The sequence below is a fragment of the Ranitomeya variabilis genome, chromosome 2 (genome assembly GCF_051348905.1).
Source record: "Ranitomeya variabilis isolate aRanVar5 chromosome 2, aRanVar5.hap1, whole genome shotgun sequence".
Taxonomy (NCBI): domain Eukaryota; kingdom Metazoa; phylum Chordata; class Amphibia; order Anura; family Dendrobatidae; genus Ranitomeya; species Ranitomeya variabilis.
Genome location: NC_135233.1, coordinates 191,339,613 through 191,411,701, shown reverse-complemented (window position 1 = coordinate 191,411,701; position 72,089 = coordinate 191,339,613). Strand labels below are relative to the sequence as shown.

The 72,089-nt window shown below is 42.9% G+C and overlaps 1 protein-coding gene across 2 annotated transcripts; it reads right to left on the bottom strand.

Moving 5' to 3' along the window:
• Positions 1-42,051: 42,051 nt before the first annotated feature.
• On the bottom strand, positions 42,052-59,187 carry LOC143804842 (uncharacterized). Of its 2 annotated transcripts, none has more exons than XM_077283341.1 (11): positions 59,050-59,187; positions 56,309-56,545; positions 54,358-55,800; positions 53,716-53,808; positions 52,106-52,210; positions 51,709-51,818; positions 50,295-50,489; positions 48,774-48,936; positions 47,005-47,170; positions 44,168-44,262; positions 42,052-43,631 (listed from the first exon to the last, which is right to left on the bottom strand). In XM_077283341.1, exons 2-11 carry the CDS (start codon positions 56,454-56,456, stop codon positions 43,537-43,539), a joined length of 2,613 nt encoding a protein of 870 aa, XP_077139456.1. In that variant the 5' UTR covers positions 56,457-56,545; positions 59,050-59,187; the 3' UTR covers positions 42,052-43,536. The 2 variants fall into 2 exon arrangements, with proteins under 2 accessions (XP_077139456.1, XP_077139457.1); XM_077283342.1 differs by having other exon boundaries at positions 50,295-50,486.
• Between the last annotated feature and the right edge of the window lie 12,902 nt (positions 59,188-72,089).

Below are 72,089 nucleotides of genomic sequence, written 5' to 3'. Positions count from 1 at the left end.
AAACGGATCAAAGAAAAACTGACGGCTATTAACTGATCAGATTCACATAGACTTCAATGTTAAAAAAAAAATGGATCCAGCTGAAAGGATCCGGTCTAACTGATCACTACTGGACATGTGACCATAGCCTAAATCAGAGTTCCAATTGATTTCTAGTAAAATTAATGTATTGTTTTGCGGCTCCATCCTGTTCTGTCCACATTCTGTCAGATGAGCTCTTTTAGTGAAGCTGAAGGTAAGTTAAAACCTAAAAAAAACTTATATAATAAATGCATGGAATTAGGACTTGTTTTTGTTGTGTTTTTTCCGTGCATTTTTTCTTGTGTTTAAGGGCTTGTTCACACGATCCTTTTATTGCTGCGGATCCGCAGCGGATTTTCAGCTGCGGATCCGCAGACGTTTTCCATGCAGGGTACAGTACAATGTAACCCTATGGAAAACAAAATCCGCTGTTCCCACGTTCCTTTTTTCCGCTGGAAAATCCGCGCTGATTTTCTGCGGAAAAAAAGAAGTACCATGTCAATTCTTGCTGCGGATTCCGCTGCGGGTTTCCACCTGCCCCAATAGGAAACTGCAGTTGGAAACCCGCAGTGGAATCCGCAGTAGAAACAGGACAAAAAACCGCAGTGGAAAACCACCGCGGATTTGCACTGCGGGTTCTCAAAATCAGGACCTGAAAAATCCGCAGGAAAAAAAGGATCGTGTGAACATAGCCTAACAGTAGCAACAAAATAAATGAGGTTTCTTAAGTCTCATTCACACTGTTCATTTTCTTTTTTGAGCAACAGTGATTTTTTTCCAAACCACAGTATGTCAATTCTTTCAAATTTTTACCAGTAGGTACATCAGACAAAACGAGGACAGAATAAGGACTGAGCAGGATCCCGCTGTATGGACAGGCATTTATTACACGAAAGCTCCAAAAGGCTTTTAATAATTTAAAAAATAGTGCTTGTCTGTAGCCTTTAAAGCTACATATATACAGAGGTAAAAAAGGAAAACTATTCATGCACAAAGAATACAGATAAAATGCTGAACTAAAAATTGGATGGGAATTCCAGTAAAATCGAATTACAGGAGGCTGATATAGATATCCATTATCTATCTGATTTGCTGCGTTTTAGCTTGAGGCCATGTGCACACGTTCAGTATTTTTCGCGTTTTTTTCGCGTTTTTTCGCTATAAAAACGTGATAAAAACGCGAAAAAAACGCTTACATATGCCTCCTATTATTTTAAGTGTATTCCGCATTTTTTGTGCAAATGTAGCCTTTTTTTCCGCGAAAAAATCGCATCGCGGAAAAAAAAGCAACATGTTCATTAAAATGCGGAATTGCAGGGGATTCCGCACACCTAGGGGTCCATTGATCTGCTTACTTCCCGCACGGGGCTGTGCACACGATGCGGGAAGTAAGCAGATTATGTGTGGTTGGTACCCAGGGTGGAGGAGAGGAGACTCTCCTCCACGCACTGGGCACCATATAAGTGGTCAAAAAATAAGAATTAAAATAAAAAACAGTCCTATACTCACCCTCGATGTCCCGCGCAGTCTTCCCGCCTCCACTGCACACTGCCGTTCGGTTCCTGTAGCTGGTGTGCGGCGAAAGACCTGCCGATGACGTCACTGTCCTGTGATTGGTCGTGAGCGGTCATGTGACCGCTCACGTGACCGTGACGTCACGCTAGGTCCTGTGCGCACAGACCAGCTATAGGAAGAGGAGCCGGACGCCGGTGAGGAGATGTCTGGGTGAGTATAAGCATTTTTTTATTTTTTTTATTATTTTTAAACATTCTATCTTTTACTATAGATGCTGCATAAGCTGCATCTATAGTAAAAAGTTGGTCACACTTGTCAAACGCTATGTTTGACAAGTGTGACCAACCTGTCAGTCAGTTTTCCAAGCGATGCTACAGATCGCTTGGAAAACTTTAGCATCCTGCAAGCTAATTACGCTTGCAGAATGCTAAAAAAGCACGAAAAAAACGGAAAAAAAACGCAAAAAAAAAAATGCGGATTTCTTGCAGAAAATTTCCGGTTTTCTTCAGGAAATTTCTGCAAGAAATCCTGAACGTGTGCACATACCCTTAAAGGGAATCAATCAGTAGGATCAACCCTCCCCTGGCATTAGCAAATGAATGAATTCTCATTACTGAAAATGTAAATGGCTAAATATCCATTTAACTTTGGGTCAGCCAACCCCTGACCTACAAATCTGGAGAAAAGCCGGGAATTTCCCCTTTCAGAAGTTTCCTGGTTTGAAGACGCAGAACAAACAGGTAAAATAAAGGTTTCAGTGCAATTAGCCCAATGACTCACTCCTCTGGCGTCATCTTTGTATTTAAAGGAAACCTCTCACCATTTTTATTTTAATTTATTCAGAACCAATAAATATTCAACTTTGTAAAGTCAACAAAAACTATAAAGTTGTTTGCATACAATGTGCATGTTTTGCATGCAAATTATACAAATTAGATAATGTCTTCAGAAAGTCACTTCTGTGCAGCTGAGCAGGGGCTGTTGTGATATCATACTTGTGTTGGGGACCATAATACTGTGTGAGGGTCTATGGGGACATCATACTTGTGTTGGGGACCATAATACTGTGTGAGGGTCTATGGGGACATCATACTTGTGTTGGGGACCATAATACTCTGTGAGGGTCTATGGGGACATCATACTTGTGTTGGGGACCATAATACTGTGTGAGGGTCTATGGGGACATCTGTTGTGAACTCTATTTTCATGCTCCCTCTTGTGGTCACTGGTGGTTTGGTGTGACTTTTGCTTTGGGCTCCCCCTGGTGGCTTTGTTATCCTGCTGGTCTCTGGCTATCAGCTGGTTCGTTATCCTTTGGGAGGTTCCTATATAGCTCTGTTTTGCTTTCACTTGTTGCCGGCTGTCGATGTAATCAGTGCTACTCAGATTCCTTCTGACTACCTTGCTCCCAGTCCATCCAGGATAAGCTAAGTTTTGTTTTGCTCATTTTTTGATCAGCAGTGTTTATCATGTTTTCTTGTCCAGCTTGCTAAAATGTTATTCCCTCGCTTGCTGGATGCTCTAGTGAACTGAGTTTCTCCCCACACACCATTAGTTGGTGCGTGGGTTCTTGAAATCTCAGGATGGATATTTTGTAAGGGTTTTTTATTGATCGCATAGACCCCTGCTCTATTTTCTGCTTTCTAGTACTAGTGGGCCTCTTTTGCTGAATCTGATTTCATCCCTACGTATGTGCCTTCTTCTTACTTCACCGTTAATATTTGTTGGGGGCTTCTATATCTTTGGGGATTATTTCTCTGGAGGCAAGCGAGGTCTTTCTTTCTCTTTAGGGGTAGCTAGTTCCTCAGGCTGGCTCGAGACGTCTAGGAATTTTTTAGGCACGTTCACCGGCTACCTCTATTTGTTTTGGATAGGTTCAGATTTGCGATCAGTCCAGTTACCATCTCCCTAGAGCTTGTCCTTAGTTTATTCACTTGCTGGTCTATTCGTGATCCTCAGCCACTAAGGATCATAACAGACATCATACTTGTGTTGGGGACCATAATACTGTGTGAGGGTCTATGGGGACATCATACTTGTGTTGGGGACCATAATACTGTGTCAGGGGATGTTGGGGTCATCATACTTGTGTGGGGGCCATGATACTGTGTAAGGGGCTGCTATGATGTCATACTTGTGTTGGGGCTGAGGGGCATCGTACTTGTAATGAGGGGTCCATAGTTGTATGTGGGGTCCATAATAATGTGTGAGCGGCTGTGGGGGCATCATACATGTAGGGGGTCATCATACAGTGTGAGGAGTTGTGGGAACATCATACTTATGTGTGGGCTGTGGGGGCCATCATAATCTCTGGAGGACTTTGGGATACGTCCATCAAAACCTGTGTGGGGACTGTGCGACCATAATACTGTGTGTTTTGAGCTGTGGAGACATCATACTGTGTGTGGGGGTCAGTGAGTACTTCATATTTAGTGTGGGGTGAGCTGTTGATCAAGGCACAGCTTAATTTATGAAGCACACTTAAGGCTGAATAAAAGGAATAGTCTTTATAAAAAGCTGTAAATAATGTTTTGATCTGCTACAGGTAAAACTACATGGTACAATAAGCCCCATTGTGATTTCTATTAACAATAGCTAAACATACATAATTCTGCTAAATATTAAGTTATAAAATTTAGCATAAAATAATAATAATCAGAATTATGTTTGGGCCTGTTGTCTGGGCCCTGCACAACAATCAGGGTGTCTCATGTGGCTCCTTGGAAAAATTAATTGCCCACTAATGTTTTTACGAGATCTGTCTCTGCCTTATACAGTGGGATTTTGCCGTTGGGAAAGCTAGGCATTCAAGTCTGATTGCTCATCAGAGACTTTATATAGAAAGCTGACAATTTTCATACCATTTGTAAGCACTTCACATGATGGTTAATTCATCAAGTTTCAGAGAATTTTGTTTCTATATAAATAAAAACTTGACCTAGATTTTGGTGATAGGTACTCTTCACCCCCTTGACGACCCCCTTGTCGACTAGCGCCATAGATGTATGACGCTCGTTGGAAGCAGGTTATAGAGCAGGCTAAGCAGTTGAGCCCATCCTCAGCAATTAATGGCCATGTTGTTTAGCCATTATCTGCCTCCAAAAGCAGCAAGTAGAATTGAGTTTCATCTGCTGTTAAATGAAGCGGTCAATCTATGAGAGCTACATTTACAGCGCACAGCCCGGGGTCACACATGGCCATCATCCCCCCAAAGAAATGTGATGTCATTCAGGGGCACTGATGTGTTGTCATAGTTGCAAGGAGACTGCTGAAGACCCCCGACAGAGCTTGCCATGACACTGCTCCAATTAAAACCAGCTTGTGGCAGACCTTCAAATCGCCAGATCCTAAAAGGTTAAAGGGATTTTCCTATAAGAAATATTTATTATCTGTCCACAGGACAAAAAAATAAATGGAGGATTGAAGGAGGGTCCAGCTGGCCCCCTAACTAAACACCCCTACATTTCCAAAGACCCTAAATATGAGTAAGGGCTTAGTGAGCATGTGTGACCACTGCTCCATTACTTGTCTATATGTTACTTTTAGACAACTAGTGATGCAGTAGCCACACACGATCACTAATGCTTCATTCACACTGGGGACTTTGGCAGGGGCGGACATATCATTGGTGCAACCTGTGCGGCCACACAGGGGCCCAAGAGGTAAGGGTGCCCATTTCTACCTCCGAAACAGGTGCAATTTAGCATTTTTAGTAGCTCTTGAGCTGCAAAGGGTCCAAATATTTTTCTTGCACAGGGGCCCTTCTCTGTCTGTGTCCGCCAGTGGACTTTGGGACTCTAGTTCTTGTGATCAGCAGGGTCCCAGTGGTCTGATCCCCCGGCAATCACACATTTGCCACCTCATCATGTAGATAGATGATTTATGAAACTTGGCAGTGGGGTTCAGAGCTTTCCAGCAGGACACATATTAACTTGGAGGTCACTTTTGGTGCAGGACAGGGGGCAGGGATAGGTCACATACTCTCATATCTGAATTTTAGGTTGCACAGATTTCCTATTAGCTGGCAGACAGTATATAAGGTGCTACTCTCAGGTGCATGTTTGGCTTGACAAGTTGTAGGATAGACCTCTCTATAGTGGAAGATCTTGAAACCCACCAGGATAATCCTGCTTACTAAATCCTGTGCTTATCTTCTTTAATAGTTGTCCTACAGCAAAAACCACTCAGAGATGCCTCCAGGGAAGACAGCCTTTAGCTTGAGCACAAGGAAACCACTCATTATTTTCCCTAATCACTCACCGACTAACCTACGTCATGTGCTGGCTCAATATATTAATGCTTGCAGAAGTGTAAAATTATCTGTAACGATTATGTCTTTGACCAATTATATTATATTTTGTTCCCTGATTTCCATTTTTCCATAGTAATTAGTGATGAACGAACATGTTCAGATAAGGTGTTATTCATGCTCGGGTGCTAACCGAGTGACTTTGGCGTGCTCGAATAATATGTTCCCTCAGCTCCATGTCTCATGGTTGTGTGACAGCCTCAATACATGCAGGAATTGCCTAACAAAGAAATAATCCCTGTCATGGCCATCGAACAGTCATGAGACATGCAGCTGCGGGACTGGAACATTATTCGAGCATATCAAAGACACCAAGTTAGCACACGAGCATGGTCAGATAACACCATATCCGATCATGTTCGTTCATCACTAATGGTAAAACATGTAAAATTCCTTGAATATTCATCTGCTTCATTTCAGAAGCCCTATAGTTATATTGCAGTCACGGTAGAGTGATCTCATGTATTTGTATCTAGATTTAATAAGTTACTTTCACACTAATAACAATAAAACTCATACAGGTAGACCTATTTATATCCCTGCCAAGTTTCATTCACGCTAGAGGAAATCGACTTGTTATTCTTAGTTCTTGAAGGCAGGTTAAACCAGTTTAGTTTCTCAAGTCTGTAAAGTTTACTGGATTTCCCTAACAAACACACCTTCAATAAGCACCAGTATTTACTAAGAGAGGTACCGTATCTAGCAAATTGTCATTAGCTTGTTGATCATTCTTCCAAAACAGGTTTCCATACAGAGTAAATTGCTCAGTATAATGTAACTACAGTACACACAGGAAATGTTTGGCTGGATCATTTCTTCATACTCAGATGTTTACTCATTTTTTTCAACTCTAAGAAGCCAATTGGTGCAAAGGTATTTTTCTTGATATTAATAATAATGAAACTTTGTTTATGAAAAGTATTATGGAAATATATCTACAAAATTGGAATTACAACACCAAGAAGGAAAAGTCGGGAAGTTATGGAAATCATAGTGGGTGGGTGTGATGGGTGTGGACCCACTGCACCGCTGGCCATGCTTACCTTGGAGGGGCATGACTATGTGGCTACCTGGTCTTCACTAGTGCCTCTGGTTGTGAGGATAGGATTGACCAGCAGGATACCCATCAGGTGCCACTCCAGGGCAGTGTCTTGACCTGCAGCAAGTCCGGAGACTCAGCATTCAACAAGAAATAGGCAACATTAATGACTGTAGAAGCAGTGATTGGTCAAGAAAACTTAGTGCAGCAGATGAAAGACTGATCATGCTTACTTATATTTGAAATAGTAAGATGTCCAGCAGTGCCATCATTTCAGAACTGACAGCAACCAGTTGGATTCAGCTACACACAATTAATGTCAAATGATATATATACTGCAGCTCAATGCTCATTACCTAAACCGCCCACCTTACTACTCTGTTTATATTAGATACACCAGCCTGTTTACATGTAAAGAATACGCCCCCTGAGGAAGCGAGGCTGTCATAAGCACGCGAAACGCGCGTTGGGGTGATCGGGGTCCTTACAGGAGTTGGAAACCAACGAATGGGTAATTATTACCATTATTCTTTACATGTAAACAGGCTGGTGTATCTAATATAAACAGAGTAGTAAGGTGGGCGGTTTAGGTAATGAGCATTGAGCTGCAGTGTTATAGTCTGCCTTGAGGAATACCATATTAAGCTGCTACTATTCACCAATCTTATGTAATAGCCTGTTTAGGTATAATTGGTTACCCGCTGTGGACTTTCGGTCAGTTATACTCACCTGGGTAGTTCACATAATTTGTATTTGATGTTTAATATCCATTTTTACTATGTATTAAATCTTTTGATGCAATAAATGGCTATATTTAGTAAACTCTTGGTTCTCCTTTCTATATAACTTGCGTATGAGTGATTCTAAATAGTTGGATGTGTTTACTTTACTGGTACTGTTCTAATAATGTCAAATGATGTTTGGCCAGAAGTGGTCTACAACCAAACCAAATAACCATAACTATGACATGGAAATAAGGCCAAGTGACACAACTATGCACAAAAAGATAGGAACTGGGGTGCAGAAAAATGGCAGCAAGAGCTCTGGTATGATTGATGAGTCAAAATGTGTAGTATTTGTAATGAAAAACAAAGAGTCCTAGAAGTGATGATATGGACTGCACAAAGCCCTAATCTCAACTATTGAAGCATGCCACAAGTAATAAAAAAGTTTTTTTTTATATATATATATATATATATATATATATATATATATATATATATATATATATATATATAAAGAAATAGAAGTTCAAAGCACCCGCATTCAAAATAACACAATGAAAAATGAAACATACGCACATTTGGTATTTCCGCATTCAGAATTGCCCGATCTATAAAATGAAAGAAAAATTAACCTGATCGCTAAAAAGCATAGTGCAAAAAAAAGGCCAAACACCAGAATTCAATTTTTTTCGTCACCATAACATTGCATTAAAATGCAATAACAGGTGACCAAAAGAACATATCTGCACCAAAATGATATCAGTAACAACGTCAGCCCGGCACGCAAAAAATAAGCCATCACCCAACACAAGATCACGAAAAATGGAGACGCTACGGGTATCGGAAAATGGAACTATTTTTTTTTTTTTAACCAAGTTTGGAATGTTTTTTCACCACTTAAATGAAAAAGAACCTAGACATGTTTTGTGTCTGTGAACTCGTAATCACCTGGCAAATCATAATTGCATGTCAGTTTTAGCATTTAATGAACATAGCAAAAAAGTCAAACAATTGTGGGAGTTTTTTTCCACTTCTGTGCACTTGGATTGTTTTTACCATTTTCCAGTACACAATATGTTGAAACCATTGGTGTATTTCAAAAGTACAACTCGTCCTGCAAAAAACAGGCCCTCACATGGGCATATTTGCGGAAAAATAAAAAGTTATGGCTCTGGGAAGAAAGGGAGCAAAAAAATGTAAAACCGAAAATACCTACGGTCATGAAGGGGTTAAAGATGGCCATTTCCTTTGTATTTTAGGCAAAAAAAACCCCATATAGTCATTTTTTCAAAATTGCAAATTACAAAGATATAAATGAGCTGATGCTAAAGTTTGGAGACCCTGCATGGTTAGTACCTAGTAGCGCCCCGTTTTGCAAGTATCACAGCTTGTAAATGCTTTTTGTAGCCAGCCAAGAGTCTAATTTTGTTTGAGGGATTTTCATCCATTCTTCATTTAAAAATCCTTTCAGTTCTGTGAGATTCCTCCATTTGTCCAATTTAGTGAACAAAGAGTTTTCCCCCAACCTCTGTAATGCAACATGGACATGCTCCTAGTGAGAGTCCAAATTGGGTGAGAAAATTAGAATATCATCCAGGTAAATTACAACATATCTTCCAATGCAATCAGAGAAAATATCATTCATAACATTTTGAAAAACAGCAGGTGCATTGGATAATCCAAATAGCATGATAAGATTTTCAAATAAACCCTCAGATGTTAAGAACGCCATTTTCCATTCATCGCCCTATCATATGTGTATCAAATTGTAAGCCCCGCTAGGATCAAGTTTGGAAAACCACCTGGCCCCAAGAAGCTGATTATATAGGTAGGGAATGAGTGGAAGTATGTAAATGTGGCGCCCCTAGGGGTATTTGCCACAAAAATAGTTATTGACACTAAATACAAATACTAAACTAGCAAGACTGCACTACCATCTCCGGCCAGAAGGGGGAGCTCCAGAGACTCCCCTTGATTTATTCCGGTCTGAGAAAAGGACTGGCAGTTGGGTTGAGGAGCTGAAAGTGAGAGGTCGTATATCTGAACTCCTAACAGCCCTATAACGGATTATAGGCCCATAGTACCCATAGTAGGAAAAGTGGAATAGAGAAAAAGGACATTGTAATCACTACTCAGAATAGGCGCAGAGACGGATACCGGATCCGTGGCTATATTCATTATATATGATACAGCAACCGGAAGGACGTGAGGTGATATCAGCTTCACTAGGGTAAGACGCAGCAACAGACACAGAGTTCAGCGGTACTCCCAGAGGGGGTAAGCTGACAAAAAGGACTCGGGTTGTCCGTCGAACCAGAGCACAGAAGAGACAGATTGGGTCGGCAGCCAGTTCACATACAGCAGCAGGGCCATACAGAAACTGCGCATAATAAGAGGTGGAAATCCTGACAGGGTCAAAGTAATTCAGAGTTCTTAAACAGACTCCGGTGACAGTATTGGTTGCAAATCCCTTTTTGTTGAAGTAAACTGGTTAAACGTTTCAGCGCCTCAGTCTTTCACTTGGACAATAGCCATCGATCCAGGATCGGGGTCATCACAGCTGAGAGGACCTGCTGCTGATCAAGTAAGTGTCTGTTCCTTCATGATATCCCTTACACCGTGCATCGCCTGAGGCCACAGCACCGAGTCAAGCCACTAGTGACATCCCCCTCAAGAGACAGACCTCATTGATCTGGTGCTGGGTACCTCGGTTCCTGGGCGTAACAACTGGCGTCACGAACAGGATTGGGCCAGCCCGTACACCGGGTATTGTGTGCCGTAATTGGAGTCTGAAACTGTGAAAATTTGGATGAAAAATCTTGGAAATTGACTTTGTTAAAGAAAATCCCGTTCCCCATTGAAAACTATTGAAAGTGACTTTTCTCCATTGGTTATAATGGGGTAAAAATGGCCGCCATCCCCTGAGGTAATCATCTCATAACCGTTAGGCAAAAAACTGTTAATCGAGCTACGTCATTACCCAAGCCCCAGTCTAACTGAAAAACTTCAAAATCCACCATTACAGAGCGTGCTGCAGGTAGAGGCAGCAGGGGGCGTGTCATTGTGAGCGGTACCAAGCAGAGTGCTCTGACATCAGAGCGAGGGGAAAACCAATCCTGTTGCACAGAGGAACGAATCTACATTATCTAGACGGAAGCGGAGACCGGAAGGGTCCAGATTAACTAAGGGGGTACAGTATGTCGCAGCACGGAGACGCCGCGGCACCCGGCGATGCTAATGCAGCTGAAAGACAGAGTGTCAATAGAGAGCCTGGCAGCGCAGCAGTGCAAGGAGTGGCGCCCATCATGCCGGTGTTGATGCCACATACCCCGGGAGGCCCGTGGCTTCCAATGTATGAAGGTGAACCTAATACCCTTGACGGTTTCAGGGAAAAGATGCTGGCTCATTTTGATATGTTCCCCGTGGGTGAAGCTCAGCGTGTTAGTCTCCTGATGATGCAGTTAAGTGGCCATGCTAAGCGAGAAGTCACGGCATGGGCAACTGATCTAAAAGGTACTGTTGAACGCATATTTGCTGGATTAAAAGCTACATTTGAAACCACTGCTAGCAGCAAAGCTAAAGTACGATTCTTTAATTGCAAACAAAAAGCTAATGAGGGCGTGAGAGATTTTGCCTTAAACCTGCAGGAAGCCCTTAAATCACTTACACTGGCTGAACCCATTTTTAACACTGGAGCAGATAAACTACTAAGAGATCAATTTATTGAGGGGCTCTACACCCCAGAATTCAGAACCCTGAATTGACATTTGCCCAATTAAAGGAGAGCGCTATACGTCTCCAGCTGGCAGAGGCACCTCGGGATCAAGATCTCACACAACACATGGCAGATGCACTTCAGCAACGGGGAATGCCAGTGACATCAGCTATGTCCGGTGCCAGTGCTAAGTCCCTGGGGCCCATTACTAATGAGGCTCTTCAGCAAAAGCTTGACTCTTTAACTGATGTTGTTGCTTCAATGGCTAAAACCATGCAGGAGATGAGAGAACCCAAGATGGAGTTGGCAAACCGTAGAGAGGATGTTCCATGGATGAGGTCCCGGAGATACCCGACATGGAGAGGACGACCCCGTGACCGCTACCAACTGGATGGACAGCCCATTTGCCGCCGTTGCCAGCAGCCAGGCCATGAAATTGTGATTTAAATGGGAATCCTGTTGTGAAATTGGATTTTGGGCTCCCCCGGTGGCCACTGGTGGAATTGAACTGGTGTGCATCATCCCCTCTGTTCACCTGTTTCCATCAGGATGTGGGAGTCGCTATTTAACCTTGCTCCTCTGTCACTTCCATGCCGGTCAACATTGTAATCAGAAGCCTTTCTGTGCATGTTCCTGCTGCTAGACAACTCCCAGTTAAGTTGGACTTTAGTCCTCGTTTGTTTTTGCATTTTGTTCCAGTTCACAGCTGTAGTTTCGTTTCTGTGTCTGGAAAGCTCTTGTGATCTGAAATTGCCACTCTGATGTTATGAGTTAATACTAGAGTCTTAAAGTAATTTCAGGATGGTATTTTGATAGGGTTTTCAGCTGACCATGAAAGTGCCCTTTCTGTCTTCCTGCTATCTAGTAAGCGGACCTCAATTTTGCTGAACCTATTTTCATACTACGTTTGTCATTTCATCTAAAATCACCGCCAATATATGTGGGGGCCTCTGTCTGCCTATCGGGGAAATTTCTCTAGAGGTGAGCCAGGACTATATTTTCCTCTGCCAGGATTAGTTAGTCCTCCGGCCGGCGCTGGGCGTCTAGGGATAAAAAACGTAGGCAACGCTACCCGGCTACTGTTAGTTGTGCGGCAGGTTTAGTTCATGGTCAGTTTAGTTTCCATCCTTCCAAGAGCTAGTACTTATGTTTGCTGGGCTATGTTCTCTTGCCATTGAGAACCATAACAGAATCCCCTGGGAATGCGGGCCGCTTCGCAGGAATGAATTTTCAAGGCCCAACACCCTGGCACGACAGGTACATCGGGGGACGACCCATTATCCCTATCGTGCTGGACGGAATTCCCCTCAACGCTTTGCTGGACACAGGTTCCCAGATTTCATCTATACCGTATATCCTTTATAAGAGGTATTGGGCCGATGCAGATATTGATAAAGGGCCCTCTGATGTTGAACTAGATATATGGGCCAGTAATGGTAAGTTGGTACCAAAGCTAGGATTCAAGGAGATGACCATAAAGATTGGTAAAGTAGAATTGGAGAAACAGGGTATGATTGTCGTCGATGTTGACCGGCGGAACTGTGAACCAACTGTATTGATAGGAATGAATGTGTTAGAGAACTGCTTTTCCGAGGTTATTTCTGTCTTACAGCAAATTGCTGAAACTGCCCAATCCTGCCAGCAGAGAGTTCTCCGGAGAGAAATAAAAGTGTTGATGTTAAAGCAACAGATAGAAGTTGCAGGTGGAGAAATTGGTAGTGTGAGGGTAAGTGATCCAACATCCATTATAATCCCACCAAAAACAGAAATGCTGGTATGGTGTAGGGCGGCCATTGGTACTAAGGGACGAGACTATCAAGCCTTAATAGAACCAGTGTACACTGACAGTAGGCCCACTATACTCACAGCACGAGGGGTAGTCGAGGTACATCGGGGACGAGTGCCGGTACGACTTTTGAACTGTGGAGAGGAAGAGGTCACTTTGCCAAGGCATGCTACAGTGGCAAAGCTATATAATGTTGACAACAATGCCATCACGACCATTGAGCCCTTGGAATCAACCTGCCAGGTGGAAGGCAACCGCTCAGAGGGAGTGTTGGAGGATTGGTACCAACAGCTAGACGTGGGCATAGATTCAACACTTACCCATCAAAGACAAGGGGTGTATAGATTAGTGACGGAATATGAACAAGTCTTCAGTAGTGTTGAGCGATACCGTCCGATACTTGAAAGTATCGGTATCGGAAAGTATCGGCCGATACCGGCAAAGTATCGGATCTAATCCGATACCGATACCCGATACCAATACAAGTCAATGGGACTCAAGTATCGGACGGTATCCCTGATGGTTTCCAGGGTCTGAAGGAGAGTTTCCTCTCCTTCAGGCCCTGGGATCCATATTAATGTGTAAAATAAAGAATTAAAATAAAAAATATTGCTATACTCATTTCTCCGACGCAGCCTGCACCTTACCGCCGTAACCGGGAGCCTTCTTTGCTTAAAATGCGCGCTTTTACTGCCGTCCGTGACGTCACGGCTTGTGATTGGTCGCGTGCCGCCCATGTGACCGCGACGCGACCAATCACAAGCCGTGACGTAATTTTCAAATCCTGAATGCCTACAATTAGGCATTCAGGACCTGAAATTACGTCACGGCTTGTTGTGATTGGTCGCGTCGCGGTCACATGGGCGGCACGCGACCAATCACAAGCCGTGACGTAATTTTCAAATCCTGAATGCCTAGAATTAGGCATTCAGGACCTGAAATTACGTCACGGCTTGTTGTGATTGGTCGCGTCGCGGTCACATGGGCGGCACGCGACCAATCACAAGCCGTGACGTCACGGAAGGCAGTAAAAGCGCGCATTTTATGCAAAGAAGACTGCCGGTTCCCTCGGTAAGGTGCAGGCTGCGTCAGAGAGGTGAGTATATCCCTATTTTTTATTTTAATTCTTTATTTTACACATTGCTATTAATCCCGATACCGATTCCCGATATCACCAAAGTATCAGATCTCGGTATCGGAATTCCGATACCCGCAAGTATCGGCCGATACCCGATAGTTGCGGTATCGGAATGCTCAACACTAATCTTCAGTAAACACCCATTGGACTTCGGACGGATAGAAGGGGTAGAACATACAATCCCCACCGGTGACCATCCCCCAATAAAAGAAAGATATAGACCCATACCACCCGCTCACTATCAATGTGCGAAGGATATGCTGAGGGAGATGAAACAGGTCGGGGTAATAAGAGATAGCTGATGCCCCTGGGCATCCCCTCTAGTGATTGTCAAAAAAAAGGACGGAACCATGAGAATGTGCGTAGACTACCGGCAGATTAATAACATCACCCATAAAGACGCCTATCCCTTGCCTAGGATAGAAGAGTCCTTGACTGCTTTGAAATCTGCTAATTATTTTTCCACCTTAGACTTAACAAGCGGGTATTGGCAAGTTAGATAGAACAAAGTTGTGGAAACATGTGAGGTCACCACCATAGTAATTATTTACCCAGATTGGGTATACACATGTATATCAGTATTGGGACCAAAAACTGGGACCATAGTGGACAAACTGCAACACAATAGACCAAACCAACAAGAACAAGAAAGCAGCAAGCAGTCCAATTATTATGAATATACAAAAAATCTTTATTGATATTAAAACCAGGTAAGAACATGACATAGAGAAAAATCCCCATACAACAATCAGCATGTACTTGAAAGGACAGGGGGGAGGTGATAAAACAGTATGAATCACCACTTAATATCCACTGTTGGCAGAATAGAAACAAACTATCAGATGTAACTACATATAATGGACACATAGTCCAAAGCGGTGACGATAGAGACTGGTACATAAATAATATATTCTTATACATACCAGTTAATGTGGAGATATGTCCTAAGTAGGCGAGCACCTCACCCCTGTCCACCCCGACGCACGTTTCGGCGGATGCCTTTCTCAAGGGGTATTGGCAAGTCCCTGTGGCTGAGAGAGATAAGGAAAAGACGGCATTCACCACACCAATGGGTCTATGCGAATTTAATCGCATGCCGTTCGGACTCTGCAACGTATCCGGTACTTTCCAGCGGCTGATGGAATGCTGCCTCGGACATAAGAACTTCGAAACCGTCCTCCTGTACCTAGATGATGTGATCGTCTACTCAAAGACTTACTAACAGCACTTAAAAGACCTGGCAGAGGTGTTCGAAGCCTTATCCAGGTATGGCATGAAAATCAAGCCATCCAAATGTCACCTTCTCAAGCCAAAGGTACAATACCTAGGACACATCGTGAGTTCGGAGGGAGTAGCACCGGATCCCGAGAAAATAACTGCCATAAGGGATTGGCCAAGACCTACCAGCGCAAAAGAAGTGAGGCAATTCTTGGGATTAGTGGGTTACTATCGTAGATTTATAAAAGGATTTACCAAATTGGCAGCGCCCTTGCAAGATGCTTTGATAGGGCAGACGAAGAAACCTTCAAACCGAAACCCTCCTTTTCAGTGGGACGACGAAAGAGAAGACTCCTTTGAACAACTAAAGAAGGCAATAACCGGAGAAGAAGTTCTGGCGTACCCGGATTACCATCAACCTTTCATCCTCTACACCGATGCCAGTAATGTGGGATTGGGAGCGGTGCTGTCACAAAAGCAAGAAGGTCGGGAGAAAGTCATCGCCTTTGCAAGTAGAAAACTCCGGCCTACTGAAAGAAATTCAGAAAATTATAGTTCCTTCAAATTGGAGCTACTGGCAGTAGTTTGGGCTGTGACTGAACGTTTCAAACACTATTTGACCGGTGCAGAATTTATTGTCTATACTGACAACAATCCATTGACCCACCTAGAAACGGCTAAATTAGGTGCGTTAGAACAGCGATGGATAGCCCGGTTATCTAATTACAACTTCATGATCAAGTATCGAGCAGGTCGCAAGAATGGAAATGCCGATGCCCTATCCCGGATGCCACACTTGAGAGATGTAAAAGAAGAAACGGGGGAGCTTGAAGAAACTGAACTACCAGCCTTCCATCAGCCCAAGGCAAAACATCATCAGTCAAGTACCTATCAGAAACAACAAGAAGTGAATTTTAATCCGTTAGCACACCATAGATGGGCTGACACCCAAGATAGCAATCCGGCTGTGAAGTTGGTGAAAGAACTGTTGACTGAGCAAAGTGCATATCCCGGTGAGGATGCCCCAGAAGAGACGCATCAACTCTGGAAAGAGAGAGGCAAAATATTCCTGTATCAAGGGAAACTCTGTAGAAGATACACCAATCCGAAAACACATGAATTGGTTTGGCAGATTATCGTGCCTAAACAAGATGTGAGGATTGTCCTCGAGGCTTACCACAATGGTGCTGGTCACTTTGGTTGGAAAAAGCTAGAAGTACTTCTGAGAGAAAGATTTTATTGGGTCAGGATGAGAAAATCAATCGAACAGTGGTGTAGAAACTGTGGCCCGTGCAACCTCAGAAGGAACGATCAAAAGAGCCAAAGAGCACCACTGCAGCCCATAATCACTAAACAACCGCTTGAACTTGTAGCCATGGACCACGTGAAGTTGACACCGAGCCGGTCCGGTTATGTTTATGCCTTAACCATCGTGGACCATTATTCACGCTTCTTGGTAGTAGTACCCGTAAAAGATCTGACAGCAAAAACAGCAGCCAAAGCATTCCAAACATACTTTTGTAGACCCCATGGATATCCGAAACAGGTTCTCACCGGTCAGGGTACAGGTTGAATCAGAGATCTTCAGAGAGTTCTGTAATATGTATGGTTGCAAAAAGATCCGGATGACGGCCTATCATCCACAAACAAACGGCTTATGTGAGAAGATGAACCATATTGTGATAGACCTACTAAAGACTTTACCTGAAATGGAAAGGAATCAATGGCCAGAGAAATTGCCTGACTTGGTGGATCTATATAATCATTTTCCGGTGAGCTCTACCAACTGTACCCCAGCTTACCTTATGCGTGCAAGACCTGGCTAATTACCAATCGATCTAGAAATGGGAATTCTGAAACCAGAAGCAGAAGTTCAAGACTCCAATTGGGATGTCGTACGGCAAAAGCAGTATCGACAAGTGCAAGAGAATGTGGAAAGAAGCCTTCAGCAAACCAGAGAAAGACAAGAGCGAACTTTCAACCAGAATGCTCTAGCAACTCCATTAAGACCGGGTGACCAAGTACTCAAGAGGATTTGTCGAACCAATAAACTGGATAATCAATGGGAAGCCGTACCCTACACAGTTTTACCAACAAGAATGGATAATCCTAAAATGTGTCTCATTAGCAAAAACAGAGGTTTAACATCTGTACTAGTGTCAAGAGACAATCTTAAATTATGTCCGGAAACGTTGAAAGAGCCAGAAGTTGTCCAGCCAGAACCAGAAGTTATTCAACCCATACAGGTTCAACCAGTAAAGGAAAAAGAGGAGGAAATGTATCACACCTCTATAGGAGACTTTCCCAAAACCCTACTAACATACCATGGTGCAGTAGTGGTTCCCATGGTGGCCTTTTATCCAACACCGAACCCAATATTAGAAGTCCCAAGACAGGAAGAGGCTGACCCCATACTACAAGAGGTTCCAGGTCAGGAAGAACAGATTCCTGATCAGAGTAATCCCGTTCACGGTGGACTTGCCAACCCCATAGTGGCGGAATTATCTTTAGCAGAGAGGGCAGATACTATATCCGCAGTAGACAGTAGTACACCACATAAAGAGACACCGCTATTACGTAGATCCCAGCGTAGTACCCAGGGTCAATTACCGGCCAGGTATGCGGATTACCAACTATAAGACTATAGTCATTGTTATCGTTCTGTAACGTTTAAGCCCAGTACCTACAGAGACTTACCTGTATGAACTTCTTGCATATTCTTGAACTTTTTATCAGCCCGGAAACACTAAATCAAAGCTCCGGAAAGACTGCTTTGTGAACTTTGCTTCCTAGTACCTTCAAGGATAGAACTGTATTAATGGACGCTATTTGAAGTGACTTTTTACAGAATTCCATTTTTTTGTTTCTTTGAGTGGTTTTTGTAACTTTTCATTTTTAAGACTCTGTACATATCAATTGTTATTTCAAAATGTTATCGTCCCACAGTCCCGGAGTACTGTTCTTAACTAAGGGGGAATGTGGTGCCCCTAGGGGTATTTGCCACAAAAATAGTTATTGACACTAAATACAAATACTAAAATAGCAAGACTGCACTACCATCTCCGGCCAGAAGGGGGAGCTCCAGAGACTCCCCTTGATTTATTCCGGTCTGAGAAAAGGACTGGCAGTTGGGTTGAGGAGCTGAAAGTGAGAGGTCGTATAACTGAACTCCTAACAGCCCTATGACGGATTATTGGCCCATATGTTATGACCCCAATGGCAGAGGGTCTCAGAAATAAATACTAAGTCTGCAAACACAAAAAACCAGCTCATAGGGCAGTGGTAACTAGGCTGACTGTATATCTAATCCTAGCACCACAAATAGCAGCAGCCGGGGAACGTGCCTACGTTGGTTCTAGACGTCTCGCACCAGCCGGAGAACTAACTAACCCTAGAAGGGAAAAGATAGACCTTTCTTGCCTCCAGAGAAAAGACCCCAAAAGTTGGATACAAGCCCCCAACAAATAACAACGGTGAGGTAAGAAGAAAAGACAAACGTAAGAATGAACTAGGTATTTAGCAAAGAGAGGCCCACTGACTATTAGCAGAATATAGTAAGATGACTTATACGGTCAGCAAAAACCCTATCAAAATTTCCACGCTGGATATTCAAGAACCCCCGAACCGTCTAACGGCCCGGGGGGAGAATACCAGCCCCCTAGAGCTTCCAGCAAAATCAGGAATCACATTTAGTACAAGCTGGACAAAAAAGTAAGAGCAATACAAATAACCAAAAAACAAGGAAGCAGGACTTAGCTTAATTTTGCACGAACCAGGACCAGCAGACAGGAGCAAACAGAAAGGACTGATTACAACGATGCCAGGCACCAGACTGAGAATTCAGGGAGTTCATATAGCAAGACCCCTGGACTAATGACCCAGGTGGGTGCCAAACTGTGGAAAGACAATCCCAGAGTCATATCACTAGTGACCACAAGAGGGAGCCAAAAAAGTCTAATTCACAACAGTACCCCCCCTTTAAGGAGGGGTCACCGAACCCTCACCAAGACCACCAGGGCGATCAGGATGAGCAGCGTGAAAGGCACGAACTAAATCGGCCGCATGCACATCAGAGGCAACCACCCAGGAATTATCCTCCTGACCATAGCCCTTCCACTTGATCAGATACTGAAGCCTCCGCCTGGAGAGACGAGAATCCAAGATCTTCTCCACCACGTACTCCAACTCGCCCTCAACCAACACCGGAGCAGGAGGCTCAACAGAAGGGACCACAGGTACAACGTACCGCCGCAACAAAGACCTATGGAACACGTTGTGAATGGCAAACGACACCGGAAGATCCAAGCGAAAGGACACAGGATTAAGGATTTCCAATATCTTGTAAGGACCGATGAAGCGAGGCTTAAATTTAGGAGAGGAGACCTTCATAGGAACACATCGAGAAGACAGCCATACCAAATCCCCAACACGAAGTCGCGGACCCACACCGCGGCGGCGGTTGGCAAAACGCTGAGCCTTCTCCTGTGACAACTTTAAGTTGTCCACCACATGATTCCAAATCTGCTGCAACCTATCCACCACAGAATCTACCCCAGGACAGTCAGAAGACTCCACATGTCCTGAAGAAAAACAAGGATGGAAACCAGAGTTGCAGAAAAATGGCGAAACCAAAGTAGCGGAACTAGCCCGATTATTAAGGGCAAACTCAGCCAACGGCAAGAAGGTCACCCAATCATCCTGATCTGCAGAAACAAAACACCTCAAATAAGCCTCCAGAGTCTGATTAGTTCGCTCCGTTTGTCCATTAGTCTGAGGATGAAAGGCAGAGGAAAACGACAAGTCAATGCCCATCTTAGCACAAAAGGATCGCCAGAACCTGGAAACAAACTGGGATCCTCTGTCAGACACGATATTCTCAGGAATGCCGTGTAAACGAACCACATTCTGAAAGAACAGAGGAACCAGATCGGAAGAGGAAGGCAGCTTAGGCAAAGATACCAAATGGACCATCTTGGAAAAGCGATCACATACCACCCAGATGACAGACATGCCCTGAGACACCGGAAGATCCAAAATGAAATCCATGGAAATGTGCGTCCAAGGCCTCTTCGGGACAGGCAAGGGCAAGAGCAACCCGCTGGCACGAGAACAGCAAGGCTTAGCTCGAGCACAAGTCCCACAGGACTGCACAAATGACCGCACATCCCGTGACAAGGAAGGCCACCAAAAGGACCTAGCCACCAAATCTCTGGTGCCAAAAATTCCCCGATGCCCTGCCAACACCGAGGAATGAACCTCGGAAATGACTCTGCTGGTCCACTTATCAGGAACAAACAGTCTGTCAGGTGGACAAGAGTCAGGTCTACCAGCCTGAAATCTCTGCAACACACGTCGCAAATCCGGAGAAATGGCTGACAAGATTACTCCCTCTTTAAGAATACCAACTGGTTCTGCGACTCCAGGAGAGTCAGGCACAAAGCTCCTTGAAAGAGCATCAGCCTTCACATTCTTTGAACCTGGTAAATACGAGACCACAAAGTCAAAACGGGAGAAAAACAATGACTAACGGGCCTGTCTAGGATTCAGGCGTTTAGCAGACTCGAGATACATCAGATTTTTGTGATCAGTCAAGACCACCACACGATGCTTAGCACCCTCGAGCCAATGACGCCACTCCTCAAATGCCCACTTCATGGCCAGCAACTCCCGATTGCCAACATCATAATTCCGCTCAGCAGGCGAAAACTTCCTAGAGAAAAAAGCACATGGTCTCATTACAGAGCAACCAGGGCCTCTCTGCGACAAAACGGCCCCTGCCCCAATCTCAGAAGCATCCACTTCAACCTTAAAGGGAAGTGAGACATCAGGCTGGCACAAAACAGGCGCTGAAGTAAACCGGCGCTTCAACTCTTGGAAAGCTTCCACGGCTGCAGGAGCCCAGTTAGCAACATCAGAACCTTTCTTGGTCATATCCGTCAAAGGTTTAACAACGCTAGAAAAATTAGCAATAAAACGACGGTAGAAGTTAGCAAAACCCAAGAACTTCTGAAGACTCTTAACTGACGTGGGTTGAGTCCAATCATGAATAGCTCGGACCTTGACTGGGTCCATCTCCACCGCAGAAGGGGAAAAAATAAAACCCAAAAAGGGAACCTTCTGTACTCCAAAGAGACACTTTGAGCCCTTAACAAACAAAGCATTCTCACGCAAAACCTGAAACACCATCCTGACCTGCTCTACATGCGAGTCCCAATCATCAGAAAAAAACATAATATCATCCAGATAAACAATCATAAATTTATCCAGATACTTCCGGAAAATATCATGCATAAAGGACTGAAACACTGAAGGAGCATTAGAGAGCCCAAAAGGCATCACCAAGTACTCAAAATGACCTTCGGGCGTATTAAATGCAGTTTTCCATTCATCTCCTTGCTTAATGCGCACAAGGTTGTACGCACCACGAAGATCTATTTTGGTGAACCACTTGGCACCTTTAATCCGGGCAAACAAGTCCGACAACAGAGGCAAAGGATACTGAAATTTAACAGTGATTTTATTCAGAAGCCGATAGTCAATACAAGGTCTCAAAGATCCGTCTTTGTTGGCCACAAAAAAGAATCCAGCACCAAGAGGGGAAGAGGATGGACGGATATGCCCCTTCTCCAGAGATTCCTTGATATACGAACGCATTGCGGTATGCTCAGGTACAGACAGATTAAATAGTCTTCCCTTAGGAAATTTACTGCCTGGAATCAAATCTATAGCGCAGTCACAGTCCCTATGAGGAGGCAGAGCACTGGACCTGGACTCGCTGAATACATCCTGAAAATCAGACAAATACTCAGGAACTTCCGAAGGAGTAGAGGAAGCAATAGACACCGGCGGGGAATCACCATGAATTCCCTGACAGCCCCAACTTGACACAGACATTGCCTTCCAATCCAAGACTGGATTATGGGTCTGTAACCATGGCAGCCCCAAAACGACCAAATCATGCATTTTATGCAGAACAAGAAAACGAATCACCTCCCGATGTTCAGGAGTCATGCACATGGTTACCTGTGTCCAAAACTGCGGTTTATTTTCCGCCAATGGCGTAGCATCAATACCTCTAAGAGGGATAGGATTTACCAACGGCTCAAGAACAAAACCACAGCGCTTGGCAAATGACAGATCCATAAGACTCAGGGCAGCACCTGAATCCACAAACGCCATAACAGGGTAGGAAGACAATGAGCAAATTAAAGTCACAGACAAAATAAATTTAGGTTGCAAATTACCAATGGCGACAGGACTAACAACCCTTGTTAGGCGTTTAGAGCATGCTGATATAACATGTGTAGAATCACCACAGTAAAAACACAACCCATTCTGACGTCTATGATTTTTCCGTTCATTTCTAGTCTGAATTCTACCACATTGCATTAAATCAGGTGTTTGTTCAGACAACACCACAAGAGGATTAGCGGCTTTGCGCTCCCGCAAACGCCGGTCAATTTGAATAGCCAGCGCCATGGAATCATTCAGACTTGTAGGAATGGAGAAACCCACCATCACATTCTTAATGGGTTCAGAAAGGCCATTTCTGAAATTTGCGGCCAGAGCACACTCATTCCACTGAGTAAGCACGGACCATTTCCGAAATTTTTGGCAATACACTTCAGCTTCATCCTGGCCCTGAGAAATAGCCAGCAAGGCTTTTTCTGCCTGAATTTCAAGATTGGGTTCCTCGTAAAGCAATCCGAGCGCCAGAAAAAATGCATCAATATTTGCCAATGCCGGATCTCCTGGCGCTAGCGAGAAGGCCCAATCCTGAGGGTCGCCCCGTAAGAAAGAGATAACAATTTTTACTTGCTGAGCTGAGTCTCCAGATGAACGGGGTCTCAGAGATAGAAACAATTTACAATTATTCCTGAAATTCCTAAACTTAAATCGGTCTCCAGAGAACAGTTCAGGAATAGGTATTTTAGGTTCAGACATAGGACTACTGGTAACAAAATCTTGTATGCCCTGCACACGAGCAGCAAGCTGGTCCACACTTGTAATCAAGGTCTGGACATTCATGTCTGCAGCAAGCTCAAACCACTCAAAGGTAAAGGGGAGGAAGAAAGAAAAAAAAAAAAAACTCAGAATTTCCTTTCTTATAATCCCACTTCTGCAATGCATTAAACATTCAACTTTGGCCTGGCATACTGTTATGACCCCAATGGCAGAGGGTCTCAGAAATAAATACTAAGTCTGCAAACACAAAAAACCAGCTCATAGGGCAGTGGTAACTGGGCTGACTGTATATCTAATCCTAGCACCACAAATAGCAGCAGCCGGGGAACGTGCCTACGTTGGTTCTAGACGTCTCGCGCCAGCCGGAGAACTAACTAACCCTAGAAGGGAAAAGATAGACCTTTCTTGCCTCCAGAGATAAGACCCCAAAAGTTGGATACAAGCCCCCAACAAATAACAACGGTGAGGTAAGAAGAAAAGACAAACGTAAGAATGAACTAGGTATTTAGCAAAGAGAGGCCCACTGACTAATAGCAGAATATAGTAAGATGACTTATACGGTCAGCAAAAACCCTATCAAAATTTCCACGCTGGATATTCAAGAACCCCCGAACCGTCTAACGGCCCGGGGGGAGAATACCAGCCCCCTAGAGCTTCCAGCAAAATCAGGAATCACATTTAGTACAAGCTGGACAAAAAAGTAAGAGCAATACAAATAACCAAAAAACAAGGAAGCAGGACTTAGCTTAATTTTGCACGAACCAGGACCAGCAGACAGGAGCAAACAGAAAGGACTGATTACAATGATGCCAGGCACCAGACTGAGAATTCAGGGAGTTCATATAGCAACACCCCTGGACTAATGACCCAGGTGGGTGCCAAACTGAGGAAAGACAATCCCAGAGTCATATCACTAGTGACCACAAGAGGGAGCCAAAAAAGTCTAATTCACAACACCCATAGTACCCATAGTAGGAAAAGAGGAATAGAGAAAAAGGAAATTGTAATCACTACCCAGAATAGGCGCAGAGACGGATACCGGATCCGTGGCTATATTCATTATATATAATACAGCAACCGGAAGGACGTGAAGTGATATCAGCTTCACTAGGGTAAGACGCAACAACAGACACAGAGTTCAGCGGTACTCCCAGAGGGGGTAAGCCGACAAAAAGGACTCGGGTTGTCCGTCAAACCAGAGCACAGAAGAGACAGATTGGGTCAGCATCCAGTTTACATACAGCAGCAGGGCCATACAGAAACTGCGCATAATAAGAGGTGGAAATCCTGACAGGGTCAAAGTAATTCAGAGTTCTTATTCAGACTCCGGTGACAGTATTGGTTGCAAATCCCTTTTTGTTGAAGTAAACTGGTTAAACTTTTCAGCGCCTCAGTCTTTCATTTGGACAATAGCCATCGATCCAGGATCGGGGTCATCACAGCTGGGAGGACCTGCTGCTGATCAAGTAAGTGTCTGTTCCTTCATGATATCCCTTACACTGTGCATCGCCTGAGGCCACAGCACCTGGTCAAGCCACTAGTGACATCCCCCTCAAGAGACAGACCTCATTGATCTGGTGCTGGGTACCTCGGTCTCCTGGGCGTCACATAAGTATTATTAAACGTAATTTAGTTTAGTTCTCGGAAATCGAGGCAAGGACTGATACCCCCATCTCTCTTCACAAAGAAAAATCTGGAAGCAACAGGGGAGGAGGATGGACAAATATCACCCTTCAGTAAACTTTTGCTAATATATTCTTTCATGTAACTCAGGAGAAAAGAAGAGCAATCGGGTATTATAAAAATATGACAAAATTTTATTGATAGAAGTTAACCACAAATACACAATAAGCTCCTCCTCCCCCCTCTCATGTGACGACGTTGACGCTCCGCTCCTCTGGCCGGGAGCCTGGTTATCGCGGTGCGCATGCGCCGGTAACCCGATCTGTGATTGGACGGCAACACACCATGTGCCGGTTCAAAGGCTAATTTAAGGTCCTGTTCGGCTTAACCCCACATTCCCTTGATAAAGCGGGGTTTATTACCCGCGAAACGCGCGTCGGGCACGCACACCCGGCCCAGGACTTCCACACCGCTACTGCCTGGTAAGCACCTTACCCCTAGTGAGTTATCCACCGCTATAGCACTATGCGGCATGTCATATGGTAATTGAGGATAATGCTGTCTAGATGCGGCTTTGATTTTGAACTGTGCACTTTATGCCATGCCATGATTGTTTGGTAAGCATTTTTTCCTCCGGTGGGTTAACCACCGCTATAGCACTATGCGACATGCCATATGGCAATTGAGGGTAATGCTGTCTAAATGCGGCTCTGTTTTTGCACTGTGCACTTTATGCCATGCTTTGAACTTGTTTTTGCTTAGCATCTAGCGGCCAGGCATTTGGTTTGGAGTCCTGCGCTTCCCCCTCTTTGGGGTCTCCCCCTGTTATGTGCCACTTTACTGGCTTATTGTGTATTTGTGGTTAATTTCTATCAATAAAATTTTGTCATATTTTTATAATACCCGATTGCTCTTCTTTTCTCCTGAGTTACAATATTTCTCATTGAGCGTGGTCCTTTTTTTCTTTTTATTGCTCTGTCATATTTTTTGTTTTAATGACATGTGTGACATTTATGTGATGTCATTGAGGTTGTGTTTTCTACTATATTCTTTCATGAAGACACAAAAAAGCACAGTGAAGTCAAAAATACTCTGTTGTAAAAAAATCACAGTAATAAGCAAGTGCTAGTCAAAAGATGTAAAGAAAACAGGGTATTTAGTTGATACGTTTTTTTGCAAAAAAATGTATACTAAGCTGCTCCACCAAATCGCCAAGGTATACCCTTATAGAGCAGTCCTAACTAATGTATGCAATCCCTATCTGATGTATTTAAAACCTGATTATCTGTATAGTACCTGTATAAGCAGGGTTCAGAGAGAAAAAAAATATACATGTGGACATGCAGGATGGAACAGCTTAAATGCAAATGACCCACAGAGGAGTGGTGGACTCCCCAGTCTTGTAGAAACAAGAGAACAATTAGAACCAGAAACACATGGGCTACTTGCACACTGAACAAGTCTGTAGGAACCTGTTCACACCACCAGAAAACTTGAAGACACAAAAAAGCACAGTGAAGTCAAAAATACTCTATATTAATTTTTTTTCTCTCTGAACCCTGCTTATACAGGTACTATACAGATAATCAGGTTTTAAATACATCAGATAGGGATTGCATACATTAGTTAGGACTGCTCTATAAGGGTATACCTTGGCGATTTGGTGGAGCAGCTTAGTATACATTTTTTTGCAAAAAAACGTATCAACTAAATACCCTTTTTTCTTTACATCTTTTGACTAGCACTTGCTTATTACTGTGATTTTTTTTACAACAGAGTATTTTTGACTTCACTGTGCTTTTTTGTGTCTTCAAGTTTTCTGGTGGTGTAAACAGGTTCCTACAGACTTGTTCAGTGTGCAAGTAGCCCATGTGTTTCTGGTTCTAATTGTTCTCTTGTTTCTACAAGACTGGGGAGTCCACCACTCCTCTGTGGGTCATTTGCATTTAAGCTGTTCCATCCTGCATGTCCACATGTATATTTTTTTTCTCTCTGAACCCTGCTTATACAGGTACTATACAGATAATCAGGTTTTAAATACATCAGATAGGGATTGCATACATTAGTTAGGACTGCTCTATAAGGGTATACCTTGGCGATTTGGTGGAGCAGCTTAGTATACATTTTTTTGCAAAAAAACGTATCAACTAAATACCCTGTTTTCTTTACATCTTTTGACTAGCACTTGCTTATTACTGTGATTTTTTTACAACAGAGTATTTTTGACTTCACTGTGCTTTTTTGTGTCTTCAAGTTTTCTGGTGGTGTGAACAGGTTCCTACAGACTTGTTCAGTGTGCAAGTAGCCCATGTGTTTCTGGTTCTAATTGTTCTCTTGTTTCTACAAGACTGGGGAGTCCACCACTCCTCTGTGGGTCATTTGCATTTAAGCTGTTCCATCCTGCATGTCCACATGTATATTTTTTTTCTCTCTGAACCCTGCTTATACAGGTACTATACAGATAATCAGGTTTTAAATACATCAGATAGGGATTGCATACATTAGTTAGGACTGCTCTATAAGGGTATACCTTGGCGATTTGGTGGAGCAGCTTAGTATACATTTTTTTGCAAAAAAACGTATCAACTAAATACCCTGTTTTCTTTACATCTTTTGACTAGCACTTGCTTATTACTGTGATTTTTTTACAACAGAGTATTTTTGACTTCACTGTGCTTTTTTGTGTCTTCAAGTTTTCTGGTGGTGTGAACAGGTTCCTACAGACTTGTTCAGTGTGCAAGTAGCCCATGTGTTTCTGGTTCTAATTGTTCTCTTGTTTCTACAAGACTGGGGAGTCCACCACTCCTCTGTGGGTCATTTGCATTTAAGCTGTTCCATCCTGCATGTCCACATGTATAATTTTTTTTCTCTCTGAACCCTGCTTATACAGGTACTATACAGATAATCAGGTTTTAAATACATCAGATAGGGATTGCATACATTAGTTAGGACTGCTCTATAAGGGTATACCTTGGCGATTTGGTGGAGCAGCTTAGTATACATTTTTTTGCAAAAAAACGTATCAACTAAATACCCTGTTTTCTTTACATCTTTTGACTAGCACTTGCTTATTACTGTGATTTTTTTACAACAGAGTATTTTTGACTTCACTGTGCTTTTTTGTGTCTTCAAGTTTTCTGGTGGTGTGAACAGGTTCCTACAGACTTGTTCAGTGTGCAAGTAGCCCATGTGTTTCTGGTTCTATATATTCTTTCATGGCAGTCACTTCAGGCCCAGATAAAATTGTAAAGGCTTCTGGTAGCTTTGTATTAGGGACAAGATTAATAGCACAATCATTAAGACAATGGGTTGGTAATATCTCTGCCTTTTTTTCTGAGATCACATCTCTGAAGTTCTTCAAATACCCTGGCATATTTGTACATACTTTCAATAATTGAGGCTCCATTTAACAATCTCCTTCTGACACTAATCAATAACAGGATTGTGAATATGCAACCATGGAAGCCCCAGTAGCAACCCAGCATGCAAATTATCCAAAACAAAACAGGAGATGGATTCAGATTGGAGTGCTCTTACCTGGAGCGTGAAATCCACCGTTACCCTCTTGGCCAAATTCCGGGCTAACGGTGTCTTGTCAAGGTTTAACATTTGAATGCGTCTTTCCAAACAAACTGTCACCAATCCTAACTTCAGAACATGTTCCAAATCAATAAAATTAGCAGCAGACCCACAGTCAATGAATGCCAATTTTGATAACACCTGGTTCCTGAAGGCTATCACCATATTTATCACTACTTTATCAATTTAAGAAAAAGGTACCTGGGAGTCCAGGTCACTTCCTCGGCCATCACCCAGACTCAGACGTTCCCCTGATGGTTTGCTTGCCTGAGGACGAGTTGGGCAATTCTTAAGAAAATGTCCAGAAGCGCACAGAATGGATAGAGATCTTGTCTACTTTTTTCTCCACAACACGAAAACTGACAATTCTAACCTCTAATGGATCTACCTCTGATAAATGAACTGGTTCTGGGGAAGTATATTGGGCAGTCTACTGTTCACCATGGCTTTCACAGATACTGCGGTCCAGGCATATGACCTGGGTCATGGATTCTGCCAGAGAGCAAAGTGTGTCATGAAGGTCCAGAGTGTCCTTAAGAGTTTCGAAAAGGCCTTTATGGAACTGGCACCTGAAAGCTGCATCGGTCCACAGAGCTTCAGTTGACCACTACCGGAACTCAGTGCAGTAGCTCTCAGCTGTGCGATCCCCCTGTGCCAGGTTCATAATCTTAACCTCAGCTACCTCGATCCTTTCAGGTTCATCATAGATCAGACCTAAAAGCTCAAAAAAGGATCCACAAAACACCGTTTTGGGGCTTGTGAGGACAAGGAAAATGCCCAGGTCTGAGAACCAATCACAATAGGGACATGATTATTCCCACTTGCTGGAACTCATCACCTAATGACTGAGGAAGCGGGGTAAAAAATAACTTAGCGCTCTCCCTGATCACCCTAAACTGGTCTTTCTCTCCCAAAAATGTATCAGGAAGGGCCATAACAGGTTCGGGAGAGATCATCTATACTTATAAGGATACTGACGTCACAGTCACTGCCAGCAGTATAGTGCTATAGGAAGTATTCTTAAAATTAATTATCTGACCCTGCAACTAATATTGTGATGACTGCAGATTCTGGTATTCCTTAGCCAGATCCTGAGTCATCTGTGTCAAATTCACGACCTTGTCACTAAACATGTTAACAGAATCCATAATGGTGAAAAACTATAAGACAGATGTAATGTGACGCTGAGTTACTTCCCTTAGACAAGCCGTGAGTCGGGATAGTCAAGGTCGGAGTCTGAGGTCAAAAGCCAGGAAGGTACATCATAAGAAGGAAGAGACAAAGAAATAGTTAGGTAACAATCGGAGGTCAAAATACTAGGAGGATAGTAGATCAGAAAAAGGGGTTAAACAGACTGAGGGAAAAACAAAGGTACAAGGTCAGACAATGAAAGATCATCAAGCAAAACACTACGCATATAGAAAACCAACCACACTAAGCTAATGCTACGCCTGTAAGAGGTCAGGGACTAACAGCCTAGCTAAGTAGACATTCAATCACCTGGGACAATGAACACCTGGAGAAAGCAAGTAACTCCCATTCTCAGACAGAACGGCTGAGCTGTCAATCAAAAGACAGACAGCTCAGCATGCCCCTGCACCAGACTGGTCACTGAGCTGTCAATCAAAGTACTGATAGCTTTTATATGCCCATGTAACAGATTGGATGGCTGAGCTGTTAGCAACTGCATCCCAGACACACTGAGGGGTCGACTCGTTATAGTACTCCCATCTGAAATGTTATCCTCTTAATATTAAAACTGACAAGCTGAATCCTTCTAAGATCTATGTAGAAACAGGAATTCTCTTTTATCTGCACAATTTATAAGTCACAACAAAAGTCTCTGGCAAGGGAAGGAGGGAGCAGATAGGTCAGCAGTTGAAGACGGGAATGATAAATGCAGGCAGAAGAGACTCCTATTTCTACATAGAGGAGAGAAAAGAAAAACATTAGCTGGATAGAAAGGCAAAGTGAAATGAGCAATTATGCGTACACAGTTCTGTATAATATGATGACTGCGATATACTAAGAGGATAAAAACTTTGTTGGGGGGAGGAGGGGGAGGAAGAGAGGAGGAGGAAGAGGAGGAGGAGGAAGAGAGGAGGAGGAGGAAGAGTAGAAGGAGTGCTTCTTTAACTGAAGAGATAGAAGGATTTTCATAAGCGATTTCCACTGCAGATCTGTGGTTAATTCTCCAAGATGTCTGGAAAAACCTCCTTGCTGAGTTTATTCAAAAACTGTGTGGAAGTGTACCTAGAAGTCATTTGAAGGCAAATGATGAATACATGAAAAACTAATTTGATTTAGACTCCTTCTTTGATCCTTCACTTTGCAATTTATTAATTGATAAAGATAAACTATTGAAGTTTCTATGAGTGAAAGCTTCTAACTTCACTTTTTCCAAATCTGCCTGTGCATAAATACAACTTATGAAGAACTGACACAGAGGATCATTATCTTCAGGGTGAGGCCCCTTTTAATATTCTTGTTCATATTCCATCGGTTCTTTTTTTTTCGAATAGATCATGCGACTAACATAGTAGATGGTCATGCTTACACGTGTTTTTATGCGGACCATTCATCTAAAAATTAAATTGACAACTTTTGAAATTGTTACTCAATTTATAGATAATTACGACCTATTTAATTCAGTAGATCTATGAAAAAAACTAGACAGCACATGGATGCCATCCACATTATCTTGCTGTCTGTTTCTCATTGAGTAGAAGCTTGGAAATCTTTTTTTTCCATACAAGAAAAACACTGTCCCAACAATGGTAGAAAACTTAAGAAAATCAGATGAAAAGCAGATTAAAGTAGATATGTTTTTCGGATCTTTGGTCCATGGATCTTTTTGTTAAGCACTAGAATGTAGTGTTGCAGTGAATGCCCGGAAGACACAAAAGTCAGTATTCTGCAGGGAGTGTTGTGGAGGCTGAACTTAATTCAGCTCAATATTAATTTTATATATTTAATACTGTGTGATCAGATGTCAGTTCTTTTATGTACAAGAAAAACGGACCACGTTTTATAAATGATTTGTCACAATTCCGCCTATCAGTGAGTCTGGGAGCAGTGAGTGACAGTTCAGCCATCCAATCTAGGACAGGGGCGTGCTGAGCTGTCGGTATATTGATGGACAACTCGGCTGTCCAATAGGAGGTTGGGGCATGCTGAGCTGTCAATTTGTTGAGTGACAGTTCAGCAGTCCAATTAGGGTCAGAGTGTGTCGGGGCTTCCTCCATGTGTCTGCTATTCGAGTGATTACCTGACTATTTAGCCAGTTTTCTGCAGGTTTCTGATCTGATATGGCATATGATGTATTCAGATAATAAAAGCAAACATTAGTCACCCTTCCCAAGTTTAGTTCTATGTTTCCTCCATGTCTCCAGTCTCTGTTAATTCCTTACTGAGATATGACATACACTCGCACATTGAGCCCGCACTTTTACGGGCAGATGATGGCTGATTATTTCAGCGGAATTTAAGGTTACAACATGATCAGGGTAATTGGTTGATTAGTTAGAAAACACCTGAGAACCCATGGCATTGGCATCGGATCTTTTGTATGGAAATTTACATCATTTAAAATCAGCACATGAAAAATGAAAAAACAACAATGTATTACTTCTACAAATGCAAACAAAAAACTAAATATTCAGTAATGAAGCAGGATTTGCTGTTTTAAACCTGAAGGAACCCAGGGAAGAAAAAAGATCCAAAAAGCTTCTCAATTGCATAAAGTTCTTTCTCTGTTGCTGCATTTGACACATTGCGGTTGGTATGTTTACTAACATCATATACTGTAGATGTTTTCTGGCAGTGGAATCAACACATCTAATGTTACAAGCACTGCATTAAATAATGTAGATTATGGAGTCTGAATTACAATTTTTTTTTTTTTTTTTTAAAGCTTTTGAACCATCCGGACTGGAGAAAATTTGACTTGTAAGATGCACAGGGTGGTAGTCATGTGCAAAGTGCTTCTGTGTTCCCGCACCCTGGCACCCCACAATTAAACAGTGTCCCGTTTCCCTTGTGTTCTGGATGTATGTTATAACACTCATGGTTTGGCAGGATCCCGTATCCAGGAACAGCTGCACATTGAACAGGAGACACTTGATCCTTTTAAAACAGTTAAACTTTACTGACTTTACTCTATCTAAGGATACCGTCTCACAGTGGCACTTTGGTCGCTATGATGGCACGATCCGTGACGTTCCAGCGATATACATACGATCTCGCTGTGTCTGACACGCTACTGCGATCAGGGAGCCCGCTGAGAATCGTACGTCGTAGCAGATCGTTTGAAACTTTATTTCGTCGCTGGATCACCCGCTGTCATTGCTGGATCGGTGTGTGTGACACCGATCCAGCGATGTGTTCGCTTGTAACCAGGGTAAATATCGGGTTACTAAGCGCAGGGCCGCACTTAGTAACCCGATGTTTACCCTGGTTATCATTGTAAATGTAAAAAAAAACCACTACATACTCACCTTCTGATGTCTGTCACGTCCCTCGCCGTCAGCTTCCCGCACTGACTGTGAGCGCCGGCCATAAAGTAAAAGTAGAGCACAGCGGTGACGTCACCGCTGTGCTGTGCTTTACGGCCGGCACTGACACAGTCAGTGCGGGAAGCTGACGGCGAGGGACGTGACAGAGACCGGAATGTGAGTATGTAGTGTTTTGGTTTTTTTTACATTTACAATGGTAACCAGGGTAAACATCGGGTTACTAAGCTCGGCCCTGCGCTTAGAAACCCGATGTTTACCCTGGTTACCCGGGGACTTCGGCATCGAACGACTTACCAACGATCACGGCCAGGTCATATCGCTGGTCGTGATCGTTGGTAAATCGTTTAGTGTAACGGTACCCTTAGTCACAGCACAGTGCAATGCAAAATTCACAGTTTTTTCTACCTAAGTCATCCCTTATTTATCTGGCAACTCTGGCTCCTGGAATACTCTGTCTGGCTCTGTAGCTCTCATGGGTTCCGACACGCCTTTCTGAAATAATTCCCCATCCAGCTTTCCCTTCTGGAAACTGATTAAGGCACACTTCCCTATGCCTAATTCAGGCCTAGATGTCCTAAGAAGATCCGTTCAAGCTAGTGGCGACCATCCGCATACTGCCCAAATACATGTATTCTCTTGTGCTTCTCAGTCCTCTGGCCTTGGACTTCACTTATCACAATTTTCTATCTAATCTTCTCATCTGCTCTAAAGCAGGAAGGATTCCCCTTTTTAACTAATCCTGCCCCTCCAATATTGGTGCTGTTCCCAAACACAATAACTGTTCCTATATTGCAACTAATTCCTGATTCTACTGTGCCCTCCACTGCACTTTCCCAATCCTTATGTATATCTACCGCTTGTTAGGTGTCAAGTTCCCGCTGCTGCACAGGGGGAATCTCGAACCATGTCCTCTGTGGTCTCCCATTCTTCCCCAGCCACAGTGGAGACTGCTCAGCAGAGATGTCGGTCCCAGTGTCTGGCTCAAGCTGATACTGTGCAGCTGGTTATGGCTGCTGCCCCAGGTTCAGCCTTTGTAAACAGCATTGATCAGCAGCGAGCAGACGTTCCAGGGACTAAGTCCTGCTTTTCATCTACTGAGGATGCCCGTGGGATGACCTCTCGTTGGAGGTCGGAGGTCACATGCTCAGGTCCTGTAGTGGCTCGGATTGGACCACTAGGAAGGTCCCGGAAGGGTACATCTATAAAAGGCTTGCATGGCCGCTCGACCATGCGCTAGTATAAACCTGTAATTGTGTGTGTGTGGTTCTATGCCTGTTCTGGTGATTGCTCCTTTTTCATTCCCATTCCTAGAGTTGTTGAATGTTCACGAATCTTGGAGCTACCTAGCGCCCGACAATGCTATCCTTAACACAAGAGCACGATCCTTACTGCGCCTAACCAGCAGCGACCGCCAGTGCGGCGCCGTGCGCAGCTAGAGTGTTTTCCTAACCCTTGTAAGGGTGGTTAGTGGAGTCCGCCAGATCGGCGCTGAACACACTCAGTGCAGTAATCTTTAATTAGTCCTGACAACCGGTCAGTGTAGGGTGGGAACTCCAGCTTGATCTCAGCATCTGACTCAGGGCGTCCTCAGGCGCGGGCTCAAAAGCCACCGAGGGTCAGAGCGGGATTAATCACCAGCATAGTGGGGATGAATTTTAGGGATCCCACTAGCGTCCATCTGCTGCACCCTGTAACTGCTAAAAGGGGACAGTGTTTCCTTAGTTTCCCTGTGACTCTGTGAAGCAACAGAGTTCGCATCAGTTCATACCGGGTGACGGAACCCAAGTTTAGTCCGGCGTAGTACCGCCATATAGTGCCGCCATTACCTTTCAGCAGGTTCCATCTCTGCACGGTGGACCCCAGGCTGCGAATGCACCTTTTATTATCTTTATATTTATTCGGTGCGTTCTGCCAGTCCTAACATTATACTAACGCCAGGGTCTGGATAGTAATGGCGGACGAACAGCGACTACAGCGGTACATCCAGCAGCAGGAGGGCAGGTTGGCGGCTCTCGAGCGCCTAACCTCGGCCGTGGATGTTACCGCAGTTGCTGTTCAGGCTGCTAGCGTGGCGGCAGCTAGTTTGTCCACTGCCACCCCCTGCTCCGACATTATCCCGTCTCCCGTTGCCAGACAAGTTTGCTGGTGACAGTAAGCTGTGTCGGGGATTTGTGAGCCAGTGTGCTATACATCTTGAGCTCCTGGCTGCATGTTTTTCCACCGAGCGGGCTAAGGTGGGATTTATTATATCCCTTCTGTCAGACAGGGCATTGGAGTGGGCTATGCTGCTGTGGGAGCGCGAAGATCATGTGGTGCAGAGTGCTCTGTGGTTCTTGAGCACTCTGAATCAGGTCTTTTTGGGACCTCATGTCACCCATGATACAGTGCTCCAACTGCTGGCATTGACACAGTGTTCATCCATGGTCAGCCATTTTGCTATCCACTTCTGGACTTTGGCATCTGAGCTGGAGTGGAATGGAGTGGATAAAGTGCTCATCCCTGTATTCTGGAGGGGACTAGCTGACCATGTGAAGGACGCCTTGGCCACTAGGGAGATTCTTGCCACACTGGAGGAGCTACTAGCAATATCTACCCTCATCGACCTTCGTTTTAATGAGCAAAGGTTGGAGTGAGCCCAGTGTAGGCAGAGGTTTCAGCTGGCTCCCACCTTCATCAAACCTCTGGAATCTCCGGTCCAGGCATCTTAGCCACATGAGACCATGGAGGTGACACGAGCGGGGTCTAAGTCCCGGACCGCTCGTGCACTCAAGGTCTGTCCTGTCTGCCAGCAGTCGGGACATTGTGCCAGAAAATATCCACAGCGGTCAGGAAAACATCAGCGTCTAGTGGTTGTAGGAGGAGGTACACTAGACACGGCAATGTTTTCCTCCAAATTGTCCTTCAAGGGGACAATTACCATAGGCCCATCCACTCATACGGTAGAGCTTTGGGTGGATTCTGGGGTGGAGGGCAACTTAATGTCTTCTGCCTTCGCCCAACGGCACGCAATACCCTTGGTGATGCTCGCCAAACCAGTTACCGTACGAGTGGTGAGTGGGTCGACACTGCCCTCACAGATAATACACCAGACCATCCCATTTACTCTTTCTATGTCTCCATCCCATCAGGAGATTATCGCTTTACTTGTCATTCCCGAGAGAATTGATGAGGTCCTGTTAGGGATACCTTGGCTACGGTACCACTCCCCTCATATTGAGTGGTCCACGGGGAGAATTTTGGGATGGAGGGAATCTTGTGAGGGTAGATGTCAAGGGGAGTGCATTCAGGTTGCTATTACTGAGGTACCCGCAGATCTTTCCTCTCTTCCCAAGCACTATTGGCCCTATGCGGACGTGTTCTCCAACAGGGCAGTGGAGACCCTTCCACCTCACCACCCCTATGACTGTCCTATTGACCTCTTACCTGGTGCTGAGCCTCCCCGGGGTTGAGTCTACCCATTATCTCTCCCGGAGACGGAGGAAATGTCTCAGTACATCCAGGAGAATTTGGCAAAAGGATTCATTAGAAAGTCAGTGTCACCCGCCGGTGCTGGGTTCTTCTTCGTGCAGAAGAAGAATGGAGAATTACTTCCCTGCATAGACTACAGGGGTCTTAACGCCATAACCATTAAGAATAAGTACCCTCTGCCACTTATATCTGAGCTCTTCGATAGGTATCTCAGACCAACAGTTGAGGGGTTTAATAATAGGAATCAGGTTCTCCTCACAGGGAGGAAGTAGTGGAATATAACTAGCAATAAACAGTGCAAAAATATGGGAGTCAAACAGTGTAACAGAATTAAGCAGGATTTCTTGAGAAAAAGAACACTTATCAGTCTGATGAGGTCTTGCTTGAAGGGTCGTCTTCTCCAACGTAGGTGCCGAGAAACAGCGGCACTTGTCGTCCCTCTGTTGTCTGTGGGCTGAGTAGTCTCTAGGAGCCCGCTGCCTGGGATTTTGGGAGTCAATGTGATATGAACAGGCTCTGAGTCTAGCTTTTACAGCACAGCCTATCCCGGGAAAATGATGGTCTGTCTATTATTAAGTCTCTCACCAGGAATCAAGGGCTCTGCACTGATACCGTGGGTACCTGGGGTCACAGTCTCTGTACTGATACCGTGGGTACCAGGGGTCACAGTCTCTGCACGGGCAAAGCGCCCCTCTCCAGTCACAGTAGAGTCCACTTTCATGTACTCACAAGCTGCAGTCTTTCTGGGCACTCTCCCTGTATTTGTCCTCTGACGGGGAGCTCGCTCTCTCGGCGCGCAGCTGCGCCCTGCTCTGACCCCTGCTCACGCTGCTCTGTCCCTTGAGCGCGTGCCTTTCCCGCTCTCTGCCTGGCTTCCTTCCTGTCCCAGTCTCTAAGTCTGCCCCCTGGGGAACCTGTAACACAGCTCAATGGTTCCAGGCATAGAGCCGAGAAGGTAACCGCCCCCAGACTCTTCTTGTGCTTCACCTCCTTACACCTATACCGGCTTCCGACCGAAGTGTTATATTATAGATGTGGACAGTCTGCTCGCAAAACTTGTTCACATTCAATCAAGACTCAGATATTTTCCAGTTCGAATGGTTCAAAAACTTTTAAAATAAAAATTGTTCTTAGTTGTAACTCAGACTCCATAATCTTCATTATTTAATGCCGTGATCATAACCTTACATGTGCTGATTCCACTACCTGAAAATGAAAATCCAGAATAAGAGAAGATCTACATGATGTAAATAGACCAATCACAATGTGTCAAATGCAGCAAACCATTTTATTGTAACCCATAACAGACAGTTAAGAGATCGTGTAGTTTATGCTGCAGAACATTTTCCCAAACTCAGACGGGGATTCCTTCTTAATACACGGGTTCCTGCATGTTTCATTACTGATTATTTTGTTTTTGTATTTATTTATAGAAGTAATACATTGTCATTTTTTTCATTTTTCATGAGTTGATTTTAAATTATATTTCCATACAAAAGACCCGGGTTCTCAGATGTTTCCTATCTAATCAACCATTTACCTGATCAAGCGGTAACTTTACCTTCCTCTTTCCTATTCTCACTTCATCAGAACGAGTATAAGAACGCAGCTAGCTTCAAAAATGTCAGTTTTTCACCCCCTCACACCACTTATCCCCAACCCACACCTATGCCTGGGTGTACTGCAGTGATGCCTTATATCATTTTTAATCTATATATATAAAGTTGAGTGCTTGTATGGGCGTGTGTAAGTATCAAGCCACGCCCACTCCACATAGCTACGCCCAGTCCACATAGTATAACCACGCCTACTCCACATAGCCACCCACACTCCACATAGAAGGCACAGGCCACATCTAGAGGTGTGATGGGAAAATAAGAGAAGTGAGTTGCTATATCTAACCACAGTAAGTTACTATGCCCGAACAACGCCGGGCTCTTCAGCTAGTTATCAAATATAGACTCTGGATTTTATGGAGTGAAACTGGATCTCCATCGTCATAATTTCTCCATCTCCTCTTCTGGTGGCATCCGAGGGAATTGCACTTGTGTGACATCCTAGTGCAGTGCGATGTTTCACACACCTATTGACTAATATGGGTGGGTGCGATGTAATCTCGGCTTGCTGCAATTTTTTCCCGTCCGATTGCAATCTGATAGGAGCAGGAAAATAAAACACCACTGAAAACAGAAGCAGAGGATTAAATTGGTACAAATGCAATCCGATTATTAATCGCAAGTGGGAGAGAACCCAAACGCTGGCAGTCATAGCAGATCTTGATTTTCTCAATATATAGCAGGGCTGAAGCTTTGCTATGTCTGCCACAAGCCATCGGACAATCACAGCTTCAAGTCCATGAGGGGATTATGTAATACAGCAAAAAGTGAAGAAGAAATGATTTTAAAAATATGAAAAAAAAAATAAAAAACACAAAAGTTCAAATCACCCCTTTTGCCACTTTAAAAATAAAGCAATAAAAAAACCGAAATACATATTTGATATTGCAGCGTTCAGAAACGCCCGAACTATCAAACTATAAAATAAATGAATCCGATTGGTAAATGACCTAAGAGAAAAAACAAGTTAAAACGCCAGAATGACTTTGTTTGTTCTCCACAACATTGAAATAAAATGCAATATTAGGAGATCAAAACATTGTATGCACCCAAAAATTAGATCAGGAAAAGCGTCAGCTCATGGCGCAAATAATAAGCCCTCACAAGAAAATTGAAAATGTTACGGGTCTAGAAGTGTGGCGATAGAAGCTATTTATTTTTTTTCACAAATTTCAGATTTTTTTTTACCACTTAAATTAAAAAAAAAATACCATGCATGTTCGGTATCTGTGCATTCGTACTGACCTGCAGAATCATATTGCCGGGTCAGTTTTACCATATAGTGAACATGGTAAATTAAAAAAAAAAACAACAACTGTGGAATTGGATTTTTTTTGCAATTTCAACACACTTGAATTTTTTTTCCCACTTTCCAGTGAATGACGTGATAAAAAGTACAACTCCTCCCGCAAAAAAATAAGCCCTGATCCGGTTATGTGGATGAAAGCATAAAAAAGTAATGGCTCTTGGAAAAAGGTGAGGAAAAAACCTGAAAATGGCCCGGGTGTGAAGGGGTTAATGGCTGCTGCAGTGACATCATGACTACAGCTAAATTCACCACTGCTGCCAATCACTGATCTCAGCTGCTCGAGCTTTCTACATCAGCGGAGCCGTTGAGCACAGTGATTGTCAGCAGCGGTAATGTAATCTGTAGTGGTGACATCACCACTCCTGTGGGTGAATAACATCCGATTCATTATTTTAACCCAGTCTCGGGCATTAGAAGCCAGAAACCTGTATCTGGAAGCATCATTATATAAAAAAGTCTATGCACCTCCTGTACTGATCTCGTTCGGCGGTTCGGTGCCTGTGTCCCCCGCGGCTCCTGTGCCAGAAGCAATGTCACAAGACCGCTGCAGTGATCAGTTTCGGCAGTCACAAGAGCCTGAAGCCTTTACTATTTCTTCAAAATGGAAGTCTGCCATGATGGACTATGCTATCTGCAGCCGATCAGCACCTATTGATTGACTGCAGTGACCACAGGACACAACGTCACTTCACTCTCCAGAAATGGTGTCGCCAACACTGCTGGAATGACGCTGCTGCAGGAGGCGAGTATTTGTTGCTTTTACTCTAATTGTGGCTCTAAATAGATTAATTAGCTGTTGTCTAGTAGTAGACCACCTCTTTACAGGTGGGGCTTACACATTGTAAATATGTAATTAATATGCAGGAGCAGTATTCCACTTATATAATAAAAAACATTTTGGTCTCATGCTCACAGGACATGTGGATCCATCCTGGTGGAATGAAGATAAGTTTTCTATATGTACCTCATGTATGGATGCAGATGTCCCATGTGCATGAGGTCCTAATATTTTTACACCAGGACAAAAGTGTGATTCTCAGACAAAATGGGGATTATTCTCTTTCAGAATTACACTTTGAAAACATATATTTATCCCATTTACTATTTTGAAATTTTACTAGGGACATGTCATGAGGTCAGATGCACACAGACTCCAGCACTGCCCTAGGATTGTCCGCAGCTCAGCGCCATCCTTCATCGCTCCCTCATACTTCCAGGGCCTCCCCTCCATATCTCTCAGTGAGTCCAGTCCAGGGCCACATCTCCAGATCCCTCTGTACTTCCAGCACTGCCTCTCCAGCTCCCTCTATACTTTCAGCACTGCCCCTCCAGCTCCCTCAGTACTTCCAACGTCACCCCTCCTGCTCCCTCAGTACTTCCAGGGCCTCCCTTTCAGTTCCCTCAGTACTTCCAGGGCTTCACCACAGCTCCCTCAGTACTTCTAGGGCCACACCTCCAGCTCCCTCAGTACTTCCAGTGCCACCTCTCCAGCTTCCTCAGTACTTCCGGCGCCAAATCTCCAGCTCCCTCAGTACTTCCAGGGCCATACCTCCAGCTCCCTCAGTACTTCCAGTGGCATCAAGCCAACTCCCTCAGTACTTCCAGCATTGCTCCTCCAGCTTCCTCAATACTTCTAGCACCACTACTCCAGCTCCCTCCGTATTTCCGGAGATGCCCCTACAGCTCCCTCAATACTTCCAGTGGCATCAAGCCAACTCCTTCAATACTTCCAGTGCCACCACTCCAGCTTCCTTTGGATGTTCACAGTTGCCTCTCCAGTTCCCTCAATACTTTCAGCGCTGCCACTCCAGCTCCCTTAGTACTTCTAGCATCGCCCCACAAGCTCCCTCAATGCTTCCAGTGCTGCCACTCCAGCTCCATCAGGATGTCCATACCTCAGTATGTCCAGTGCTGCCCCTCAGCACCCTAAGGAGCTCCAGACCTGCAGTACTATGGCCAGCAGCACAGGAGCTTCTATTTCCGGGGAGTTTGTATTTCACTGTCTGCGGGCTGCACAGCGACATCAAAAGGGCCGTATGTGGCCAGTGGGCCGCTATTTGCCCAGCCCTGCTGTAGAGTCATAATATTAAATAATTGCAGTTGCCCCTGAAAATGGCGTCAACCAGAATTCTTCTAAAAAAGTGCAGCAGAGTGGCTCAGTGGTTAGCACTGTATGGTGGCTCAGTGGTTAGCACCATTGTTTTTATGTTCTCCCTCGGTTTGTATGGCTTGCTTTACGCACAAATAAATAGTGATAGGGAATTTAGATTGTGAGCCCCGATGGGTACATCGATGTTGGTGTCTGTAAAACGCTGTGGAATTAATGGTGCTATGTAAGCGAGGAAAATAAATAATGTAAAAAAGCAAATTCAGTAGTACAAAAAATGTTGGAAGTTGAAGATTATATTACTCTCCTGAATAGTTACTACAACAAAGCTTTGTGTATTTTGTATTTAGTCCTGGTTTATGCATTAATAGGTAAATCGAAAAAATAACTTCACGCACTCAATATTTTTTTCCAAATTTTTCAAACTTTTATTTCCAAACAGACGACATTCACATGTAAGACTCCAGTGTAAAATAACTAATGAAATAAATGATTTGCACTGTACATATAAATAAATACTTCATGATACAAATTAGTACTAAACACATGATTGAAAAATAAGCACCAAGGACCGTCACTTACTGCGGGAAAGGTCGGCCCGCTGGTCAGCGTCCATTCACAAAACAATGCAGGAGAACAGATGCAGACATGAAATGATGACAACCAAACACATAAAACGGATTTTCTGAACCTGATATTGGGCTGTTTATGATATCCAGAAATATCTCTAGAAAAAAAATTCTGGTCTGCCCCTGACAGAGACTGCACAGCGAGTCCCCTTCTAACTACTGAGCAGTGCTCTGCCAGTGTATACTCTTGCTCAGCTTCCCAAAAATATGCACAGGTCCCATTTAAGTCTTTAGAACCAACAGAACTCTGTTTGAGAAGAAGAGCATGTGCACTAAGAAGTAGTTACTGCACGTGCTCAGTAATGTCCATAGACTTCTATAGGCAGCATTGATTTTAATTTATCCCATAAAAAATCTATGAGAAGCCACACATGTGCAGTACGATGCATGATCAGTAACATCCATAGACTTCTTCAGGCTTCAGTATAAACCAGAGATGGTGATGGGCAAATTGTGTCAGCGCACAGGATCAACCGAACTGAAAACGGAGCAGTATGGCATCCTGGATGTGATTCCTGATTATTTTCCTGGGGCAAAATATATTTCTTTATCAGTTCTTTATCAGTATAACAGTTAGATATGCCGAGTGACTGCGGGAGATTGGTCCTAAACATTGGTCTAGTAGGCCAACTAAGAGGTGGAGTAAGGAAAACTGTGGATCGCACAGTATTAGTCACTCATGTCATGGCACATCTTCTGTTTGTGAAGTCTAGTTTTAGGCTGTCTTAATTTAAGATTACTTTTAATAAGTATTCCCCCTCCATAAATACCTGTGCTCAGAGCACCCCTTCAATAGTTAGAATACACTGATTTTAACTAACAGTGCAAGAAGCAAAACAGCTGTCGGGGGCCAGGGCCTATGGACACTTAGAAAAGAGGTCACTTCCACGATGACTGTCCATGATAGAAAGGGGGATGTGATGGGACAGTAGAAAAATAAACACACACTTCTGGGAAACTAAGAAAAACACATTCATTAAATGACATCCTGAAGTCACTTTTTGATAGGAGTGGTTGGATAATGCTCTTTTCCAGTTTTTGCTGTAGGATCCTCCAGTTACCTGTTGGTCTTGAGTTTTTTACAGTTTTATTTAATCAAACTTAGCAATACCTTCTAAAATAAAATAATGGTTCTTCACATTTTTACAGAAAAATAAATACAGTAAGGATGCAAAACATGTGAATACACTATATTCACACATATATTTATATTTTTTCGTCCCACCTGCAGGACTACTTTCCATTCATGCCACCTTGTTCTTATAACACTTCCTGCTCCATGTTCTTTGCACGCTCAAACAACGCCATTATTTTGGTAGCTGGCACACAACCTTCACGTAATATTGTAATAGATCCTGAAAAGAAAGTGATGTCAGGTGGTAAATAATAATGTTCATCATGCAAACCTCCGTCACAGTAGCCGCTGTTATGTTTTTATGGAATAAAGAATTTGGCCTCTTTGGCTGATCTCTTTCCACATCCCTATCTGAACATATGAAGATAATATTAAGAAATGTCCCATTTGGGACCTGTGTCGTTAACCTGTCAGTGGTCACCTAGCATGTCCAAAATGGCTACCATGGACAGGCTTAGCACAACTCACTCCATTTAACAGATCGCATGGGTTGCGTTGGCCTTCACCCTTTAATTCCTGTACACGGATCAGGATGTACTGGGTTTGAGTTACGGAGTCAGATGCTTGCTAAAGAATATTTTTACTTCTAGTATACTCCCCAATAATGAGTGGCAGTGCTGAGGATATGAATGGTCCTGAGGTTGGGGGCAAAACTTTAGTATCGAGAAATTTCTGCTGATAATATTTTTTTATCCTTATCATTATTTTCTACAGTTTCTATAAGAGGTTTTGGGTGGGTATATTTTATTTTCATACCTTCATCTATTTTGGTGCAGATTACGACTGTTGATCCCACGATCTCGTTGGTATAGCCATCACACAGAACAGCATCCAATTTGTGGCTCAGACGGCTGTGGAGAAATCACATAATACATGTCATTGTACGTCATTAGGACATGATGACGAGACACAAGACGACCTCTATGTATTCATCGAATTGCGATATGTCCGACATAAACAGCAGAATGGAAAGACAACAACATGTTTACACCAACATAATGAATAAATGTCGCCAAGTATCAAACCCTAATAACCATGGTGCCTAAATTAGCGATCTCCCTATGCATACATATTATCTCTTAGCAAACGGAGCATCCGGATGACTCAGCCAAAAAATATTGTAGGGTGTTTAATGCCCTCACATCATTACTCCAAGATGTCATTTACATACACAATTTTCAGACTGATCCCTAAAGAGCACAGAAAAGCATTGCGTTGTCTGACGAGGGCATCAGTTGTGTCCCATTAAGGCAAAAGCCAACAGGTCACATGCAGTTGAACCTGCCCGCACCGGCTGAACCTGCCCTGCACCTGACAGCACGGCTCGACTATTTTATGATTCATGGTTTCTTGCCTCTGAATTCTTGGCCATGTGTAATCTACCTGTACATTGAAGGCGGGAGAGATAGGAAAATACATTCTTTTATTGACTACAGCTCTGCACTTCCATTATGGGAACTTCTAATGGAAGTCATTTTGATGGTGACACCATGTTATGCATTAGCAATTTGTCGCTTCATTACATAAACTCATATGTTTAATACTGGATGTCTGAATTATGACTTGAGAATACAGCTGCACTCAGAAATACTATAAGATGCAAATATTGAATATACGAAGAAGAAGCACATGACTGCTATAGAAAATGTTAGAAAATGAAGGTACTTAGCGCACAAATTGACCAATTCATGAGAGCCCACCAGCCAGCGACAAGACATTTCTCTCTGCTTAATCCTTCCTGCCCTTGTAGGCTCTCAGCCTGGGAGAGGCATATAAGGTTAGGATCCCAACAAAAGGGTACGCCTTGTCGTGCTGGTGGGCTCTCATGCATTAGCCAATTTGTGAGCTAAGTACCGTACCTTCATTTTTTAACATGTTCTATAGCAGTAAAGCAGATCCAACTTCATATATTCAATGTTTGCATCTTAGAGCATTTCAGAGTACAGCTGCGTTTTCTTGGTTATATTGCACCTGTTCACACTTATTCTGTTGCGAGGTGCTGGTCAGTTTTTTGATAATTGTTTTATGTGTTGAGACAAAATTTATACACTACTAAAGGCATTAAAACAAGGAGAGACGTGGGAGCATATGGATATTAAATTAGTAGAAAAATGCTTTATTAAGTAACATACAAATAACAAGCTTAATAGCAAAAAGTACAAAAAAGCACAGAACATACAAAAATGTGCACTTATATAAGGATGATTTAAAAAGAGAGTGGGTAACCCCCGGTGTGCGCTTGCAAAGTAACCATCATTCATAGCTCCATAAAGTGAGGCCAGCTGCTGCTCATACCTATATCGCTATAGTAGCGATGGGCAAATCATATAGTGTATCATAAAGAGATGAAAGATTGAAAGAGCAGCGCTTACCAGCGGGAGGCACCAGGCAGGGCACACCGGTTGGGATCCACAGAACGCGACCCCCAACGCGCGTTTCGCCCGCAAAGAGATGGCTTTATCAAGGCCTTTATCACCTTCCCTTGATAAAGCCATCTCTTTGCGGGCGAAACGCGCGTTGGGGGTCGCGTTCTGTGGATCCCAACCGGTGTGCCCTGCCTGGTGCCTCCCGCTGGTAAGCGCTGCTCTTTCAATCTTTCATCTCTTTATGATACACTATATGATTTGCCCTTCGCTACTATAGCGATATAGGTATGAGCAGCAGCTGGCCTCACTTTATGGAGCTATGCATGATGGTTACTTTGCAAGCGCACACCGGGGGTTACCCACTCTCTTTTTAAATCATCCTTATATAAGTGCACATTTTTGTATGTTCTGTGCTTTTTTGTACTTTTTGCTATTAAGCTTGTTATTTGTATGTTACTTAATACAGCATTTTTCTACTAATTTAATATCCATATGCTCCCACGTCTATCCTTGTTCTAATGACTTCTATGGAGCTGGTCTTTTCTTCTGGTGGGGGGTTAGTGCGCACTATTTAGTGCCTGTCGCTCCTTTCCTTCCCCCCACTGTTGAGAAATAATATGTTGCCTGATTTTGTTATCATTAATAAAGGTATGTGCACACATTGGATTTTTGTTACTTTTTTCCATGCAGTTTTGTCACAAAACCTGAAGAATTTCCAAGTATCGGCAAATGAGGTTCCTAAAGCCTCATTAACACACTGATTATTTTTTCCTTACAGATTTAACTCTACAGTACGTCAATTCTTGCAGCAGATTTCACAATACTAATGACTGGGGAATCATATGCAGTAAAAATGCATTAATAATATGTGGCAAAAAAAAAGTGGCAAAAAATGCTCTTATTTTATGCAGCGTTTCTCCTGCCAACACACCTGGATTTGCAACAAAATCTCCTGCTGCAATCCCGACCGTGTGACATAGAGATTATGTCTTACATAGCAGGTGTTGGCTATTCTAGTAAATTCCCCAGTAACCTAACCGTGTTTTTTGGCTGTGGTGGATAGTTGGCCAATGTCCCCAGCTGGTACATGTTAGTTTGCAGCACATATTAAACTACATAAAGAAGTATGACCTGTAACTATGGCCGGGCTCTAGCCACCGCAGGTTCTAAAGGCAATAAAAGGAGATATTCCTCATTTCTTGCTTCCATTCTGACTGTTAAGCTTACTTTATGACATGATCGTGGTGAGTGCTGTCACTTTCTCCACTGGGGTTGGCAGATGTAATCGCTAATGGTCCTGTCATGTCAGTCAGATGGGCTGTAACGGAGTGGTCTGGGACTCGGATCATTATGGACTCAGCGGTCCCAACGTATTCATAGGCAGCGCCCACTCCTAGAATACACAGAAAGACATGAATATCAACAGAAAATAGTATTGTTCAACAATATCTCAGTATAAAACATCAAGGGCTTCCAGACTTTTTAAGGGCACCTGTCATGTTGCACCTGTACAGTGCAGAGCAGAAGCTGAGCAGAATGATATCTAGGAAAGATTCAGTATAAGGCCACGAGCGTATAACATGGCTGAGTGCTATCTGACGTTTTATCCCACAGTTATACTATAGGGCAGCGCAGATCTGCCATTATTTTCTCATGCCGATTTGGTACAAGACAACAATAGCAGCATGTCGTGGAAGAATCCGAGAATCAGATTGCACGCACTCATACAAGTCTACGAGTGCGTGGGAAACATCGGACGCCAGAAATGGAGGAGATGGAGAAATTACTTACTCCATCTCCTCCACACGTCCACTGCGATTCTGTCATGTGAGGCGATCGGAGCACAGAGCACCGACACTCGGATGACGCTCGCAGTAAAGTTGCAGCTGAGTGTCAATTGTATAATCAGCCCCGATTCTCTCGCATGTGACCCTGGCCTTACTTGTATTTTATTCATTGCTGTTCCTGGTGTTTATATCTATAGGAGTCCAGTGGGTGCTTCGACTAGAGATTGACAGCTTTAGCTAACTTCCAGACCGGTAAGTATCCTTTTTGTTTTCACTTCAGTCTCTGGCTGTGTTACATCTTGGTTGTCGGCAACACAAAGCATCAAAGTGACAATCCTGTTTGTCTCCACAGACTTTTGGCGCTGTCAGTCAGGAAGCTATGCAGTTAACTCCAGGCTATTTAGCTTGCTCCTTTCTGGTGGACACGGGCCATGCTGTCTTCTATTTAAACACCTGAACCTCTGACTTCCACTGCTGGTTAAGTCTACCTGCTCTGGTTCAGTCCTGTGTTCTCAGCTCTGGCTTAGCTTCTTGGTATTCCTGTTTTCTGAATGTGGCCTGTTTCCTCACTATTCCTTTTATTTTGTACCTTGAATGTGCTCCTGGTTCTCACCCGGCTACCTGACCGCTCCTGCCAGCCTGAACCATTGGCCAGCAGATGACTCCATGGTCTCAAACTAAGTGGTCTATGTCTAAGTCCAGATTTCTGTATGGGGGTTAAAGGGAAAAAATCAAGGCATCCCTCAGGATTTGGTAAATGGAGTGGCTTTTGTTAAGCCATTAGCCATTTTTTGAGCCCCCGGGCAATTATTGAGCACCTGAACACTATCTCTGCATGCACAGTTATACAGGGATGACTGTCAATCATTAGTAGCACCACCTGCTGGATTCATATGCATACACAAATCAGGGATTTCAAGGAATAAAATGCAAATTTTACTGAAACTTTTCCCACAAATATGGATATAAATCTGATCAGCTCATTCTGCACTATAACATCCGGCCTGCAGATTTGACATCATTTTCAATATGACATGTTCCCTTTTAAGCTATGTAAAAGTAAAATGGAGCAAGGTAGCAGAAGGCAAACTAGTGACTACACACCGACAATGCCCTGTACATAGAGGCATGGCTACAGAAGGAAATGTCCTCCTAGGTACAAGGTATACGTTACAATAATGAAATAAAAATATTGTATTTTTCACTTACCAAGTCGTTTTAGCCATTCACCTTTCTTTACAATGCAGCTTATCCCTCCAGGATAGACTAAATCCATGAATCTCCACAATAGTGGACTGAATGGAGGATTTATTACCCTCAACTGCTGCAGGCTAGAAATACTTATACAGATGGGCTTCTCTGAAGGTCGTTCCTGCAGGAAACATCAAATGTTATAGTAAGATGAAATATGTGTGATATCTTATATGTGACAGTAGGAGTATTGATGTGCTACTAAAGCTCAAAGTGTTCTCACATTTAGAAAACTTATTGGTGATAATGACACAGTGTATAGATAACTTGCTTGCAGAATATCTGTGGAGGACAAGGCCAACATAGAAAAGCTCCACCTGCAATGCCCCACCTTATTATCACTATTAGTAAGTTCAGCACTCGGAAAACAAATTTTGTTCTAATCATTAAGACATTAATATTAAGTATTACTCATGTGCCTATTACACTCACATTTACACCATCCATGAGAACACCTTGGATCTGAGACTGCTTAAGATCTTCCCAAAGTGAGAAAAGTGCAGTTGAGTAAATCTCACTAATTTGCTAAACTAGTTCAGGATGTTACATCGATGTCAGCACAGAATTAAATATTATTAGAGTGCCTGATTTCTCAATAGATGGCTATTCTGATCTCCTTCTCAAAACAGTGACACACCAAGAATGCTCTTCCCCACGTGCACCTTGTGCCGTCTCCACCTTCTCCCAGAGAGACAGTAATGTGCTGCCATTAATACTCACTTGTATGTACTTGTTAGCCTTGTAAAATATGGCTCATCATATCATTACCAGTAGGTAGACGTAGCTTTTCAGGAACCACCTTCCTACTTACTATCTGCATATTACACTGCTTGTAACCAGAAACATCTACAGAATACATTGTCAATCCCTTTAAAGGGAACATGTCACCTAGGAAAATGCTGTTTATTATATATATATATATATATATATATATATATATATATATATATATATATATATAAATATATATATATATATATATATATGGTAAATCTGCAGGTAAATAACGTTACAACGCTGCCCAGCCGCCTTACAGAAAGCGCGGAAGAAAATGAACTTATTTCCTTCTGAGATTCACCAGCTTTCATTCATGGGGGCGTGAAAACAAGGAAAGATCCTATCTTCTAGTATGCAAATTGCCTCTTCAGAGAGGAACAAGACTAAAACTCTAGTGCACCTATTGAAATTAGCAATCCTAAAAGTCAATATCGACCCTTGCCATATGATGTAGGATAAAAGCCAAATAGGAATCTCAATTTGCAGACACGTGTTTTGGGGTGTGGCCCTTCATCAGTGCAAAGCATGAGATCTGATTTGGCTGTAATGAGCAGCTCCTGACTGGGATTTAAGAGGTAATGTTTCTCCGTGTGGAGAGTGACATGTGAGGTCTGACATGCCAAAAGTGAGGAGGCTCACTACCTTTATTAAGTTTATACCATCTGATTACTCAATAAGACTGTAGGGCTTTGTTGGTCTCACCTTTATAGTATAGATTCTGCTGATGGCATCTGGATGTTTGCATGAAGCAGCCAAAGCATAGACGGTATCTGTCGGGATGCCACATACACCTCCACTTTCCAATAATTTTGCTATACTTCTCAGGCCACTTGTACGATGAGACTGGGGCAGGACGCATGAACTAGGAACAGCTTCCTTGTTCTCTGGCATTTGCTTCTATGACAACATTAAGTTGCAAAGTTAATGATTATTCCAATATTTACTGCTTAACTTGCTCATCCCTTGTTATGTCTATACAGAGGGCAATAGAAAGCAATTAGCTTTGCAATTAGCAATTAGACATGATTTTTTTATTACAACAACCCCAGCTGATAGTCTACCACATGGTGGACTTTTTTCCCGTGTATTGTACTCCCCTACATTTCAACCTCTTTCCTATTGCAGATCATTAACCACCTTGAATTAAATATTTCACTCTACTTTCCCTACTATTTTGCGCTATAAATCTTATAATATCTAACCACAACATTGCTTGGTGAGATGCAGGCAGTACAATTTCACCCTGCTGATGGCACAGGGTAATTATCCTTCCTTCTACATTCTGGTAGGCTAAGTATATATTCATGGAGGCAGAACTGTCATATTCTTTATTATAACTACATGACAGAAGCTGTCTAATCATCATCAGTGCCTGTGATAAGAGTTTGTGTCAACCTTATAAAGAGCTTGTATAGTACAGTCTGTGTAAATTTGAATGATACATACAGGTGGAGTATGCACTAAATTAACATTTGTTCAATGCCATAGGTCATTAAACAATTTTTGATCTACTACTTTCTCTTATTGTGTGCTATTAATCTGATAATACCTCAGCATAGCATTACATGGTGAGATGGAGGTAGTACCATCTCATCCTAGTGGAGTGACAGTGTAATTATTCTCATAGGCAAAGTATATATTCATGGAGGCAGAGCTTTATTATAACTGCATGGCAGGAGCTGTCTAATCATCATCAGTGCCTATGATAACAGTTTGTGCTCACCTTGTGAAGAGCTTGAATTGGACAGTCTATGTAAATATGAGTGATGTAGTAGTAGTAGTAGGCACCGAACAAACATTTTTTAAACAACATGGCTTGTTATGCAATTTTTAGATCATGCCTAAGTAGCCCCACTATGCAAAAAGTGTTTTACTTCATACTGTTTTAATGTAATCACAAAAATTTTTAGTTTAGTGATACAAATAGTAAGAAAAAAACAAACAAACAAACAGATGAAATACTGACACATGGAATTCCAAAATGGGTCAGGTGGGAAATGCTAGTTTTTATCATAATAGCCCTTTTTCCATGCATTTGATATTGTATAAACCATTATAAATACAGACAAGTAATTCTTAACCTGGGTCACCTATTCCATTACTACGTAGTGTTTACCTTGAACAATGGAGGTCCCAGTGGAATCAGTTCTTTGTTGAACAAGCAATTTATCATAGAAGCCACAAAGCCATAAAGGCAAATGATGCTAAAGATGGATAGCACGGTTACTGGAGGGGAAAAAATTGGAAAAGACCAAAATAAAGATAGATATATTAATACCAGAAAAAATATAAAAAAGTGACTTTCAAATTATTTTTATATATCAATATGACACGTGGAGGTAAGAAACGTCGTATTATATACTGTTTAAAAAAAACGCTTCTTATCATTTATCAGTGTATAGAGAGGAGATGTGAGAGAAGGAGAAACCAGAGAAAAACAGAAATGTATTTTCACTTTCAATATATAATATTCACATTGTCAATAATTCTTCAGCATTTTATATAGCACTTACTTTCGAACTGCAGAGGAAGCTTTTCCAAAGTGAAGAGGAGGAAGCTGACAATCACAACCTCCATCATGACGGTAACAAGTAGAAGAACGGCGTTAGCATGAGTAGCTGGAAAAAAAACAATGAAGGACATAAGGGCATGAAGTAAAATCTGTAAAAAAAATTTTAACGGTCAACTACATTTTATCAAGTGAAGGTTTTATCCTAGTAAATATTTCAAGAGCAGTGCCTAATGTGAGCCCCCCCATTCAAAAATGTCACAGAAAAATACATATTTCTTGTAAAGCATTAATTCTGCAGATTTGCCTTATCTTGATGCTTGGATAGCTGTTTCTCATGACTTGATGGATATCTAGTGGTCTTAGACTCTTTTGTATGTAAATATTGTGTGCGTCGGTTGCCTTAAGGCTCCATACACATTAGATAGCTCTTGGCAGAACGATGCTTTGGCAGGTTGTCTATAAGCCATCTTGGGCCGCCTCTTACATACATAAGAGCACTCATTCGGTCAAGTGCTTCTGTATCCTCTATGTGAAAGCCACAGATGGACAACTTTGCCAGTGGCTTTTTTTCAGGGAGAACAATGTCCGAAATAGGACATGTCCAATCAACATCTCCCCGAAACATCAGTTGGCCAATGCCCTCATACACATTAGAGTGTTGGACAAACCGTTGGATGAACCTGCCAATCCCATTTGGTGTGGCCGACATTAGTCTGATGTGTATGGGGGCTTCAGTTGCTGCACCTTCTGGTCTTTTAGAGCAATCTCTATGGTTGCTAGACGTTTGTGATGAAATATGGGTATAACCAGATTTTACCACTGTCATGGCCAGGTAACAAACAATGCATGGAGTGGGGACACTTTGATTGGTCCTTTTTAGTGATGAGCGAGTGTGCTTGTTACTCGAGATTTTCCGAGCATGCTCGGGTTGTCTCCGAGTATTTCGCCATGCTTGGAGATTTAGTTTATGTCGACGCAGCTGCATGATTTGCGGCTGCTAGACAGCTTGAATGCATGTGGTGGTTGCCTGCTTGTTAGGGAATCCCCTCATGTATTCAAGCTGTCTAGCAGCCCCAAATCATGCAACTGCGGGAACACAAACATAATCTACGAGCACGCCAAAGATACTCGGAGAACACCCAAGCATGCTCAGAAATCTCGAGTAACGAGCATACTCGCTCATCACTAGTTCTTATCAATCCAAAGCAAATCCTTCTACTCTATGTTCTAAAACAGTGTTCCTCAACTGTGGTCCTCACAAGCCATGAGCCGGTCATGTCTTCAGGATTTCCTGAGTACTGCCCAGGTGATAATTGTATCATCAGGACAGGCAATAATTCCATCGTCTGGGCAATACTAAGGAGATCCTGAAAACATGACCTGTTCATGGCTCCTGAGGTCTGAAGTTGAGGAACACTGCTCTAAAACATATATTTAACTGTATTACAATATTAACTGTATTACCTTCCTTTGCCTTTAATATAAAAAATTGACGTTCAGCTACCACTAAGCATTAATGTTGCAGATGCTGAAGCAGCCCGGTTTTCCTCCATCTAATTTCTAAACAACTTCTCAATTTCCCAGTAAGTAATAACTACAAATTATACTTACCAAACATTATAAGAAATAAGTCGATTACCATAAAAGCAATTGCACCAGCCGTGAACCCTCCATCATTATCTGCAGTGATACCCAGCAAAGAACCTAAGGATAAATGCCATTTATTAGATTTACAGAACCCCAAGGAGAACTGGTGTTCAGTAGATGAAGTTGTACATTCTTTGCATAATTAATAGAAAATATAGAATATTTATATAGAAATCATTTTACACATGATTAGCAGTGATGAGCGAGTGTACTTGTTGCTCGGGTTTTACTGAGCACGCTCGGGTGGTCTCCGAGTATTTGTAACTGCTCGGAGATTTAGTTGTCATCCCCTCAGCTGAATGATTTGCGGCTACTAGACAGCTTGATTAAATGATGTGGGGATTCCCTAGCAGCCAGGCAACCCCCACATGTACTCAGCCTGGCTAGTAGCGGTAAATCATCCAGCTGCCAAATCGCCGAACACTACCAAATACTTGGAGAACACCCGAGCGTGCTCGGGAAAACCTGAGCAACGAGTACACTCGCTCATCAATAATGATTAGTTCTAAAAGAAAATCAACTTTTTTACCTAGAGATAATTTAATTTTTGTTATTACATTAACGTTTTGTAGGACATCATGCATTAAGTGCATCCAAATCACCTACCTGTAAATCGCAGCCACACCCAGGTAGCCCAGATGGCAGAAAAGCAAAATGGCAGAACTGAGCCAAATCTTCGGCCCGCTTGAACATCAATTCTACTGACATATAGCTGGATAATAGCACCAGGGATGAGGACCCAAGGAATAGACAAATGGGCCTGAATTGTATAGTCTAATGAGCTCTGAATAGCAGCCAGAGCAGCCAATCCATTGCAGATATAGAACAATGGGTCTGAAGGACGCGAGCTGAGGTTCTCCTTGATGTCCAGTTCTTCTCCTTGCCTCCTGAAACATTTTCTGCTCCAAACAAGAACATTTTGAAACTTTGCCTTGGCTATGACTACATTTCCAATGGGTATTAACACTTTTTCAGCAATAGAGTTCACAAGACTGGCAAATGTTGTGTAGAGAGAAATCGTGGTAAATATGCTGCAAGTCACTCCAAAAAATATGTATCCAGCCGTGCTTGGAATCTGCTGGATTGTAGATACAGTCACGACAGCAAATGCCATATTATGTATAACTTCTAGTAAGTCCTTATTTAATGACAAAAAGCAAAAGACACATGAAACGGTCACAAAGAACCAGTCGCCAACCATTGACTCTCTGCTCTTGGAGATATTCTCTGGTGAGAGGACTACTGTAATGGTGAACTCTTCCCAAGACTTAACCAACCAGAAAATCCCATGAAAAGCAAATTTAGTAGCGTGGTAAACATCGTCTCGTAGATAACTGTAATAACTGGAACATATTTGGGAAAGCACATTGATGCTGATCCAGATGCAACCTACATAGAAGTTTTTGATGTACCCAAAGCAGTAGAATGCCATGATGAAGGGTGAGATGGTATCACACAGGTAACCTAGTGCCATGGGCTCAGCATACTTTGTATTTTTTTTCTTTTCTTCTTCAGCAGTTTTAGAAGAGTTGCGATTGGCAGAACCAAGAAGTAGAACATTGAAAAGAGAATTCCCAAATCCTGGAAGTACATATCTCTGGGTAATGCCTTTCAGAAGTAAAACTCCTGCTCCATAAAGTCCACACAATACTATTATTAACTCCATAACCCCAGAAACCACTAAGGCCCAGCGGCCAAATAGCCCCACTGCCTCAAATATTAATGTTAGGGTTAAAGCCCCAAACACAAAAGGCATTATGTAGTTGACTGTCGCAGAGCAAAATGCTAGGATGAAGGCAATTAAAATGTAAGCCACCAGTCCAGCCACGGCCCCTTCATTGACTGGAATGTGAGGGATGGTATCTACAGAGGAACTGTTACTGCTGTGGAGACCTAACTCTGAGCCCACAACGATTCGTGTGGCACCATAACTGCTCCACAACGCCGAGAAGGCAAGGAAGGCAGTGCCACTAAGATGGTCATATTTCCGAAAAGAAAGGAATCCAGCAATGAGTTGACTAATGCCTCCAATGAGAATCAGATGAACACCTGCAATGTAAAAGGGGAAAAAAATTACATTTTATCTTAAACATTCTCATCTTCAAGATCCTATCCCAATAAGTAGTAGGTGTAATAATAATAATACCTCCAATTAGAAAGTTCTTCTGATTAACTATGTCACTTACCCATGTGCAGGGCATTGCAGTAGCATAGGTAGTCATTGGTTACAACCACTAACAGCTAGCTAGCTAACTGTTACTATATGAGTGGTCATAACCATAGATACCTAAGCTACTGCAATGCCCTGCACATGGGGTAAGCGACCTTGTGCCATATGCCATTGATGCCTAGGCTGAGTTAATACCTTAATGGTTGGCTAAATCTTGTGTGTCTGATTGGACCTTCCATCAATAACTATTTGCTTACAAATCACCCAACATATTAAGTCCAATCTGTTGGTGCTCAGTTATTATCAATGGTGAAGATGAGACCATGACTTGTACTATATAAAAGGTAATTACTACCTGTCTACTTAAACACAGAGTTGATTTCTTACCTGCAAGAATGTTTTCTGCTCCTCCAGCACTAATAGACGTATTAAATAGGGAGAAGTTCTGCATACAAACAAGGAATGCGCTGACGGCATTAGCCAGGAGGCCTAGCACGGCTGGCTCACTGTAAAACACCGCCGGAAAGCCTTCCATTTTGGATGTTCCTTATTGATGAACGCTCTTCCTCTAGGTCCAAAGTTTCTATTCTTCCAGTAAAAACACAACTATTTAAATGGAGAATCCTAAAAAAAATATATAAATTATTCCTTTAATGCGTCATAAATTATTACGAAGAACAGGAGATATATGACACTTCCAATTAATTGGTGAACGAGAAGAGTTCCAATCCCTACAGTTTAGTAAGAAGGTGCTCATCACAAACCACTGAAAAGAAAAGATTGTATTAGAATAACAATCCACAAAGTCAAAGTAACATTTCGGCCGAGACAAGAGGGCTGTATGACGTCAGTAAGGCAGTATAGGCGCCTTTCCCTAGAGGCAGGAGCCGCCTCATGTCATACAATCGGTTTGTCTGAGGAAGGTCCGGAGTTAACGGCTGTAACGTTACTTTGAGCTTTTCATTGTTTATTTTCATTGGGTGTGCCGAGCATCTTCTTTCTATAAGTTATTATTGGGCCAAAGTCAGCGAGCAGCATTTGTGCTACATTGGTGATAATTTCTTAGAATTTCACACATTTCTGAGTAAATTAATGCTTAAGTGGTTTTACCAGTCTAATGTAAATCTTAATTACTAAAATGTAAAGATCAGCCACTTTCCGATATGCATTGTATTAAATAGTTACATATTTAGGGGTTTAGAAATTGTAGGTCCAAGATTATAACTTTTTAATAACCTCAGTTGATCCAGAGGAAGAAAAAACCAACCAATAGACCAATCAGCAGGCTGCCTTCAGAAGGAAACAGAATGTGGTCTGTGGTCATTAAATCAGCTCAGGAAACCAGAAAAAGAAAGTGTGTAACTTCTTTATCTAACAGAACAAGTTTCGGGCAAAGAAGTGGACCTGAGAATCGTCAGTGAGCTTGTTCTGACATCTAGCAGGACAGTTTTTAACTCTTCTGTCATTTTCTGAGCTCCTCTTGGCTACAGACTACACTAAAGTAGAAGGGGCAGAGAAACCAATACCCTGCAAAAGCCAAACGGTGAAAAAATAGCTCCAAATACATGCATCAGTCCCCAAAGGTGGAAAACCCTTTTAAAGAACAACTTTTTATTTTGAGAATATGTTCCAAAAATCAGGACTCCGAGTACGCCTGGACATTTTCCTGCATCCACAGGTTTTTCATTACCTAACTTAGATAAAATCCAGCAATGCAGAAATGGCCCCATAAGACGTAATCTCTATTTCATCATGGCTAAAACAAAACATCAAAAACACAGGATTCCATGATGACCTGAAATACCTGTTTGGATCTTATTCATGAGTTTCTGTCCCTCTCTGCACCTTCTTATGGTGAGCTATGTATGATCCAACCTCCCTCCCCAGCTCACACTCGGATATTATAGACACGTATTCCTATTCTCTTAATATGGGACTTCCAAGTCATAATCAGTACTAGCAACCGCTAGGCACGTTAATACCATAAACTGGGTGTGCCTTATAATAAAATGCAGCAACTGTTCTGCACTTTTTTACTTTCTTTATAGATTCCAATTGTATATGATTCTAGAAAATTCCATATACTGTACTGATAATTATTTCCACTTCAGCGTGAACTTCTGTTACGAGCTATAAAGCCTATTACAACCAGCTATTGTATAGAAATAGACTGTGACTGCTCTCATTGTGCTATCGGTTATTTCCAGGTATCCAAGATCTATCTGTCATCTATCTGCTTATAAATCACCTGTCCCCATATCTATGATCTATCTATGATCTATCTATCTATTACCTATCTATTATCTATCATCTATCTATTATCTATGTCTATTTATCTATCATCTATCTATCATCTATCTGTCTATTATCTATATATATATATCTATCATCTATCTATTATCTATGTCTATTATCTATCTATCTATCTATCTATCTATCATCTATCATCTATCTATCTATATATATTATCTATCTATCTATTATCTATCATCTATCTATCTATTATCTATATCTATTATCTATATCTATTATCTATCTATTATATAATATCTATATCTATTATCTCTATCTATCTATCTATCTATCTATCATCTATATATCTATTATCTATCTATAGATCTATTATCTATCTATCTATCTATCTATAGATCTATCTATCTATCTATCTATCTATCTATCTATCTATCTATCTATTATCCATCTATAGATCTATCTATATATCTATTATCTATCGATCTATCTATTTATCTATTATCTATCTATAGATCTATCTATTTATTTATTATCTATCTATAGATCTATCTATCTATCTATCTATCTATCTATCTATCTATCTATCTATCTATCTACTTGTAAATCACCTGTCCCCATATCTGTCCTTCTACATACATAACTATCAAACTAAAAAAAATGCAAAAAAGGCTAAACTCTACACGCTCCAACATCTCCAAACTATAGATATGTAGGACTCTACAAGTTAATGAACCTTTCCGGTGTGATCTCCCTGGTCACATTCTCACTTTTCATGCACTTTATCCTTATTGTCCTGTCTCCATAGTGTCAGGTACTACAGACAGGAGCATTGTCAGCACAACACACACATCATTAGTGAGAGGCTTGAGCCCTACCTGGCCGTCAGCAGTCGCCTTGTGTTCTTCTAGATCCCAGAGCTTCTTCATGACTGCCGGAGAGCCACATTTATACTCTTAGGGGCGGAGAGATTTCTCACTCAGCCTTTAGAATTTCCAAAGCAATTTTTGTTTCCTGCTGTAAAGAAATGTAACTTTGGGACATTGTAAGTGAAGAACTTCCTCGTTCCTCCAGTCTACGATAACCTCTCACATAACATTGTGACAAGGTGGCCATTTCAGAGATATTTTATGACAAAACCTGTGAAGTCATCCCCATGCTATTTTTATCACTGATGACCTCCGGCTTTCTCACCACATGAATAATTCAGAGGTATTGTAGGCGCAGACTGATACGTTCTTTGTAGTCATTTTATCCCCTTTGTGGCATTGCGATTTTCCATTTTTGCGCTTTCGTTTTTTTCCTTTCTTTCTTCCCAGAGCCATATCTTTTTTATTTTTCCGTCAATGTGGCCATGTGAGGGCTTGTTTATTTTGCAGGACAAGGTGTACTTTTCAATGACATCATTTATTTTACCATTTCTTGTACTAGAAAATGTAAAAAAAATTTCAAGTGCGTCAAAATTGCAAAAAAAGTGCAATTTCACAGTTGTTCCTTTAGGTTTTTATTTACCATGTTCAAAATATGGTAAAACTGATCTGCCAACGTGATTCCCCAGGTCTGTACAACTGCGCAGATACCAAACATGTATTGGTTCTTTTTTATTTAAGTGGTGAAAAAAAATCAGAAATTTGTAAGAAAAACAATTTTGTTTTTGTCACCATTTTCTAAGACCCATAGCATCTCCATTTTTGGGGATCTGGGGCTGAGTGAGGGCTTATTTTTGATGGCTTGAGCTGTCGTTTTTACTTTTACCATTTTGAAGTAGATACCATGTTTTGATCACTTGTTATTGCATTTTATTGTAATGTTGTTGCAATGAAAAAAACGTAATTCTGACGTTTTTATTTTTTTCTCGTTACACCGTTTACCAATCGGATTAATTTATTATATTTTGATAGATCGCACTTTTATGAACCCAGCGACAGCAATTTTTTTTTATTGTTTTTTTTCATCAGGGCAAAAGTTGGGTGATTTGAACTTTTTGTGTTTTTTAAATTTTTTAAATATTTTTTTTTCACTATTTTTACTGACTTCAATAGTCTCCTCGGGAGACTTGAAGCTGCGATCCTCTGGTCACCTGTGATTTACATACCAGGGCTTAACAAGTTAACAGCTGCATGCGGAGCATCGCTCCATTCGCGTCTTTTTAAAGCACTTGCTGGCTGATTAAATCAACCATCAAGTGTGGGAAAGATGCGACTCAAGTCAAAACCCGCATCAAAGGCATTGACACAACTTTTGACGTAAATTTAAGTCAAAGGTCGCGGGTTAATGGCTGAGTAACTCAGGAACTGTCAGTAAATACACCCAAAATAAAAAAAACTACAACCACAAAATAAAACAGAAAATAGTCAGACTTTTATACTGTAAAAAGATGCTCATGCACAGACGTGGACTGCCCATCGGAGAGCAGGTGAATCCCCAGGTGGGCTCCAGTGCAGGAGTGGCTTCCCTACCACCTTATAGCGGCAGCAGTCAGAACTATAAACGTGATCCGCTATGTGTACGTGTAAGGGGGATGACGGCACTGCGGGTACCTGCATGCCAGGGCCGGAACTGATGAGGCTGCGTCCACTGCTGTCCGGGGGAAAGTTTAGGGAATCGGTATGATCTTTGTACGGGCTGACAGGGGGCATGGCTAAGAGTTACCAGGGTGAGCGCAGCACGCAGTTACAGACAGAGTTGGCAGGAAGGTGCAGCGCACGGCAGAGGAGAGCTCCTTCTTCGAGGCAGTTATCAGCGAAGGCGCGCGCCCGGCTGTGAGAGAGACGGACCGCAGAGACTCTGACGAGAAGCCCGTCATGTGCAGGTCGGCACCCAGGCTCCGAGGTGCCAATCGCTCTGAAAGAGTCAGTGCTGCGCGTGTGCCGCCTGACTGAGTCTGTGACTGGGTACTGCTGTTTCCTGAATCCCCGATGCATATTCACTGAGCCTCGCCTAATTCTGACAGGGCTGTGGTCTATACCTTGCCGGCCACTGGAGTCTCTTTACTGCGGACTCCACAGGACGTTTCAAAGACTTATAGTTTCCAGCCGGGAACGGATCATCGCTTTCTTCACGACCATACCGGATCGACGTTGCGTCGACGGCTGTTGGCGCCATTATCTACTCCAGGACAGTTCCTGTCAGGAAGACGCCTAATGGATAAGCAACTTTCTTTGTTTTACCTGCGTTGATTTTTTTTCCCAACCAAACCCCTGTATTCCCTATTCTGCCTACATTTTACCTCACGTTTTCCCTATTCTGCCCGCATTTTAGCTCACGTTTTACCTCGGTGGCTTACATTTTACCTCACGTTTTCCCTATTCTGCCTAAATTTTTCCTCACGTTTTCCCTATCTCCCTGCGTGGAGTAAGACATTGTTTATTAAAACCTGCTATCCCTTGATCTGCCTCCTGTCCGTCACTGCATCCCGCAACCTGCATACACACAGAGACAACATCTCATTATTCATCTAGCAAACTACCCAGGGCATTATTATATAGAAGCATAAGTACATTTATGAATGACGGTAATGCAATATTTCCATGTAGCTGAACAGTGGGCCCCCAGAGTCACTGTTACTGGTGGGCCCTTGGCACCCCAGTCAGATGCTGCTCAAGCAGCCATTGCTCATTGCTATTTTGCTCATATCTCCCATATATATGAACACTCGGCTCTCTGAACATTCCTGTGTTATCTATGAGGAGCGGAGAGGAATATGTTACCAGACCCGGAGAACAAAATAATCGTGAGTCTGCATCCACACTGCTTGATCTTTCTTTCCTCTGACTTGAAGCTGCGTGATCTTTTTCTTTCCTTGACATCATCTTTCTGGAGAAGAATCGGGCAGCTATATTCACATTAGATAACCAGCTGGTCTTGCTGAAATTGGAGGATTTAAATAACTTGAATCTAATGTATGTGAAGGCCTTAAGAACCAAGAACACATTTGACATGGAAAAGGATTTTTACTTATATTGATGGTTCCCTTTTGTAAACAAAATTGCACAAATCTTCATACCCCTGACATGAAGTTTGTTAGCTTTATTCAAGTCTTTAGTGCATTTTCCAGTAATATAAACTGGATGTGAGATCTGTCTGTATCCAGGTTGCTGCTCTCTTCATTGGCCCTTGTATATCAACTCAGAGTCTATTCTGTAATTATTTCCTCTTCAGGTGCTTTCCCCTCTTTCTGTATCCTGTTTATCTTCCCTCCCTGAGTCTGTACATGCTTTCTCCCATGTCTATAAGGTGGAGATCTAAGTACAACCTCCTTACCTTGCTGCTATCTCTAACACTGAGAGAAATGTGGAGCAGAGCAGAGAGAGTCATCAGATGTAGGATCTATGATGGATTTATATCAGTTTTTAAAAACTGACCTAGATAAAGGACTTCCAATCATTCTGCAGCATTGGAATGGTAGAAATTTTTAAATGAAGAATATTAGAAAGTTCTTTAACTTTGCAATGAGGATGCAAATGGCCTATGCAAAGTTGTACACAGCCTTTAGGGCTATGTCCCTAAGATTGGGTCCACATTACGTTTACAGCAGCCCATTCAACACATACGGTAACAGGCTGCTGTAAACGCAAGTGCCGGAATGGCAGCACGCTAGCGCAGATAGAGCATCTGCTAGCTCTATCTGCGCTAGCAGTGACGGACCCGGAAACGCTGCAGCCCACGTCTCAGGGTCCGTCACTCAATGGCGGCACATCCCTAGCGCACGCCCATTGTGGGCGCCACTAATGTAATGTGAACCCAGCCTAAGTTACATGTAGAGATCATGTATTATCCAGCCCAAACAATTCTGCGGGATCCGGTAACATACAGTTGGCATAAGGAGACCGCATGCAATAGAAGGTTTGTTTTGTATAACACTGAGATACTATTGAAAAAAAGGTTGTGGCTGCAACAAATGCGGCAGAAACTTTAACCGATCACAAATGCAACATGCTGTGCTATGAATTGTAGTGTGGAATGGAGGTTGATACAGTACAGACCAAAAGTTTGGACACACCTTCTCATTTAAAGATTTTTCTGTATTTTCATGACTATGAAAATTGTACATTCACACTGAAGGCATCAAAACTATGAATTAACACATGTGGAATTATATACTTAACAAAAAAATGTGAAACAACTGAAATTATGTCTTATATTCTAGGTTCTTCAAAGTAGCCACCTTTTGCTTTGATGACTGCTTTGCACACTCTTGGCATTCTCTTAATGAGCTTCTAGAGGTAGTCACAGGGAATGGTCTTCCAACAATCTTGAAGGAGTTCCCAGAGATGCTTAGCACTTGATGGCCCTTTTGCCTTCACTCTGCGGTCCAGCTCACCCCAAACCATCTCGATTGGGTTCAGGTCTGGTGACTGTGGAGGCCAGGTCATCTGGCGTAGCACCCCATCACTCTCCTTCTTGGTCAAATAGCCCTTACACAGCCTGGAGGTGTGTTTGGGGTCATTGTCCTGTAGAAAAATAAATGATGGTCCAACTAAACGCAAACCGGATGGAATAGCATGCCGCAGCAAGATGCTGTGGTAGCCATGCTGGTTCAGTATGCCTTCAATTTTGAATAAATGCCCAACTGTGTCACCAGAAAAGTACCCCCACACCATCACACCTCCTCCTCCATGCTTCACGATGGGAACCAGGCATGTAGAGTCCATCCGTTCAAATTTTCTGCGTCGCACAAAGACACGGTGGTTGGAACCAAAGATCTCAAATTTGGACTCATCAGACCAAAGCACAGATTTCCACTGGTCTAATGTCCATTCCTTGTATTTTTTAGCCCAAACAAGTCTCTTCTGCTTGTTGCCTGTGATTAGCAGGGGTTTCCTAACAGCTATTTTACCATGAAGGCCTGCTGCACAAAGTCTCCTCTTAACAGTTGTTGTAGAGATGTGTCTGCTGCTAGAACTCTGTGTGGCATTGACCTGGTCTCTTATCTGAGCTGTTGTTAACCTGCGATTTCTGAGGCTGGTGACTCGGATAAACCTATCCTCAGAAGCAGAGGTGACTCTTGGTCTTCCTTTCCTGGGGCGGTCCTCATGTGAGCCAGTTTCTTCGTAGCACTTGATGGTTTTTGCCACTGCACTTGGGGACATTTTCAAAGTTTTCCCAATTTTTCGGACTGACTGACCTTCATTTCTTAAAGTAATGATGGCCACTTGTTTTTCTTTACTTAGCTGCTTTTTTCTTGCCATAATACAATTCTAAGAGTCTATTCAGTAGGACTATCAGCTGTGTATCCACCAGACTTCTGCACAACACAATTGATTGTCCCATCACCATTTATAAGGCAAGAAATCCCACTTATTAAACCTGACAAAGCACACCTGTGAAGTGAAAACCATTCCCGGTGACTACCTCTTGAAGCACATCAAGAGAATACCAAGAGTGCGAAAAGCAGTTATCAAAGCAAAAGGTGGCTACTTTGAAGAATCTAGAATATAAGACATATTTTCAGTTGTTTCACACTTTTTTGTTAATTATATAATTCCACATGTGTAAATTCATAGTTTTGATGCCTTCAGTGTGAATGTACAATTTTCATAGTCGTGAAAATACAGAAAAATCTTTAAATAAGAAGGTGTGTCCAAACTTTTGGTCTGTACTGTATATTTTTTAAACAGTATCAGATATAATAAAAATTGTGCATGTAAGAATATAATGTAAAGCTTTTTAATAATAACAATAGTGGCATACCTGAGACTGAGTGTGAAGCTGCCCTTTTTTCATAGTCAAAGCATATTCTTGCAATGACCACTAGTGGGAGCTCTTGACATGCAGATTTTATAGCTGTCTATTCAAAATGCATGTAGCTCTCCTAGATGGCATCCATCAGCCCTGTGTGCAGCTGTAGATTTGGAGCTTTGTGCATAAAAGCTCAGCTCAAATTTCTATATTTTGCACCTCCTTTTGTAGGTCTGTCTACTAAATGTCATCTTTAAAGGTAAAATAAACAGATCAATAATTGATAGAAAATTATATGGCAAACTGCCTGAAATTATACTTTTTCCACCCTTTAAAATACCAAGGGCTTTATTAAAAGTTCCTGTCTTACTAAAAATAACCCCCGCTGAAAATAATCCCACAGATCTGCTTTTGCACTCCAGTCATTGCAATCAATGATTGATGGGACTTTTAGCAGCCAAACCTAGAATGATTGGTTCATGATCCCCACAGCATTATATTCAAAGAATAAAAGCATTGTTGTGATAAAATAACCCCTTTAATATGTTGAAGGATATTACTGTAAATGGATTATACCTACTAGTTTTCCATCCATTTCGTATCCATTTTATTAAGTTTGTGGCCATGTTTAGAGTGACCCACTGAGGAACTGTGGAATCCCTTGGTGAACTTCTAGTACAATGGGTACGGTAAGTATTCAGTCCCCTTTAAATTTTTCACTCTTTGTTTCATTGCAGCCATTTGGTAAATTAAAAAAAAGTTCATTTTTTCTCATTAATGTACATCTGCACCCCATCTTAACAGAAAAAAAAATAGAAATGTAGAAATGTTGGCAAATTTATTAAAGAAAAACTGAAATATCACATGGTCATAAGTATTCAGACCCTTTGCTCAGTATTGAGTAGAAGCACCTTTTGAGTTAGTACAGCCATAAGTCTTCTTGGCAATGCTGCAACAAGTTTTTCCCCCCTGGATTTGGGGATCCTCTGCCATTTTTCCTTGCAGATCCTCTCCAGTTCCGTCAGGTTGGATGGCGAACCTTGGTGGACGCCATTTCCAGATCTCTCCAGAGGTTTTGAGGTCTTATATAGACAGGTGTGCGCCTTTCCAAATCAAGTCCTATCAGTTTAATTACACACAGCTGGACTCCAATGAAGGAGTAGAATCATCTCAAGGAGGATCACAAGGAAATGGACAGCATGTGACTTAAATATGAGCGTCTGAGCAAAGGGTCTGAATATTTATGATCATGTGATATTTCAGTTTTTCTTTTTTTATTAAGTTTGCAAATATTTCTACATTTTTTTCAGTCAAGATGGGGTGCAGAGTGTACATTAATGAGAAAAAAAATTTTGAATTTTACCAAATGGCTGCAATGAATCAAACAGCAAAAAATTTAAAGGGGTCTGAATACTTTCCATACCCACTGAATATATAGTATACATATGTATGTTTGCCTAAAATACAATTGAAATGTATCGTCATTTACTCTAGGCCTTTTAGAAATCATTTCATCTTCAACTTGCTTGTACGTTCACAATTACAGTAATTTTAACCATGGGTGCCCAGACTTTTACATGCCACTGTATATACTCACACAATTACACAAAGCAGCACTCCTGAGTATGATGTCACTGGTTGTGACTGTATTACCTATACACTTTTATTATACACTATACACAATCTTTGGGGCTTCTGTGCATAATGTCTCTGTTGATCGCTGTATTACCTGTACACTGGCACTGTACACTGTATACTTTGTACAGCATTCCTGTGTAGAATGTTACTGGTTAAACTTATATTATATGTGCACTATATCTTATATACAGAGCTCCTGTGTATAATGTCACTGGTGATCACTGTATTACCTGTACACTATACACTATATACAGAGCTCCTGTGTATAATGTCACCGGTGATCACTGTACTACCTGTACACTGACACTATATACAGAGCTCCTGTGTATAATGTCACTGGTGGTCACTGTATTACTTGTACACTATACACTATATACAGAGCTCCTGTGTATAATGTCACTGGTGATCACTGTATTACCTGTACAGTGACACTGTATACAGAGCTCCTGTGTATAATGTCACTGGTGATCACTGTATTACCTGTACAGTGACACTGTATACAGAGCTCCTGGGTATAATGTCACTGGTTATCACTACATTACCTGTACACTATTTACAGAGCTTTTGTGTATAATGTCACTGGCAGTCACTGTATTATCTGTACCTTATATGAGTCGCCCCACGGGCTAGGGGTACTTGGTACCGGGTCCTGCTGTTCACAAGGGGATGTCACGGTGGCTACAACCCGGTTTGTGGCCCTGGGCGCCCATGTAAAAGGGAAAGGTCTTTAAAGGGGTAAAGTTTATGTTCGTGACAAGGGTCTGCTGGGGTGATGTTATGGCAGCTAGATGGTATGACTACCCACAGGTGAAGTGTATCCCCAGGGCTCCTAGTGGGTAGATGGTGGGTGGTGAATGGCGCAGAGAAGAACGAGGAAACAAGGTAGCAGTCTCTTTACCTTTACTGAAGACTTCAGCATCCACAGTCCAGAACACCAGACCACAGGGCAGGCAGAGTCCAGCCGGTTTGGAGGCAAGTCCAGAGTCCCCTTGTCCAGGTGGAGAATAAAAGCATTTCCTCTAGCGCCGTGGTGGTGTAGTCCCTTACTGCTAAGCTTCACATAAGGTCCTCACAGATGTTATCTCTCTCTCTGTCCCCCGGATTGGATAGGACATACCCATATGACTGGTGACTTGAGGCGGTTTATAGGGACTCTAGCACGCCCCAGCCTCTAAGGTTGTCATCGTGCCTCCTGGGTATTAGGTTGGACAGGTATCTTGGAGTCCAGCTGTCCCGCCGGTCTCTGATATGTCATAGAGATCCTTACAACCTTGGTGTTCCGGCTACCGGTCTCTGCGCCTCAGAAGGAGGCAGCCTGCTTGGAGCTGGTCCCCTCCTGATATCCTCTCCTGTGTTTCCTCTCCTGCACGCTCGCTGCAAGCAATTCGGCCATCAAAATGTCTCTTTCCGGGAGCTGCACCTCTGTGGGCATGCACAACTCCGTTGACCCTCTGTCCTCCTCAGACTGCTGTCTGGAACTAACTGACTCACTCCTGTCTGGAGCTCTGTCAGGAACTAACTAACTTTCCCTACAGACTACCAGTTATATATATATATATATATATGGGGAGTCACCTAGTAAATAGGATCAAAAGCTCCCCCTGGTGGCCTGGAGTGTGAATGTGTTGCATGTTTGTGGTACCTGGATGCAGTTATCCTTCTTTGCCTCCAAATGTAGCATCACTCTCCCAGGGAGGAAAGCAATACCACTGTGACGAGCAGGACCCTGGGGCGCCACATACACACTATATACAGAGCTCCTGTGTATAATGTCATTGTATTTGGTTAATGTGTGATGGTTAGGTGTGATTTGTTTATGTGTTTGTCTCATGTTCGTGAAATAACATTGATACATTGGACTTGGTATTGTGGATTTTGTTCAGTGGATTAGTATAGTGGATTGTGTTGTGTATGGAGATAACTTTGTCTTTCTGAAATGAAAATGGGTAAGATTCTTTATTTCCATTAGAGATTAAGTACTTGAAAGTTGAACCCCTCCCTGTTCTGTAATATAACATTACAGATAAGATGCACTTAAGGGGTTATGCTGATTGATGCCGGTCACTTGTCTTCCCAGAAGAACCTCTTTAATGCATACTACCATATTGGTGGTGAACACAGTTGATGTGTAGGATCCATCTGTATTTTACAGTCAACATTCTGCTCTGATGGGGATAGCCAGGGTTAGATTAAGGGTAGCTTTAATAAGTGGGGAAAAAGAGAGTTTTTTTTTTTACAAACAAGAGTATTACTCCCATCATCTCTCTGCAAGTAAACCTGAATTTACACTCAGAGATTATTTTTAGTGATGAGCGAATAGTGAAATGTTCGGATTCAGGAAATTCGGTCCGAATAATTTCTAATATCCGTGTATTCGTACCGAATAACGAATCCAATGCAAGTCAATGGGAAAGCCGAATATTTTTCTGCTGGACCCAACAAACAGGTCTGGGGGCCTGAGAAAAAACTTCAATCGATGTGAAAGAGCTAAAACTAAATGTGGACAACATGGAGAAGATGCCTGCATGTCTTTCTGACTGACATATGGGATCTGGGAATAATGTCGTCAGACTATTGCACCGGTTTTAAGGATTTTTTAAAAAGACATACCAAACCAAACCTAAATTGTTTTTTACAGGGGAAAAATGTTAAGAAACATTATTTCCTTCATAATTCTTATATATAATGCTAAATAATAAAAAAAAGTTAATAAAAAAGAAATGATATCCCCCCCTTAGTACATGTTGTGGTGTGACTGGTGGTCGCGTGGTTAATGGGAGGTATGTATCACAGGGATGGATGCTCCCTGCGATTCAACCCAGAGTATTTTGTCTTTAGTGCACGTCAGCACTAAAGATATCATTTAGTGCACCTGGGCCCGGGTTGCGGGTAGCTATGAGAGATGGGAGGGTCTGGCTACCCACATACCTCACCTCTGAGTGGGGGTGCTCACTGTACCCTTTTTCCCTGCAGGAGTTTGAGGACCTGCAGTGATGTCATGGTCATGTGACCAATGCATGTGATATTACCTCACCTGTAGGTGTGGTTACAGGCTACTTAAATGAGGTGTGTATAGCTGCACATGGTAGTGAGTGTTTGGGAGTCAGCCAGTGTGGACAGGCTTCCATGTGTCCAGGCTGGACATTACAGAGTGGTCTGTGTATTGAGAGGGAAAAGCCTTTCTGTGTCCTTGGCTTCAGATAGAGCCTGAGTGCTGGATACAGCAAAAAAGAGAAAAGACTAGACTAATGATGGTATGCACACCCGAAAATTATAAAAAAAATTGGAAAACTTTTATTACACCTCAAAAAAGACAGACACAGATAAAACCATTTAACCCCTTAACGACCTTTGACGCATACGCTGCGTCATGAAAGTCGGTGCCAAAACGACCTATGACGCAGCGTATGCGTCATGGAATGATCGCGTCCCTGCAGATCGGGTGAAGGGGTTAACTCCTATTTTACCCGATCTGCAGGGAGAGGGGGAGTGGTGCTTCAGCCCAGGGGGGGTGGCTTCACCCCCCCGTGGCTACGATCGCTCTGATTGGCTGTTGAAAGTGAAACTGCCAATCAGAGCGATTTGTAATATTTCACCTAAAAAAACTGGTGAAATATTACAATCCAGCCATGGCCGATGCTGCAATAACATCGGCCATGGCTGGAAATACTAAAGTGCCCCCCCCCACACCCACCGATCGCCCCCCCAGTGCTCCGTTAGTCCTCCGGTCCCCTCCGTCCGCCTGCCGGCTCCCCCGTCCTGCTGTCCGCTCCCTCCTTGCTCAGATCCCCCCCCCCTGTGCTCCGATCACCCCCCCTGTGCTCCGATCCATCCCCCCACCACCCCTTCATACTTACCGATCCTCCCGGTGTCCGGCCGTCTCCTCCCTGGGCGCCGCCATCTTGGAAAATGGCGGGCGCATGCTCAGTGCGCCCGCCGAATCTGCCAGTCGGCAGATTCCTTACAGGTACATTTTGATCGCTGTGGTAGGTTCTATCACAGCGATCAAAATAAAAAAAATAATAAATAACCCCCCCCCCCTTTATCACCCCCATAGGGACAATAATAAAATAAAGAATTTTTTTTTTTTTTTTCCACTAGGGTTAGGGTTAGAACTAGGGTTAGAACTAGGGGTAGGGTTAGGGGTAGGGTTAGGGTTACGGGTAGGGTTAGGGGTAGGGTTATGGCATGTGCACACAGAGCGGATCGGCCACGGATCCGCAGCGGATCGGCCGCGGATCCGCAGCGGATCCGCAGCGGATCGGCAGCGGATTGGCAGCGGATTGGCCGCGGATCCGCAGCAGATTGGCAGCGGATTGGCCGCGGATCCGCAGCGGATTGGCAGCGGACCCGCAGCGGATTGGCCGCGGATCCGCCGCGGATCCGCAGCGGATCCGCAACGGATCGGCAGCGGATCCGCAGCGGATCCGCAGCGGATCCGCAGCGGATTGGCCGCGGATCCACAGCGGATTGGCAGCGGATCCGCAGCGGATTGGCCGCGGATCCGCAGCGGATTGGCCGCGGATCCGCAGCGGATTGGCCGCTGCGAATTCGAAGCAGTTTTCCATCAGGTTTACAGTACCATGTACACCTAAGGAAAACCAAATCCGCTGTGCCCATGGTGCGGAAAATTCCGTGCAGAAACGCTGCGTTGTATTTTCCGCAGCATGTCAATTCTTTGTGCGGATTCCGCAGCGTTTTACACCTGTTCCTCAATAGGAATCCGCAGGTGAAATCCGCACAAAAAAACACTGGAAATCTGCTGTAAATCCGCAGGTAAAACGCAGTGCCTTTTACCTGCAGATTTTTCAAAAATCGTGCGGAAAAATCTCACACGAATCCGCAACGTGGGCACATAGCCTTAGGGTTAGGGTTGGAATTAGAGTTAGGGTTGGAATTAGGGCTAGGGTTTGAAATAGGGTTAAGATTAGGCTTGTGGTTAGGGTTACGGATAGGGTTAGGGGTGTGTTGGGGTTACAGTTGTGGTTAGGGTTGGGATTAGGGTTACGGTTGGGATTAGGGTTAGGATTAGGGTTGGAATTAGGGTTACGGGTGTGTTGCGGTTAGGGTTGTGGTTAGGGGTGTGTTGGGGTTAGGGTTGTGATTAGGGTTATGGCTACAGTTGGGATTAGGATTAGGGGTGTGTTGGGGTTAGTGTTGAAGTTAGAATTGAGGGGTTTCCACTGTTTAGGCACATCAGGGGTCTCCAAACGCAACATGGCGCCACCATTGATTCCAGCCAATCTTGCGTTCAAAAAGTCAAATGGTGCTCCCGCCCTTCCAAGCCCCGACGTGCGCCCAAACAGTGGTTTACCCCCACATTTGGGGTACCAGCGTACTCAGGACAAACTGGGCAACAACTGTTGGGGTCCAATTTCTCCTGTTACCCTTGCAAAAATAAAAAATTACTTGCTAAAACATAATTTTTGAGGAAAGAACAATTATTTTTTATTTTCATGGCTCTGCGTTGTAAACTTCTGTGAAGCACTTGGGGGTTGAACGTGCTCACCACACATCTAGATAAGTTCCTTGGGGGGTCTAGTTTCCAAAATGGGGTCACTTGTGGGGGGTTTCTACTGTTTAGGCATATCAGGGGCTC

Coding starts and splice junctions, on each gene's coding strand:
- LOC143804842 (XM_077283341.1), bottom strand. CDS start 56,456: ATGGAAGGCTTTCCGGCGGTGTTTTACAGTGAGCCAGCCGTGCTAGGC. Junction 53,809..54,357: donor GGTGTGGCTGCGATTTACAG/GTAGGTGATTTG, acceptor ATTTATCCTTAG/GTTCTTTGCTGGGTATCACT. Junction 47,171..48,773: donor TGAATGGCTAAAACGACTTG/GTAAGTGAAAAA, acceptor TGTGTATTCTAG/GAGTGGGCGCTGCCTATGAA.